Below are 72089 nucleotides of genomic sequence, written 5' to 3'. Positions count from 1 at the left end.
ATTTTACCGTGAGTCTGGTTATCATTTTATATATTTTCATTTTTTTCATAAAATCACAACTTGATAACTCAAGTTGATTTTTAACTAGAGATGATTTTTATCCTAAATTTTTGTATTTTCATTTAACAAAAGGTATAAAATAATCATCATTATTTATATTTTATGACTGTTATTCTTATTTCTTCCCAAATGAACAAAAGGCGCCTACTTCGATTATATATACACGTATAAACTTCTTTTTTGGCAATATCTACAAATCCTATTTATTAATTGGAGTTTAGTTGAAACGATGACAAGCCTAATGCTAGCTCACTTCTCATTAGTATAATAATTTAGAGGATATCAGTCATGTTCTGGCAGTATTAGGTAATTTGTAGAAAAGTGATGTCTGCAATTTCATCAGAGATATAATTCAGTCTTGGTCTGACCACTATCTCTCATTTCAAACTCTACCTAGAAGCTATAGTATAAGAAGAGAAGAACGGAGCCCCCACAAATTAAGGGTAACAACCAATGAAGTGTTGACAGACAAGGGATTTGAATAGCACTCAATTAAAACACACACAACAAGAGTACCAGAAGTCAGAATGAAACGAAAAAAAAAAAAAAAACAAAATCAGTAAGACAGTACTGAAGTTAAGCTAATCCAGTGGTTAATTATCATAGCCTATAAGATGTTGGATCACTCTTTAATTAATGTCCACGTCAAATTACCTAACTCCCCACTAGTCTTCTAATTAACAACAATTGGCTCATATATAGGCTATAATGCTATATATATATACCAAATCCTAGATTTATTGAACATTATTGTTATTTACGAGAACGGTACCCGCGCGTTGCAGTGGTAATGGAGGTGATCGATGACGGGGTGGTGATGTAATGGAAGCGGTGTTGGGGTGATCTACTTGACGGGCTCCGCCCACGGATTTAAAAATTTGTCGAAAGTATATTGAATGACCACTCTAATGAAAGAGCATGAAAATTTAAGAACCCGTATAATTTTTATAATGTATCGATGTACGTTTTTGAGATAAAAGATTTTGAATGAATTAGAAGGATAAAATGATTTATGGAAAAAAAAGAAAAAAAAAATGATTGGTTGACATTTGATGAAAGATAAAGGGTATTATAGTTATTTTAGGTAAATATAGAATAGATAGGAGGAGCATTTTAGGGAAGTACTTAAAATAAATATTGAAAATTTAAGTTCAATATTGAATATCTAGATAAAATCTGCTTTATAATATAATATAGATATATTCATGTATATATATAAAGTGATCACACGCAGGGGCGGTACCACATGGGGGGCAAAGGGGGCAAATGACCCCCTCAAAATTTAGATTTTGTCATGTATTTTTAAAATTTTCGTTGATTTAAAAAAATTTCTTATATATTTTTAACATTTTGGCTCTTTTTATAATTTTATTTCACTGATTTTTTAATTTTGCCCCTTTAAAATTTTTTTCTGGTACTGCCTCTGATCACATGTGAGATCAGACCCCAATTATAACTAATACTTTGGCAAAATGTTTGGCACAGTTGATATAGATTACTATATAAGATAGTTTAAATTGATGGTATCTCCTTTGTTCATAAAAGCAAGTTGAGATCAAGTTTAATTAAGCAATATCTAAGGTATTGTTGTTGTTTAAGGTGGTCTATATAAGTCATAAACCTTTTTTATAAATGAAACATGTTATTTGGATTATCTGATATAAAAACATATATAACAAAAGCTATCTCCAATAAAATAACGGGTAATATTCGTATCATAAAACTTTGATTAATCTATCATAAACTAACATGTTACACTGACTTATATAATTTATTTTAATAATAATTTTATGTGATAAATATATCAATTTTTATGGTACGAATATCATAACCGTGACAGTATGTTTGGGACCAGGCATTTCGAAATTCGGCCTATCAATGACAATGTGCCCATCCAATATGCTCCTAGTCATGTTGAAAGCAAAACAATATGTGGGGTCATGATTACTTATTACGGAGTATTTTGTTTGTTTTCCTATTTTGAGCGAGATTTTTTTTTATCTTTTTATTTATCACATTTTGAAAAATATTTAACAATCTAAATATGATGATGTGTCATTTGCATATTTGAATTTTATATTGTTGCGTTGGATGCGAATATTGAGCTTAGTATGTTGATTTAATATGTTAGAAACAATTGTTATTGTTCAGATGACGGGTATACTAACATTTTGTATATACCGTTAAAGATTATGTTATGTGCCACCAATTGTTCTTTCTTTTAGTTATGCTGACACGGTACCCGCGCAATGCGGCGGTGGTCGTAGACAATTATGTGGTAGTGGGGTTACTATTGGTGGTTGGAGCAGTGTCGAGGGGTATATATACATAATTAATGTAAAAGTAATTAACGTAAAGGGTTAATGAAATCATTTTAAAAAATAAAAAATTGATATTTAATTATCATTAATGTTAAAGGGTAGCGTAGATGAAAATGTTTTAAAGAGTGATAAGTGAAAATACTACACAACCTTCTAACATCTCCAAAAGGAAAATGACAAACTCTCCTAACATAATAACATAAAAATCAACTTAACTATTAAATGAAAAAATATGAAAAAATCATAGAGTAAGATCAAGGAAAAAAAAAACTAATGCAATCCATGTATTACCATCGTTTTTTTTTTTATGGAAAAGTATTACCATCTAAATACTTTTAAAAAGAATTTTAGGATGTTGTTAAAAAAAATATATATATATTTTTAAGATAGTTTTTAAAAATATTAATCATTTTCCTTTTTAAAAATAAGAGATTGTTTTTATTAGATATTATAGATTATAGCTATCTTATCTCTCTATAAACTAAGAGAGGATAATTTTTTAATTAGTTGGCCATTATGAAATAATGTCATGTAAGATATTTTCTTATGTGTCATATTTACATTAATTTCCTACTTTTAAGCATTCTTATAAAAATTATTTTTTATCCTAATTATCATTAACTAATAATAAAAAAATTAAAAAGTAAAAAAATAAAATTATAACAAGTCGGCTAAATCTTCTGATTTGGTATATTAGTATAAGATCTTCCATCTTCCATATATTATTATTATTATTAGATTTTAGACCTGTGTCCAACACTGGACACGGGATTTACGATATTATCAATATTAAATTATGACACATTTAATGAATAAAAGCTTATAATTTTAAAGATAAATTGTTAAACTTTGCAAGTTGTTATACAAATAATCATAAATTTATCACTATCATTATTAGCTGAAACATATTGATGAAATTGTTTGTCGTAGTCATTCCACAAGGCACATGCTACAATAATTTCCCTATTATAGAACTTTTTGAAACCAGTTATACTCATAATGTGATATTATTATTAAAGGTAATTAAGAATTAAAATACAAAATATTCATGTGATCCTGTACTTGACATTAAAGTATATATATATTTGATCATGATGCGGGTCATAATACGAATAGGTTTATTTTCAATCACCTGCTTTATGATAATTTAGATAATAATTAGGATTGGTTTTATATTGTTTGATAATAATTATGACTCTTGATTTGAGTGACAATTGTAACTTTAAAAAATTAAATATATAAACACTGCCGTTTTTTTAAAAAAAAAACCCTCTAATGTTGATGGTTAAATTAAATATATAAATACTTCCGTTTTAAAAAAACCTCTTATGTTGTTAGTTACAAATAAAAATATATATATATATGTATATATTATATAAACTTCTCAAGTTGATGGTTAAAAATAAATATAAATTAAGTATTCAGGGCTAAAAAATGTAAGTTATTGATGGAAAACAAAAAAGTGTAAATTAATGAGACTTTTTCTACAAATTAAAATAAATACTAATATAACAATATATTTGGATAATGATTATTAGGATTATTGATTTATATTTAATCTAAATGATGACATAAGCGAGAGTCAATTTGATAAAATTAAGCGAGTTGATTAGTTAATAAATCATTAGTTTAACTGTCTTATAGTATATATTATTATTATTATTATTATTATTATTATTATTATTATTATTATTATTATAATATTTACATAAAATCTTTCTATGGATATCTACTACTTTAATTTAATTATTATAAGAGTAATTAATTGTTCCATGTATATCCTTTTAATTTTAATGGATGTAACTTTTTTCATCACGATACAAAGTTACGGTTATAATTAGTATATATATATTCACAGATTATACATTATTTTTCTTTCTCTCTATATATAACTAAGAGAGGATATAACTTTATTAATGGGACAATTAGGACTTTTGCTTATTTGTCAATTTGTTAAATAAATAGGTTTTGTCTAAATATATCATTAATCTTACATGGCATATATAATTGACAAAAATAATTATTTTTTAACACGATTTAATTATTTATTTAGTTATTTATTTGAGATTAGTTTCTTGGAATGTAACTATCTTTGACCAAATGTCTATAGTAGGAAAAAACTAAGTTGTGTGTATTGTATGTAAGTAACTTCGAAAAAATGTTTATTGTATGTAAGAAAACATACGTGGCAACCATATACAGGTGCCACTTGTCAGATTATAGTTGGTTGAAACGAAATTCTTACATACAATAAACATTATTTCGAGTTGTTTACATACAATACACACAACTTTAGTTATTTCCTACTATAGACATTCGTTCAAAGTTTATTACATTCCAAGAAACTAATCCCTATCCCTTCCCTATTTATATATATACACCTAGGCAAGGCAATATAATTAGAAGATTATCAAAACTAATGTATTTAATTTAGATATATATTTAAAATTATCTTTATTTAAGTTACATATAATAATGCTCCCCGGTGGCTTACAGCCTTACACATTTATTATTTTCGATTGGTAAAATGGATAAATAATTGGATTTGGTTGCTAATGGGCTGCCTGTGGGTCAGCACCCATCTCCCCTATGTATTGGGCCCTTGGGGGCTTTGGTATATTGCTTTGATGTATACAACTTATTGTTTTACGGTTTTACCATAAAATCCCTAGATTAATCCTAGATCAATAATCAATATATGAAATTTTAAAAATATACATCAAATTGAATGATCATTTCTTAAGTTTAGAACGATAATTTGATATATTTATTCTTTTTCTATAAAAATTTATGCATTTTTCATACCAGTGATTTTTTTTTTCCCGCCGTTCCTTTAACTTCTTAAGATTTCTAAGTTCTAACCAAACGTGTCATAATGAACTTTCACTGTGATGATCGAATTTAATCCGTTTGATAATGAGTAAATCTAGTGGTCCATCTTGACTACCTAAATACTATTGATAATAAAATTACTCTATCGGAAAGATACTTTTTTAAAAACTATTCGGGGTTACCGGTCCAATGGGGAAAGACATTTCATACGTGTGGGAATGACTTTACAACGTTGGATAGCCTGAGCACAACAAAACTACTGGTTTACATCTAAACTCAGTCACCCAAAAACCAAAACCCGATTTGAATCGAATTCGAATTTGAGACATATGATTTCATATCTTTTTTTGTTGAATGGTGATATATTATAAGAACAAATAATATACGATGAGTACGTACATAAATGTGACATAGTGTCACAATTAATCATGTGTCTTCTGTCTCTTTGGTTGTAGTGTCATATACTAGTTTCTTTCATTCTCCCAAGAGACTTCTATTGCTAGAACTCAGTTTAAAATTGAGTGATAGTAATCGAAGTCGAACTGTTGTAGTACAACCGGATGATAAGAATGTGTCGGAGCCACAAATTATCGGCCAAATAAATCTAAACTATATTCCATTCCACCAAATTGTATATCTTTAAAAAATACGTTTTATTAGTTGTAATTATAACAAACCAAATGAAATGGGCCCCAAAAATGGCTTTCTCAAATAAATCAAAGGAAGTTAGACTCTTGACCCTATCCACAAACTTTTATAGGACAAGATGTGTAATAATATGTTAGGTTTACTTAATATTTTTATTAAATTGGGATATAATTTAGATGAAAAACAAACACAAGTTTTAAATTTACACAACGTAATTCTTATATATTGATAAAAGAAAGTATTATAGTAAGTAGAATGAATCTATCTTAAATTTATAACGAAGCTAAACAATTATATAGAAGATCAAGACATAGAAAATTCTTACACTTATTCACTAAGAGAAAACTTCTACGGAAAACACATTACAAGAGTTGTCTATAAAAAATCTCCGTAAATTGCTCAACTAATCGATTACTTCTTTTCTTTCTTCGTTGCCTTTTATAAACGAACTTACAACGGTATGAGTTGTCTTTAGTGTTTACATTCCTTTGCGTGTATTCATCCAATTTGAATAGTACAGTACAATGAATATTAATATGTGTAACTTATTCACACGACTACACAAATCATTTGTAAAGCGGCAAACAAATTTTCGAAACCAATCCATATCATTTGGTACGGTATAAAGTTAAAATGTGGTACTACAACCGATCTAAAAGATAACATTTGGAACATTATGCGTTTTTAATTTGTGAAAATGAGACATCATTTAGGCGGTTAGATAATCTATATCTATATCTATAATACCTTATAAAGAAAATTGGATTCCTCCCTTAACTTAATTAAGAACCTGATAAGACAAAAATGCCCTTAAATAATCTTCCATGCTAAGCACCCTCTCACGTGATATACCAACTATGCCCTTCAACCATTTCGTCTCTAGCAAAGTAAAACCCTATCAACGCCACCACCAGATTGTCTTCCCCACCACCGCCGCATTGCGCGGGTACCCACCACCGCCGCATTGCGCGGGTACTATGCTCGTTATCTAATAAAACATTTTGCCTATTTTAAAATCTCATTTAAACTACCTAAATTACCCTCCTCTTTATTTACTAATTTAAGAGAAATTGTCACAAATCGTCCCTGTGGTTAGCTCGATTAGCATTTTCGTCCCTGTGTTTTTTTTTTATCATTAGGTGTCCCTGAGGTATGCATTTTCATTGCTAACCATCCCTGGCACTAACAACCGTCACTTTTACTCCGTTAAACCCCTCATGTGCATATCATGTGAGGGTATAATCGTCCATTTCATAACCACATGGACTATATGTAATAAAAACTATTTTTAATTATTGATATATAAAAGCAACTCTAATATAATAAAAAGAATAAAACCCAATCTAAATTTTTTTTATGTATATATCAAAAATACATACAGGAAAGAAATACATTTCTTTTTTTTCAGATTAATTTCAACATCATAACCAACAACCATCATCATCATCATCAAACAAATTTCATCTCCTATACATAACTGCAATCAAATATATATACTAGCATGTCCAATACAAAAGTGATAACAAACATATACCCCTAAGTTACAGAGTTATAGTAATACACATTGCTTTTGAAAAGTGGAAACAATCAATATTCCGATGACCATCTTCCTTTCCTAAATGGCCTGTACAATCTTCCACAGAAAAGCTAAAGGGCCCGTACAATCTTTCAAAACAATATACTCGTATATGTGTATACACTTAAGAAGTGTAAATACCTTTTGGGGGTTTAATGCCATCGGAAAAAGAGAGGACAAAATGAGTCCCCTTTTCCGATTATCTCCACTGCCACGAAATAAAGAAAAGAAGATCGGAAGATAAGGCAAGCAAAAAAGGGGAAAATGGAAAAGTTTGAATCTAAGTTTTTTTTTTTGTTAAGAGAAGAACACTTTTTATTTAATTAAAGAAGGTACAATAGCAAGATACCTCTATGGCTCTATTTGCTTGCACTGCCGCCGATGGAGAAAAAAAAAGACCAAACCTCCTCTATTTGTGGGTTGTTTTAATATGTGGATCAAAGAATCTGATGATGGTATCAATTCGTTTTTGTGAAATTGATATATAGAAAGTTTTTTGATTTGAACTTTTTTAGATCTGAAAAAAAAAAAAAAACATGATTGGTAGGCTTATGGTGATGGTGGTGGCTGAAAGAATGAACAAGAAAGAGGAGGGAGGAAGAAGGTAAGTATAAGTATCATTATCACATATAGTCCATGTGTTTACGTTATTGACAATTATACCCTCACGTGGTAGGCACGTGAAGAGTTTAACAGAGAAAAACTAACGATTGTTAGTGTCAGGGACGGTTAGCAATGAAAATACATACATCAGGGACACCTAATGATAAAAAAAAGCACAGGGACAAAAATGCTAATCGACCAAATCACAGGGACGATTTGTGACAATTTCTCCTAATTTAAACATCTATACCTAATATACATATAATACCTTTAAATCTCAACCACTCATTTTTTTTCTCTCTTCCATAAATCATTTTATTCCTCTAATTTATTCAAAATCTTTTATCTCAAAAACCGTATATCGATTAAATTATAAAAATTTTATAGGTGTTCTTAAAATTTCATGTTTTTTACGTGAACGGATTGAGGAAAATTTTCTTTGTATTGAGTACATAAGTACACATAAATATGCTAATGGATCCAATGACCGAAGGTCTTCCTCCTAAAATCTTCGTAGGACACGTGTCGAATATGAGGCTTACTAAAAGACCCATTATAATAGCATGTTGTACTTACTGGTCATTATTATTATGTTAATGAAAAATTTTCCTCCTTATTCAGATTTTGTTTGTCTATTAGTTACACTTTGACCTCATAATAGTTTAAAGACATTATATAACAAAATTTGTCTTAGTCAATTGATCATTGCTTATTAGTTTTAAATTTGAGTCATAGTTTGACTAGTGGGGGTCCTGAGTTGATGTTCTTCTCTGCGACTGTACTTATTGGCTATGATTTCGGTTTAAAACAAAATGAGTATTATTCCGGAACTTATTTGAATACTCATAGATAAATGATCGCTTGGTCAAGTGGGAGAATGTTGGAACCACGTTAGTGTGACCGTCACTGATCATGTGTCATTCCTGATATGATAATTGACGATAACTGAAATCCCTATGTTTAGTAAATATATAATGGGCTTATTTACTTTTAGAGACGTAGTATAGGGTTTCCCATTAGGTGATTGTAACTAAGAGACTAATTGTGCACACATTAAACACCAAAGGGGTCTAAAGTGTAAATACTCTCCTTATATAGAGAGAGTCATTAACCCTAAGTTAAGGTTAATCCTACACACATAATACCCTAATTTTCGTGTGTGTATTCCTCTCTAATTCGTGCATCATGTTCCAGTCGAATTTATCATCCCATTATTACTCAATCACCTTGTTATGGGAACCCGAAATCAATAGCAATTATGTTTTATGTTCTTACAGGTCCACAGGACGATTGAGGATGTTTTATCACTCGAATCGAATCATGTTTATTCCAACATACGTGTGATTGGAAAAAATTAGGATGGAACCGTAAGGACATGCCGTGTGATGGGGATAGTGCACTTTCTCAAGTTCGTTACTTAAACATTGTGTTTTGAAAAAGAAGACCTCTTGAACTAGGATTGTGGGGAAAAAAAAAGTTCAATAATTTGGGTTTACCATATTAATTAGAAGCATTTGTAACGCTAACATTGTTTTGATGTTATGCATATAGAAAAAAAAATGTTTATGATAGCTTAATCGGCTTATTATTGACATTTCACGGGGAAAAAAAATGATGTTAACGGGGTAAGCTCTAATCGGATTCCCTATAATTTCATGTTTAATTGGATTCGTCATGATTCCCTAGAATTTTCAACACTAAAAGCTTATGATGACTAACAAAGAGCACACGTATCCTAACCTCATAATAAAAAAAATTAATGATGATTTAATTTATTAAATAACTAAAAGTTCTTTTGATAGAGGCGTATTAAATAACAAAAAGTTCATGAAAATAATATATCTATACTATATTATAAAGCAGATTCTCCTTGTCTAAAATTTTAAGTTTCAATATTTACTTCCCAAAATGTTCCTTCTATCAATTCTATATTTACCAAATACCATTTCTCTCTCTTCAAATCTCAACCAATCATATTTTTTTTCTATCCTTCATAAATCATTTATTCATCCAATTCATTCAAAATTTTTTATCTCACAGACCGTACATCGATAAGTTATAAAAATTATATGAGTGTTCTTAAAATTTCATGCCCTTTCATTAGAGATGTCATTCGATATACTTTCAACGAATTTTTAAATCCGAGGGCGGAACCTGTACGGTTAAGGCATTTGGCTATCACACTTTATGACCTATCACCCCTACCATCTCACCGCCGCAACGCGCGGGTACTTACTATCGTATGTTCTAAAAGTATATATCTTTTAAACTCCACATCAACATATAATAATGTTCCACATAAAATAAACATCTATCTATCAATAAACTAAAACAGGATTGAGGTATTCTTAAAACGACAAGTGGCATAATCTTTGATCGACACATGTCCTTTCAATTTCTTTATTAATTAGACTTAACTCTTGTTTTCGCTAATAAGACATGGACCAAATAACAATCCCTGTTGATATTGATAGGTTAGAATTAAACTTTAACTTTTGACTTATTAATAAATTGTCTATTTTTCTTTCTCAATTTTTTAACTGCTATTACTTATATTACTTATAATAAGTTATTAACATGAAGACTTCAAAATTTGAGTTTATGATCCAAAATCACAAGCCTATTTTCCATCATCTGATAAACGCCTAATTCGTCTAATCTTAAAGTATGAAAACGAACATGTTTTGTGAATGTTAATAGACGATTAGGGCGTTTTTATGTTTGTTTAAGTGTTTCAGGTCTTTGGTGACAAATTGAAGTTAAATGGATCATTAAGAAGTCAAGCAAAGTCGCAAATCAAGTCAAGAAGTGTCAAAGCAAAAATCTGGAAAAGTGCCATTTCTGGAGGGCAGTCTCAGACGGCCAGGAGGCAGTCTGGGACGGCCATATCTGTATACAAATCCGAATTTGGTGGTTATATTCTAATTTTCAGTTTATATCCCCTCATGGACGACTTTGGGAGGTTACACTTCATATTTTCACATACCTGGGCAGTTTTCTAACACACACAACACCCCAATTTCATCATCAAATCACAATTCTATGGAGATTCAAGCCCTAATTGAAGAATCAATGATATTATCAATGATGAAGATTTTAGGCTAATTCTCTTTTGATCATTCTCATGTGAACAATTATGTAAGACAATTGTATTCAACTTTTCTTATGTTCATGTTGGATTAGATGTTTAATTTCCCATTAGTCTTTTAACATCTAATGTTGTTTGGATTGTTTGAATGATTACTAGTTTATGACTTGAATGAATTCCATCTATCTTTTGATTTCAAATTCTTGTTAATCAATTATTATTGGAAGAATCTCTTATGAACTTGTAATCTTGTTAATGAATAGATAATTTAGTTGTGTCAATTCCCCGGTTTTCATTATCGTGAATCATCACAACCTAATTGATTAGTTCTTAGCATTCATTCAATCCAAACTTATAACGAATCATGTCTATGTGATTTCCAACGAACATAAGTTAGGTTATACTTTTGAAAACATAATTTGAAGCATGAGAATGATCCCTTTTATTTAATTGAAGTAATTGTTAAGTTTATGATCAAATTTAGTTTTTAATCAAATTAATCGATCAATCGGTTTTAAGTTTCATGTCTAGTTTAATTAATTTTGTAAAATTATTCAATACTTTCCCTTGATTCCCTGTGGATACGATACTCTACTTGCCCTAGCTAATTAGTGGTATTTAGTTTTATTTTTGATCGGTTCGACGACATTGATCATCATCCACTATGCTTATAAGTTCCGATTTAGATGTGATTCTTAAATTTAAGGTAAATTCAAAACTCTAACTAAACATATATTATAATTATCATTGTTTATTAAATTTTAGCTTTGATCATCGGTGTACTTTTTAACTACAATTTATTTCATACTCGCGAATTTCTTTATGATACAAACTATATAGCTACCATACATCGTACGGGTATTAGGACTAGTTAAACAATATATGTCAAATCAGATATACAATTTATAATAATTATTGTACTATTCACTATTTTGGTCCACTCTTAACTATTTCGTACTTAAAAAACGGAGCCTAATTTTAATTTTCCTCTTTATGATCCATTAATGAATCCTAGAATCATGTCTAGATTACCTTAAAACCTTAATGGAGTTCTTAATCATGCTTAAGTTCCACTAAATCGCTATTGGACAAAATAGATAGTCGCTCTTCATCTTTTGGTTAAAATTCAACAACCTAATTGAAGTTCCACTAATTAGCTTTGAACAAAATAAATAGTCGCTCTTCATCTTTTGTTTATGATTCGGAAGGTGTTTAGGTTATTGTAAAATCACATTTTTTAAAAATATGTAAGTGTTAACACAATTATTTAAAACTGTTTGTTTCTTATAAAATATGTATACAAATTTGGTTTTTAAATAATGTATGTTCTAATTACTTATCTACTAAAAATCAGTTACAACAAATAAGTACACATATAGACAATCCCAAGTATCATTTTATACAGATAAGATCTAGGCCCATTTGAGCTTAGCTTTATCTCAGTTGGGTCATTTGGATTCATTGTATAGAACAGTTCAAAAGAGATTGATTCTATAGGTTATATTTGGTCAAAATCTGGTGGTAACAGATCTTTTTTCTGATCGGAATAAGCTAATAGTATACATATAAATGGATGGCATAAAATTGTTTTACGCGGTTTTGGTACAGGCAATGTAGGATTCACTATCTCCTGAGCATCAATTGAAGGTATTTCCCTTGATCAATAGAATGAGCCGCTAGATTCCGCCTCGAGATATTAAGGCCGTGTTTAGTTATTGAAAATGTTTTCAAGTTTTCCATTTCAAATTCTTTTCAAAAAAAGGAATTTTCCATCTTTAGCAAACAAATGAAAATTTTAAAAACGCGTCCAAAACTAGAAAATGGAAAACAATTGAGGGTTTTAAAATTTAAAAAACTAGAAAATGAAAGATGGAAAACAATTAAAAAAAAGTGTTTTCTAACTTTTCCATAGAAAAGTGAAAAACAGTATTTTTTGTTTTCATGAAAAACATTTTTGGAAAATCTATGATTTGAATACGTTTTACGTTTTTCATGTTTTTTGGATACAAAAATGGAAAACAAAGGGTGTTTTCCCCTACTAAATACACCATAAAGCATCAAAAAAATTCGTAAGTGGGTTATGTGAAGTTAAGTTGAAGGAAAATAAATATTAATTTGATAAAATTGTTTAACATGGCACAATGTATGTGTTGTTAGGTGGAAATCGACCAGATAATTTTTTCAGAAATAGTTGAAGCTAGTGAAAATATTTGTACAGACTTCTAAAACATTTTCAGTTTCAGAATATTCACTGAAGTTTCACTCCAGTCAACATCACATCAACTGAAGCATTCATCAAAGACTGAAACAAAGGTGTAAAGTTTTCACAACACTGTACACTAATTATGAGAAAATCCTTTCACTTTATCAACCCTTACCCAGATAATATCAAGTTGTCTGCTACAAGTACAAGGTTGTAAAGGTGGTTGGGAATAAAAGTGAAATGTCCAATCACACTTGACTTTTATTTACTTAATTACTTTATTTGCGCATGTTAAGTAATTACATCTATTTCTTAAATGTTCTCTACCACATTGTCTACATCATCATGGATTTTTCCTATAAATAGAAGGCATTTTCACCACTTGCAAATGGATCAAAACTTTCGCAATGCAAGTTTGTGAAATTTACTCAAGATATACTTTCGAATTTGAACATTTCACAAATCTAATTGTTTGTATCTATCTGAGTATTTTTAGGTATTTAGATTACTTATATTTCAAGGTTGTTAAGATGTTACACTTGAATGTTTATCATGTTTTTGCAACAATCTTTGTATTTTATTAAATATAATTACTAAAATAAATTTTAAAATTATACATTGTATTTCAGTTATATTTATTATCTTATATATTGTGTTATATAGTTTGGGTCATATATTTCTTTATTACATTATGTAAGTGCACGTTTTGGTCTACATTTTATGGTTGTTGCTATATGAATTCTGTTAGGACTGAAATACGACCTCATGGATTTGCGAGGTCGTAATCAATATGCAAAATACAACCTGGACATGTAAATGCGAGGTCATAAGTGCATGAAGCCCATATCGTGAATAAGCCCAGCTCGTATTTGCTATTATGGTTTGTGTCATGTCGTTATAATTACTTGTATAGGTATTAGGTTTGAGATTGACGAGGTTAGGCGAATTGGCCTAGCAATAGCTATTGTATCGTCCAAGAATAACAAGGTAGAAATCTATGCCTTGTTACTCCCCCACTATTATGTAATTCTTAATTAAGTCGTCACTATGTTTGTAATCCGTAAACATAGTGATGTAGTCATACAGTTTCTATCTTTGTAATCATATGACTTATAATAATAGAGAATTACACTTGTTATCATCTCGATTCTGTTGTATTTGTGTGTATATTGTTGCCTCATTATCAATGGATATTTGTGGATTCCGCACACCTATATCCATAGAGATCTCGTGATTACGATCCTACCATGAACTTTCATCTGGTATCAGAGAGTAGGGGACACGTTTATGCTTCCGTCGCGAGATCTGATCGTGTGAAACTATATCAGATTGTGTTTTCCTCCTTCCATGCTTTACAGGGTTAAAGCTTTGTAACGATGAAAAAAAGATCTTATTAGTTTTGCATGCCGAGGCAGACCCAAATTCGTGGCCTTTCAAGTTGGGGACGAATTAGGGTTTCTGGAGAAGAAGAGTCGTTGTCGTTCGAAGAATATGCTGATCAGGAAGATTTGCGACCTAGTAGGATTACGACCTCACAATTGGCCTTCAAAATTGCGACCTCGTAATTAGCCATCTAGTTTACGACCTCGCAATTGGTTTCTTGAATTGCGACCTCGTAAAGAACAAGTAAGATGCGACCTCGCATATACAAGCAGCAGCAGTTCTAGTCCACACACAGAAGAGGAGTTCTTATGCGTTTCAAGTTGTTTAATCAAAAGCGTTGATCGTGATCTGAAGAAACAATAAGGATGTTGTTTAATCATAAGACTTTGATCGTGATATGAAGAAACATAAGGTAAGTTCCCGAGAAAAGACTCTTATGTTGTTGTAAAAAAAAAGTCTTTTGGCGGGAAAAATAATTTTTGCCCAGGTTCTTAAAATGGGATGAATCATGAAGATTTAAAGTTTGGTAGCGTTCGAAAAGTTTTAGGTCAATTTTCATCTATGCGGATTTGGCGAAAAATTTTAGGAATTATCAAATTTTTCCTATGATCATGATATCCAAAGTTTACATGGAATTCAAAGTTTCATGAGAACATATTTTGGCGGCAAAAATTTGGATGAAAATCTGAAGTACCTTTTATACCCTATCTTGGCATAAGAAGATCTCATTGTTTAATCAGAAAGGAGATGTCAAACGAAAGACAATACAAGTATTTAAGAGAAGGACACAAATTGGGCTTCTATACAGATTTGTTGCGAAAAAACCGGTTCATTCACTTTCATATTGATAATGGTTTTTGGGCAAGAAATCTGAAGTGCTTGAGCTTACATCTATATCATTAGGTCATTGAGGTATTCATTGTACAGAGTGACAAATGATGTTTCTTTAACTTTCAAGACGCTCAAGTAGTATAAAGGAGTGAAAATTGTTGTCTAAGTATTTTTATGATGAAGCTAGTTACTTGGTCGGAAGTGCATGAAGCGCATATCGTGAAGAAGCCCAGCCCGTATTTGCTATTACGGTCTGTGTCATGTCGTTATAAATACTTGTATAGGTCTTAGGTTTGAGTTCGACGAGGTTAGGCATAATTTGCCTTGCAGTAGCTATTGTATCGTCCAAGGATAACAAGGTAGAGATCTATGCCTTGTTACTCCGCCACTATCATGTAATTCTTAATTAAGTCGTCACTATACTTGTAATCTGTAAACATAGTGATGTAGTCATATGGATTCTATCTTTGTAATCATATGACTTATAATAATAGAGAATTACACTCGTTATCATCTCGATTCTGTTGTATTTGTGTGTATACTGTTGCCTCATTATCAATGGATATTTGTGGATTCTGCACACCTATATCCATAGAGATCTCGTCATTACGATCCTACCATGAACTTTCACATTATCTACTTACTTGAATTAAATATAAATCGTCTTATTGAACTGGACCAGTCATTAAATCAGTGAACTTTGTCAGTCATTGTTACTGACATAGAGGTGTCTTTAAGTATCTATGCAGTTTGAAACTTATATGCAGTGGAGTAGCTATATGGTGTCCAAGGATGGCCATGACAACCCCACAATTTCTATAAAACTCTATATTTTTTATACTATTTCCAAGTATTTATTCAGATTAAGGTAGTTGGAAACCCCAGACTAATGTAATTAAACTTTTTAGTTTAATTTTACACTTATTAGTATCATGTAAATTGTTCGACAATCTCGATCAAAATAAAAATTCTAGCTCCACCACCGTTTATATGTGTCATTAAAAGCTTTTTAATAACTTGAAATTAACAAGGTACTAATATTATAAGTACTTGCCGCTTAAAATTTTTCGTATCTTGGCTAAAAAAGTGATACTACAATATAAACTTACAAACTTACAGTGACAATTGCGAAAAGTGGTGTCTTTAATAATAATATTTGTAGACTTGTAGTGACATTTATTGTGTATGTTATTATGTTCTAGATTTGTTATCAGTGGAAGTCGTTTTACTTTTGGTGGCATTTTTTTATACCTAGTGTTATAAGATTATATATATATATATATATATATGGGATAAGAATATAAGATTGTTAGGTACCTAAGCTTAAATGTCGGACACTCACATATTAATTTTTTAAACCATAAAAATCATGGGGCCCAGAAATTTATTTATTAAACAATAAATAATAAAATATTAGTATGTGGGGAGTTTCACACCTAAGCTTAAGTGTCACACAACCTTATATTCTCTTTTCTCATATATATATACATATGATAAAGTTATTTTGAGAACTTTGTTTTGCGAGAACCTTTGAGAACTTTTCAAATCAAGCCCAACCGATGATTGTTCTTTACATGAAAATTATTTTTTGATTATTTTCTGAATAACTTATGTGTAATTTTGAAGTTTATAATTGTGTGGAGCATGAATTATCATCCGTTATACAATTATGTGGAGATTTGGATTCATGATCACATGTGCACAAATATTGCTATGATCACATGTGATTCTCAAAATAACTTTTCAATATATATATATATATAGATTAAGAAAATTAATTTAACATTGTTAGCTTCAATTAACTAAAAATGGCAATAAAAGACAAATAAATTAACCACCACTTTCTATATATGGAAGGCTGCTAATGTTGGTCCATACCAACTATCCAACACAATCTCACTCCTCTCTATTTTATTTCAGTTTGCATGTTCTCAGATCACTCCAAAACAACTACTTTATTTAATTAATCTTATAACTAAACATCTTATTTGATTATTTTAGTTAGGTGCGAGTGTGCGACTTAGGCTTGAAGAAAGGAACCCTGCCGTCGGTATCCCTTAGTTTGGATACCCACTTATACCATTCTGTAAGGATTTAAGTGTCAGTGAAACATCTCCACTTAATTCCCACAAGATATAGTCATCCCCAAAGATCAAACCTTCGTCATTTAAGACTTCCTCAATGGGCCCTAAACATCATGAGTGATGGGTATCACTCGGCTATTATCACATTGGTTTTTTAGGTGCAACTTGTCTACATATAACTTGTAATATTTATTATTATATCGATCGATACAATCAGTCAAATGACAAACATCATATCCCGGTAAAGAAGAGACGGAATAATAAAAATCATTTGGTAAATGATAATTTCTACTACTTGCAACATCCTTAGAAGATAAATAGATTAATGCATTTAAGTATAATAAACTTTATTCATTATGTTTATCGAACTTTAAAAATTATAATTGTACGTAATAAATTTTTAACTTTTTACAATGGATGTATCCAACTCAATGTAATAAGGTAATTCTTTGATAGGTCGACCATTTACTAACTTAGCAAGTTATAAACTATAACATTTTGTTATTCTTGTATAGTTGTATGTATAACTTTGTTTGCGCATTTTGTTAAAATTTGTAACCAATTTAATCCTTTTTGTTGTGTGTATTCAACATTGTTCATTTTCACTATTTTATGTATTTACATTGGGATTAGTATCCGTGAATATAACTATTTATGAACACAACTTTAGTTTTTTCACACTATAGACTTTCGTTCATAGTTAGTAATTACATTCACGAAAACTTCTCCCGTTTATCTTTTTAAAAGGTCTTTGGGATTGCTTTTAGAAATTAAAATTTTCGTTTTTAAAACAACGTTGGAAAAAGCATGTCTTTACCTGCTTTTTAAAACTGTTTTTTCTCTCTAATTAAACGCGGACAATCACTTTTATAGGCAAATACTGAGTGTTTGGAATTGTGTTTTAAATGAATTATCTGATTAATAAATGATTGGTTACTTATTGTAAAGGTGACAAGATATATTATTTATGAAAAAACTAGCATGGTGTTCGTGCAATGTGACGACGATAGCGACAATGCAGTGATGATGAGTGACGGCGACGACTGATGGTAGTGACGACGAGTAGTGTTGGCTACTGATGTAAATGGAATTAATATAATTGGTGGTATAATTATTTTAAAAGTTGAGGGACTGACGATATATTTTATTTCATATTTAGGGTGGAGATGTATTCTATTTAGGCTATGTTGTTTCAGAAAGGTATTTCTGACATTCCTCCCTATAACTTTTAATAGAAGGTCTGTTCTTTTTAACTGGGAATATAAACTAAGTGTTAAATACACAAATATAATATAATAAAACTGGTTTGTTACATATTAACACTCTTAGATAACAATGTATGTATGTCAACATTTATCAATAAGTTAAAACAGGATTGACATGTTCTTGAAATGATATGTGGCATAATTTTTGATCAACATGTGTTCTTTTAATTTATTTATTTTGTTAAATTGGCTTTTTTTAGTTGTATATAAATTCAATTTCCTTATTAGACTTAGAATTAAACTCTAACGCTTGACTTATTAATACAAAAGGTATTAAACCTTATTTGATTGATCGTTTTATCATTAATAAATTATATTTTTCTCTTTCTCAATTTTTCAACTCCTATTACTTATATTAATTATAACTAGCACGGTACCCACGTGATGCGGCGGTAGTCGTGGCGGCGACGGTTGGTGATAGAGCGACGTTGAGTTGTTTATATAATTGATGTAAATGGTTAATGGACATATTTTAAAACATAAAGGATTGATAGTGTAATTTAATCATTAAGGTCAAGTAGGTAGTGAATGTGAAAGTATTTTAATGGGTGCCAAGTGAAAATAAAAAGGGCTATTCTTTTTATAATATAGTATGATAAGTTATTACTTGAGTTTACAATCCAAAATCATCATCCACTATGCTTACAAATTCCGATTTTGATGTGGATCTAAAAATTTAAGGTAAATGCAAAACTCTAGCTAAACATATATTATATTTATCATTACTGTTTATTATAATTTAGTTTCGATCATCGATTTACTTTAACCATAATTTATTTCATACTCGCGAATCATGTATGAGACATATTTGAAGTTCTTTATAATACAATTTATATAGCTACCGTATATCGTACGGGTATTAGAACTAGTATATGTAATATGTGTGTAATAATGTAAGTATATCAGCTTATGTATCTGTGTGTTTTATGAGGATTCAAGAGCTCGTGGTGAATTAAATTCATATAAATTAATTTTTGTTTATAAATTAAGGATGGCGAACATCAAAAAGAAAATAAAAATAAATTGGTGTCCTTTTGATATAATGGGCCCAAGACGGGCCGAGTTTACCCCTCCTCATGGGTTTGTATATTTTTCACACTTTCATTATACAAGAAAAAGTATTTGTTCGTATTCTGTTTCGTAAAGTGTAAAATAGTTTAACTAACCTCAAGGAATAACATGAAAAAATGAAAATCATCGATTACAAATCCAAATTGTTATGCCAAAAAATAAAACAAAAATCTAGACACATGAGATAACAGTAAAAAATGAAGAAAGTAAGCAGCAAACTTACAATCTTAAAGTCAAGGTTAACTATATATTTTAGTTATGAAGCTTTGAAGAATTGTGCCCATTGACAATCTTGATTGGACATCTGTGTGAACTTTAACAACTCAAACCTTAAAGCTTAGACTCTTTTTTTTGTCGATGTGAAAGTTAGAATTGCTCTAATCTCTTGTGTGGAAGTATGTAATTTAAATTCATCATTAATGTTTATATTGTAATGCAATAGATAAATAGATTATATCTTTTGTCTAAAAGTACATATATAAAAATAATTAAGAATAATTAGTATATAATAGATTGTTAATATAAATTTGTTGATCATAATGTACTTCCCATTACAGCTCAGTGCTTGAGCACCAACTTTATATGTTTGAGGTTTCGAGTTCGAGACATGGAAAAAACATATTAAGGAATTTTCACAAAGTCTTCCAGTGAAGCAAATTTGAGTCCTGCAGAGAGGGCATGATTTTATTCTAATTAAATGTCATGCCTTTGAGCGGTTTAATTGGGACTATATATATATATATATATATATGTATATATTAGGAATAGGAAATTGATTATGATTACAAATAGTCCCTATGGTTGTTAAATGGACGATTATACCCTCACGCGGTATGCACGTGAGGGGTTTAAACGGTCAAAACTAACGAACATTAGTGTCAGGGACTGTTGACAACGAGAATAAAAAACCCAGGTAGCATTTGCAACGAAACAAAAGCACATGGACCATTTTTGACATTTTCTCATTAGATTACCCATTGAGGAAAATAATTTTCAAATAATAACTAAACTTTTAAAATAAAATTTGTACAACGTTGTGTGCAATAGTTTTTGATGGCTTCCACTAAGGGCGAGTACAGTTCAGTTTGGGTCGGTTTTTGACTAAAACCAAACCATTATAATTTGGTTTTTGAAAACTAAAATCATTGGGTTTCGTTTTTTTCGGTTTCAATTTTTTTCAACTTGGGTCTATTTCGGTTCGGTTTTTCGGTTTTAGTCGATTTTTAACCATTTGTGGTTTGGGTCAAATTGAGCTTGAAAAGTTTATAAGTTTATACACCATAATTACACCATAATTAATTTCAACAAGTTTTCAAAACAATATTAGTAACAATAACACTACAACAATGACATCAAATCCATAAAAGTAAGTTGTACAAATTTCAAACAAATTTTATATATAACTATTTATATCTTTTACGTGCTGTTTAATTATACAATGATTAAAGCAAATCAATCTTGTAGTGTATTTTTTTCACTTAAAACATATAAACGATATTATTTATACACCTATATATATGCAAATATATTAACATATTTACCAAAAATTAATAACAAAATGATATAAATATAAAATAAAGTAAACAATATATATTTTTGGTTCAGTTCGGTGTTTCATTAGAAACCAAAACCGAATCATAAATTTCAGTTTTAGAAAACGAAAACCAATGATTTTTGGTATTTTAGGTTTTCATGTTTTTTTCGGTTTTCGGTTCGGTTTTTGTTCACCCTTAGCTTCCACATTTCCAACAATATTCGATGTTTTATGGCTCCCCAAGAGGTTGTGATGGAAAACAAGATTGCGAGAAAAAAGATAAACTAAAATAAATTTAGTTCAATGTATCGTTTGCAAATTTTTGTTTATATTTTTTTTTTTAGTTTCTCAATTATTTTATATAAACATAGTTTATTATTGTTGTTATTTTGTTATCTCCACATTTAAGGGCATACTTATAATTAAAAGAAAATAAAATGCAGTGTTGTAAAACTCCGACCCGGAATTAGAATCGGGTCCTTCACCAGTCGAATTCGACTGAATCGGACTAAAACCCGGTCAACAAGACTTGGTCAAACTCCACCAATTCGGTCAAAACTCGGTCGGTTCAGGTCAAACTCGGGTCAACTTTGGTCAATTTATTTTTTTTCTTTATAAAAAACTTTTTATAAAAAATCTTAAATTGGTTTAATTATATTTCTAAATAATCAAGTTTGAACTTTAAAGTATGATATTAATATTTTTAAACAATTAATGAAAGGTTACCCGAAAGCTAGTAATTAAATAGAAATACACTCGGGTTTTGGGAGGTGAGAATTTTTAATCAAGTTAGCATTTGAGATCACCTAAACTAGATCCATACTTGACGAGTTGCATCCCTAATGTCATGTCTTAAGAATCAATTTAAGTGACAAATTTGTTTTTTATATACATTTTTAGTGACAATTGACTTGTTAGAAAATTTTATGATAATATGAATGACAAATTTACTTTTTGGAGGGGCAAATTTTAACTTAATACTGAAAGTAAAATTGTAAATATTATAAATCTCCAAATTTAAATTTCAAAATAACTAACCAGTAATGACAATTAAAAAAGAATTTTGACAAGAATTTGATGCCCATCGCTTTCCTTCTTTCTCTGCACCATCCTGGAAGAGATATATAAAATCTTTTTTTCCATTTGCAATTTCTTTGTTCACACCACTTAAACCCAACTCCTATCTCCCAAAACTCAATTTATCAAAAATTTCAACTCAAATTTACACAAAACTTACTACTAACTTATCTTTCAATTATTGATAGATCTGCCATTTTCCCATTTGGGTTTTGTTACTGATACCCAGGTAAATAGACCCAATTCATATCTTTTGTTATTTTTAACTGTGGTTATTGTATCTTGGATAAATTGTAATCATATAGTGTTTTTTTCTTGTCAAGATATGATTTTGATTATCTGGTTATCTTTATTTAGTTGTTAAATCTAGTGGGTGTCATTTTTCTTGAGATTTTTTGTATGAGTTATGGTCCATTTAGTAATATTACAGATTTTGAAGAATATGTTGTTAACTTAAATAGGAGTAGAACTATGATAGGTTGTAAATTTGTAGTAAGTTGGTTCATTTGTGCAGTTAAAAAGTACTAAAAGGCTTTACATTTGAAAAGTAAAAAAAAGTGAAATTCTTTTAATTCTTGATTTGGAACTTTAGGAGTAGTGCAACTTTAGGTTTAAATGAAAGTGTACAACTTTAAAGAGCTTTATCAAAGATAGGTTACTGAATATTGCTCTGATTAGATAGTAGTTGTATGTTGTCTGTTTAATGTTTGTGGAAACCATAATAAACTTATGAGTTGACTTTCATAAGAATAAGTTGCAGCCAGGAATCTTTAAATGTTTCTCGTGGACTTATAACTTGGTTAGATTTTAAAGTCAACATGCATATTATTGCCCTTTGGAAGTTTGGTTTCTCAATTAGAATATTTTGCTTAGTTGGTCTTTCTTTTCGAAAATATTGCCATTGTGGTAAATGGTGATCATTGAGATTTATTTTTTTCTATGATCGAAATTGAAATATATCAGGCATCTTATTTCTTAAGTTAGTATGTATATGTTATGCTTCTTAGAAATTACCTATAAAGTAGTCTTTTATATGTTTGAGTACGGATATTTATGGACAATGGTTGCCTACTTTCTTTTATCAGATGTGGTTTAGAAGGGTCGAGAATTTTATTTCTGCAATTTCTAGTTAATGTGTCATGATAAATGTATGTGAGTTTTGAGGTACTAGCCAAGACATTTTAATTTATTAGTTCATTGTATTAGCTAATAAGCCTAATAGGGAAACACGATACATCAATGCTCCTTGGGTCTATAGCAGCTAGAAATGCAGCAAGTATTTGTACGCAACTTCTTTCTAGCAATGTTTATATCAACTATTTATATTACTAGGCTTGTGTGTGATCGTAGCTGAATCTGAGCTCAATTGACTCATGGGAGAAGTATATAAATATTGTCTAGGATTTTGTTTTGTCAAGCCTAAAAAGTTCAAGATTGGGTTTGCTCATGCAAGTCTCTCGTCTCGATTATTTAGACTTAAGTCTTCTCTGGGTTGTTATAGGTATGTATGTGTTTGATCACTTGCTTAAAATAAGTGATATCCCTTTAATACAATATAATAATCAAACTATGTTTCCCCCTTTACCGGGGGCTAAAATGAGTCGTTTGATAAATTTGACTACGAAGGAATACCTTACCATGCTCTCCAAGGCTTTCCCATTTATTTTTATAGCTGGAGCCTAGAAGTAGCAAATTGATTTAGGTTCAATACTTATTAAAGTAAATCATATCTCACGACATTCATTCTGTTCACATTTCAGTTTTCCCATGGCATATAGAAATTACAATTTGCATTTCTATTTGCTCATGTGTTTCAAGAAAGTCTCTTACACAGTTTTCTTTGAACTCATTATATAAAAATAAAAATGACGTTTACACGCTGAAAATACAACTATAGGTCATTGGTTGATTTTAGATGACGATTTCAGCTTACTTATGAATGGGTCAGTTCGGGTTAAGTTATCTTTATGTATGTGTGTTATCCTTCGCTTAAGATAAGTGATATCCCTCGAATAAATATAAGAATCAAATTATGTATCCCAGGGGCTGAAAGTAATTGTTTGATAAATTTGATTAGAAAGGACTAACCTTTCCATACCCACAAACGTTTTCCCATTTATTTGTTGTAGCTAGAGCCTAGAAGTAGCAAACTGATTTAGGTTCAGTACTTATTAAAGTAAATCCTATCTCAAGACTATCATTTTCTTGCTCATATTTTAGTTTTCCCATGGCATAAAGGGATCACAATTTGCATATCATCCTATTTTCTCATATGTATCAATTAAAGTCTCTGACGCAGTTTGTTTGTTTTTTTGTTTTTGTTTTTTTTATAGTTTTAACCCATTATATCAAAACGACTTGATGTTGAAAATACAACTATTGGTTTTTGGTTGATTGTAGATAACAATTCAACTTAATTATGAGTGGGTCAGTTTGGGTTATGTTAACTTTATCGGGTAAAATTAACTGTTAGTTAAAAGTGAAAGTTGTTTGAAACTCGCCAAAATGTATTTTTATCGTGTAAAACCTCCTAAGTTCACTGAATGAATCTGATTATTATTAAACTAATATAATTTTGGTAATCATAATAGACAAGTAATTTTTTATAGAATACGTAGATATATAAAACAGAATGCGTGTTATGTAACCCAACCCATTTTGATCCATACCCAACCTGCCTGCTGCCCTCAACTTTGCCATCTATAGTCGCTTGTTTCCTCTCTGCATTGTTCTATCATGGCTGTGAATATATGTCTGATCTACATAACCATTGTCAGGTGTGGCCACTTACAAATGAAATGATGGTTTGAAATCGATCTGCTCCCAATGGATCAGGAGAATATATCTTGAAAAAATGCCACATTTAGCCAGTAACGATGGGAAATATATTTTTTAAAACTAAATGTGGTCTTCTACGGGACTTGAAAATCTTGATACAATGTCTTCTGATAGAAACTTGATGAATAATAACAGCACCATCGGTATTCAGACGAGGCCCTCTGATTCTTCAAGCAGGTAATATAGTTGGAATATATTCTTGTCTTATCCATGTCAATCGCCATTAACCTTTTATAAAGGATTCCGAATGCGTAAGTACTTTTTTTTTAGGCATAATCCTCAAACAGGTCTATTTTCCAGGGAAAATGACAATACCGATTATTCGTTGGAGGAACAGGTATGCTACATGAACTGACATTTTTACATGTCTAACTAATTTTACTCACGGGAATTGCATTTTCTACCCCTTTACTATCAGAACAGGTCGATTTTGGTTGCGTTTATTTTAAAAAGTGGCCAACTAAGAGTTAGCTACGAGGGCGACGGGTGAAATGGGGCGAAAGTCACTTACAAAGTTACAATGCATTTATGGTGTATGACTTCTTATATCACTATCTATGCAGAGTGTTAAATTTTTTGATTTTGTAATTATAATTAACATGTCAATAATTTATAGCAAATACGCACACACACACACACACACACATATATATATTATATGAAGGACAAAACAGTTTTTATGGGATTAGACGATTAGTCGACGTAATTTGACCCGCATTAAAAATTGACCTGTTTTAACTCAGACAATTTGACCCATTGCCCAGTACACTCATTACCCGTTAGGCCATCACTATATCTTTGGCATCTTTTTTATTGTTATTTCATAGGAACAAGTTGCACGTGTTAAAGCTCAGAAGGAAGAAATCCAGCATCTCCGGGAACAAATTACCTTTGCTAGTGTGAAGGTACATCTTGTCTTGCTTGTTTTGCCTTATTTGTTATTCGGCTCTTTTTTAAAGTTGAGTTATCTATAAATTTGATTTGGTGATATCAGGAACGACAATTATTGAATGAAAAGTATACTTTGGAGAAGAAATTTTCAGAGTTACGATTGGTTTGTCCTATTTCCTTTAAATATAACGAGCTTATTTTTGTCTGGTGTTTTCCTGTGTTCACACTTTATATTTTCTGAGGAATTCTATTCCTTTGTCCCAAAAATGGCAACATTTTGAGATCTTTTAAAAAAGAGTAAATGGGTGGGAACCCTCTAGTCCCATGTACAATCTTGGTACCCAGAGCGCACACTGCATAGAACTCATGCCTGGTGACTCACCATTCTCACACATGGATCACAAGATATAGGGCTCATCTGGTCACATGGTGGCGGACTGATGGTACCAGTTGATCTATGATCAATTGGTATTTTGAGAGCTTTTATAAGTATCAAATATCTAAAAGATCCTGTTGAAACAGAAAATGTTGAAAAACCTTGTAGACCAAAATCAATCACCTTCTTATAATGACTGCTAGCGAACAAATAGGGAAAATTGGCAAAGGAATAGTTCCAAGAGCGAACATTGCATTTTATGGACTACCGATAACATAACAAATTACATTTTTTCCGACTGACGAATAGGTTGTTTGAGTTCTATTATATCTAAAGTGGGTGTAATGGTTCAAACGGGCTGAAAGTCACCAAAAGTCTATTTTAATTTATATGACATCTTAAACCTTTTTATCCAAAACTTTAGTTTCAATGTAATAAACTTGTTTTACAATCTTTGAGGCATTACTTGTATAAAAAATAAATTGTGGATAAAAAGTGTTTGTCAGTTTGACCTTGCCAAAGTTAACCCGCCTTAACTTAATCCCATTTTGTTCTACTCAATCTTCCTCTCTGCTCATCTCGCCGTATGTACCAAGCAGATTTCTATGTATAATGTAGTATCTTTTGACCGTGTGACAGGCTCTTGACGAAAAACAAAATGAAGCAATTGAGTCCGCTGCCAATGAACTAGCTCATAGAAAAGGTGTTCTTGATGAAAATTTAAGATTAGCCCACGAGTTAAAGGTAAGTCATGTATGTTGTCTAGAGTTTCCTTCTGTAACCTTACGGTACGACACTAAATATATATCTTGAACACAGAGATATGTCCAAGGCTAGTGTGTCAGTCATATAACTAAGAGGGTTTATTTGAAGTCTTGCTCTACATCAGATCTTATTACTCTGCTTCATATTAATTTCCACTTTCTCCATAAGTTCTATATTCTAACGTTGTTGATTCCTTATAATGTACCAGGTTGCTGAAGATGAGAGGTATATCTTCATGTCATCTTTGGTGGGACTATTAGCCGAATATGGGATTTTGCCTCGTGTGACGAATGCTACAGCCCTTTCTGACAGCATAAAGGTAAAAAAATGTAGGGATAATGTTTGTGTCAACTCAAATATTCAATTTGTTTCATTTGGGCCACCTATATATTGAAAATATCTCATAGGCCACCCAAACATATATCATATTTTGTTTATTCCAATCTGGCCGAAAACATGCTAGGTGATGCAAACTGCGCTCGAAAAGTTTGAAAAGACAAAACTATGTTTTTCTATCTCATGAAATATAAAAATTTAAAAATATCGATCTGTCAGGAATTTAGATAGCATTTTCAACATTTGGCATGTTTTTTGTGCATATGGTACAGAAGCAACTGGATACAGACTTGGGTGCGCTATGGAGTAGTTTTAGTATATGGGTGGCCTTAATATAAAAAATCTGAATAGTGGGGAACCTTCACATATATCTCTAAGGATTCTTTTTGTACCTTTAAAACTAAACGTGCATATAGTCTCATAGTGGTGTCAAAGATGGTCAAAATTTTTATTCTTTTAAATAAACTTGTAGTAAAATTATCACTTTATCTTTTAACTTTTGTTTTATTACGAAGTTATTTTTTGTTTATGTCACTGATATTTTTGTTTATCTGTTAATTTATCCAATAATATCTATGTTTCAAACTTTGAAGTATGATGTATATGTTTCTAAGCAATTAAGTTTGAACTTTGAAGTATTATGCTAATTTTTCTAAAAAATCATTTTTAAGTTTGAAGTTTCTAGTGTATTTCTGATATTCCGTTACATATTATCTTAATAATAATAATTTTATATATAAAATCTCAATCCCGGTGTCTGCCGAGCCGAATTCGAGTCGCCAAAACTCGTAACTCCCCCCCTCCCCCGCTTCTGAGTCTAGTCCAAGTTGCGTGTTCCCCAACCTTGTGTGTTGTACATAACATTATTAACTTTTATATATAACATATAGTATTTATTCATATTATAATCCTTAAATATCATGTATCTCTAATTTAATTAAATACATAACATGTATATTAAGAATATGCGAAAGAAGTGGTAAAAGTAAATTCAAAATAGTGAAATACTGTATAATGGGAAAGCTTAGCACCTAGGTGGCGCCTCAAGTAACAGTAGCATTTGAATACACTTTGGGCGACTTTTAACATGCATGAGTGGTTCATTTAGTTTGACCCATTTATTTTAGCTAGGTTTTTATTATCCAATTGACCTGTTACCGTTATTGTCATTCATGATGAGGTATGCGTAGTTTGAGTTTTGTAAGTAGAAAGATAGTAATGCTCATCTGCTACTTAATAATATGTATTTTGTAATAATTCTTTGGTCAAACCTCCACTTTCTTGCAGCACTTACATGACCAAATGCAGCAGAAGATTAGAGTATCACAAGTATGTTACACCTTATAATCTATAGATATAACTTTTCTTCACTTCTGATTTTGTAATCTTTAATTGTCGGTGTTTTTTTCTTTTGTGTTGGTAATTATTTGTAACTTAATGCAGGGTCAACAGCAATTCCCACCTTCTCCCTATAACAATCCTGCTGGTGGAAGGCATTTGGAACAAAATTATGATGTTTCTAGATACACACCTGAACGTGACAATGGAGGAAGGAATAGCCTGATAATCAATAGTCAAATGAATCAGTCCCTCGATAATGATAATCACCAGAAGTTTGCTTCAAGACCTGTTAGGTTGGCTTAATGAATCTTAAACATATCCACACCTATATTAAACACGTTGTATCTTTTAGTAGCATTTTAACAAATTTCTATCCCATGTAAGTGGTCTTTCATAATAAAAGTTAGCAACTTAGCATCGGAATGTACCTTTGTTAGTACTCACTGCCAAATGGTTTACTGATAATTGTTCTAATTTTTTTGTCAGTCAGAACACAGATCATATCTATGAGAATAATCAAGTGAATAATAGATTTGAAGACCGGGCCAACAATAGTTATTTTCAACCACCCCGGATGAATGATGGGGTTGATTCTTATGCTTTAGAAGGTAACAGAGATAATAAATCACAAGAGTTTGAAACGTTAAATTTTACTTGATATAATAGAACCGCAAGTAACATTTATAATTATTGCTAAGTAGTTGTGGCCTTTTCGACCTGGTAATAAAAATATTGGTCAATTTTGGGTACCTGATATTACCAGAAAGTATATGGGTCAACTAGGTCAACAGTCTCTAACAGGTGAAAAGTCGCCTTAAGGGTATGCAAGTGCTTAAAACCTTCTAAACACTTCATTACAAACATTAGATTGTTTTAGCACTATAGTATTTATAACAATATCTGATACATTTATCATTTATATTCTAAAAGATTGATCATAAGAAGTGGCAGGCTAGCTTAACCCGACCCAAACCTGTTAGCCAACCTGTCTTTCCTGCCCATGTTGGCACTTCTTACAATAGGCATGATTTGTACTTCTTATAGATGCTAATATATTATATTCCCAATAGAAGATGGCCCAGGTATAGAGAGTTTCCAAATTATTGGGGATGCAAAACCAGGTGGTAGACTTTTAGGCTGTGGATTTCCGGTTCGTGGGACCTCACTATGCATGTTTCAGGTACAGAAGCTACTAGATGCATGATTGTTTTTTAATTAAATTATTAAAGGGATAACAGCATGTAATATTCATTTACTTTAACAAATGTACTAATCTATGCAACATACTTTTATTATACACTCTAAGGCAATGTACCGTCACTCTTATATTTTTTTTACTAATGTTCCACTTTGTTAATCCCTGTGTCAATGAATTTCAGAAGGGTAGAACACAGTTTACTATTACATTGCTTAAATGAAGCACAAAAGTGTAGTGCACTTGGATACATATATCACTGTCACATGCCATTATCCCTTTATTGATATACATCATATTTGTTTGCCTGTTTCAGTGGGTTCGTCACCTTCAGGACGGCACTAGAGAGTACATCGAGGGTAAGTTTTTAAAGACCTTTCCATGTCAGCGACTTGCATCATTTGCTTGTGTATATCAGTAAACTTGTTTGACTACTCCCTGGTTATCTTTAATCCTCGATTGTTTTAAATTATGATTCTACAATCTAGGTTGGTGGTCGGTTTTGGTAATTAAATCGATAATGCCCCTACTTGGTAACTAGACTTAATTGAAATGGGCTAATTTGGTCAGGCGAAAAGAGGACGTGGCAACCACCTCATCGGAAAATATGCTAGTTTTTAATTATTCTTTTCTTGAGATGGATTTATAAGAATTATACTTTTTTGACATGGAATGGACTAAGTTGGTATTTATACTTTTCTGCAATCAATTAATTTGGTGTTAGACATATATTAGTTAGTTTCCATATATCTACTTTCCATAGTATTAGTTTTCCATATATTGATTTAGGCTACTCTATAAATATAAGCCTCTTGTAATCCCTATTAATTATATGGTATCAGAGCCATAAAACCGACCAACCACCAAAAATTCCGGCCACAATTCCGGCTACAATAAACCCTAACATCTATACAATTTGTCCTCTTTCAATTACCCTATTTAAACTTTGAATTACACAACACCTCTGATCCCATTAGCTTCGGGTGTAGAGTGGTACGCATCATGGCTATCGTTGTCTTGACCCGTCTTCTGACCGCATTTATATTGCCCGTCACGTGCGGTTTAATGAACACCGTTTTCCTTTTATTTCACAGCCAAACAAAGTTTCCACACCTATCCAAACCAAATCGTATTTTTCATCATACCCCACTCCAATTTTATATCTTGAACCTATAACTACTCAAACACCAACTCCAACCACGACTGTTGAACAAACTCCCACCATGACAATGATTCCTACTTCATTCGACAATCTAGCTACAAGCACAAATGCGAAACCTACTCCTACCCCCACAACTGTTCCTATTTCGCCCGACACTCTACCTTCAAACCACCATGTACCGGGTCCCTTTCTTCTCACTTACCAACGCAATTATAAGCCCGCTACATCTGCCTTTGATAGTTACCAGCAATCGTCAGCGGCTCACACTGTTCCATCTCCGCAGCCCACGACTGCCACTTTACCTCTATCACAACCTTCAACCACATCTGTTCCACCTACCTCACATCGTACTCGCCCTCCAAACTTAAGGCAAAATCCAAAACCAAACACAAAATACAATGCCGAATCCTTTACAACCCATGCTTCCAATCTTTATACTGACAGTGAACCTCCTACCTTTACCGCAGCTAATGTTTCTCCTCAATGGCGCCAAGCCATGGCTGATGAATACTCAGCTCTTATAAAGAACAAGACATGGTCTTTAGTTCCCCGTCCCCAAACACTAATGTGGTTGATTGTAAGTGGGTTTATAAGTCGAAGAGAGATCAAACTGGGGTTGTTAAACGTTACAAAGCCCACCTGGTTGCCAAAGGGTTTCGACAACAATCCGGCATTGATTATCAGGAGACCTTCAGTCCTGTTGTTAAGGCCACTACCATCCGTCTTGTCCTTTCTCTAGCTGTTGCACAAAAGTGGTCATTACGACAACTTGATGTCCAAAATGCCTTTTTACATGGTGATCTCCAAGAAACTGTCTATTTAGAACAAACTCTAAGGCTTTGTTAATCCACACAAACCGGATCATGTATGTCATTTACACAAATCTTTATATGGCCTCAAACAAGTCCCACGAGCGTGGTTTAAACGATTATCAAGTACTCTTCAACACCTTGGATTCACATGCTCAAAAACAGATCCATCTTTATTCATCTATTCCATGGGTGGCTCACTAATGTACATGCTCGTTTACGTTGATGACATTGTGTTAACTGGGAACAACCCCAATGCCATTGATCATGTGGTTCACTCCTTATGCCACTATTTTGCAATTCAAGACATGGGTAAACTCTCTTATTTTTTAGGTGTTGAGATTACTCCACGTGGAGATGATATCATTGTATCACAACAGAAGTACGTTTTTGAGCTTCTTGATCGTGCAAACCTTTCTAAAGCCGATCCAATGCCAATGCGGATTGCTCCTAATGCTAATCTATCTCTGGGTGACAGTACTCCTTTCGATGATCCTGTCAGGTACCGTCAAATTGTTGGTGCACTTCAATATGTGACTTTATCTCGTCCCGATATTGCTTATGCCGTCAACAAAGTCTGCCAGTTTATGCATTCTCCGACAGTCAACCATTACTCTACCGTTAAACGCATACTTCGATACTTAAAAGGGACTGTTAAGTATGGTCTACTAATCCAACAAAATTCGACAACCAGCTTAATGCTTATGCTGATGCTCATCACAATAACCTAAGTGCCTTTTCTGATGCTGACTGGGCTGGTTGCCCTGACGACCATGTCGATCCACTGAGGGGTATGCTATATACATTGGATCAAATCTCATCTCTTGGTCTACACGGAAGCAGAAAACTGTCTCTAGGTCGTCAACAGAGTCCGAATACAAAGCCTTGGCAGATACCGTTGTCGAACTTACATGGGTACAAGCTCTTTTACATGAACTTCGAGTTCCAATGAAGAACATTCCCACGTTGTGGTGTGATAATCTAGGTGTGACATACCTTTAAGCAAATCCAGTTTTTCATGCACGTACAAAGCATGTTGAAGTCGATTTTCACTTTGTTCGAGAAAAAGTTGCAGAAAGAAAATTATCTATACAGTTTATTTCCACAAATGACCAGATTGCAGATGTCTTCACAAAGCCACTTTCCGCTGCTTGATTCCTTGACATAAGATCCAAGCTAAAGGTCGCTCCCCGGCCTTAGCTTGTGGGGGGGTGTTAGACATATATTAGTTAGTTTCCATATATCTACTTTCCATAGTATTAGTTTTCCATATATTGATTTAGGCTACTCTATAAATATAAGCCTTTTGTAATCCCTATTAATTATAATCAAATACAATAACCTTCAAGGTTTTATATTTGGTAATTATAGTATTATGTATTTTTAAAATGGACTGATCTGGTATAGGAACATATTAACTAATTATTTGCGGGTCATTCTACCTAACCTAGCCTGCTTTAACCTATACTACAAAGTAACATGCTTCATTCCAAATCTATTTTAATTGTTACCCATCCATGCCATGTGGTTTAATCTGTTATGATAGTGCTTCCCATTTGATATGGGATGTCGGATGTCCAAATTGTAAAACTGTAATTCTATGAAGTGTCATCACTATCAATTGTTGTTCAACCACAAGTTTCTGTATGACACAGGGGCCACAAATCCGGAATATATAGTTACAGCTGATGATGTCGATAAACTTATTGCTGTTGAGTGCATACCAATGGATGACCAAGGTCATCAGGTACTCCTCGAACGTTGTCAATACATTTCTTACAGTGAAGTTTACCTTTTTGTATGACATAGAAGAAAATGATACAAAATCGTACTAAATGATATCGTAACCACATTCTATCTAATGTTATGAAACATATATAACAATATAAAGTATCACGTAACACTATGAAAACATATGAAAATGTACCTACACATTTACATATTGTTATATTACGAATGGAATGGTAAGAACTGTATGATCTCAATCGCGCATGGCAAATTAACGTTTTATTAAGTTAATTTTTGTTTCTCTATATGCCTAGATTAATACTATTGAAATAATGAAATGTAAAAACATTAAATGTATCACGTAAATATCTTCTAGGGTATCATATCTCACCCCATTGTATGCTTTGTCTTTTTCATATTAATGATTGAACATGCCTGCCATCGTTACTTATTGTGAAACTTTATTGCTGTCAGGGGGAAATAGTGCGACTCTTTGCCAATGAGCAGAACAAAATAACATGTGGTTAGTTTTTTTGGTGTGCCAGTGAAAAATAATTTGCTGAAAGTAAAGTTCCATGTTTCTCATTCTTATCTCTTGAAATGTCATTTGTTGCAGATCCAGAAATGCAACAAGAAATTGACAAATATATGTCAGATGGTCAAGCATCATTTGGTGTTTTGCTTCTGGTACAGTTTCTTTCATCTTGAAGTTCATTTGTAGGTGTATTACTGAATAAATTTATATACAAATTACATGAAGTTGATCCGAAAATGCTTTTTATAGTTTTATACGGCCAATTAATTTGTGAACAAGATTCTTTCGGTTTATGTTATAACACCCAATGCTTTTATTTTTGCAGATGGATTCCTCTGAGAACTGGGAACAAACAACGTTCTCTTTGAGACGATCGAGCTACCAAATAAAGATCAACCGGACCCATTCTATTATCATCGACGAGAGATATACCAATGATATATCAGTAAGTAAAACAGATATTTCATGCATTTATGTAGTTGTGACTGAATTATCATGCTTTTATGGAGTGGTGGTACCTATACATAGCTTGATCAGGTTTAGGTTTTTATCCTCTGATACAAGTGAGTAAAATCTGAATTTTGTTGAGACGGGTTAAAAATATCTTTTTCAATGAATTAAATGTCCCTGCTAATTTGTTGATGAAATGTTGATTACGTGTGTAATACAGCTATACAATTATATTTATCAGAAAAATATGTACACAATTTGTGTACGCAAATTGTAGATTGTCTGGACAGTGTTTTGGGTCAATCCAATCCGACAAACAAAAAATTAGCTGTTTCAACTTTTTAACCAAATTGCCCAACCCAACTATTTTGCCACCCATATTCTATACAAAACAAACTAGTCATCTGAACTATTAAGCTAGTTATTCGTTCAACTCCCCTCTATACTTGCTTTAAGGATGTGTTAAATTATGTGATTAATTGACTTTCTAGGCATATTTGGCTTTACTGCAAACATACATCATTCTCGGAATGAACAGCTACATTTTGTAACTTGTGAGAACAAGCAATGTTGGACAAATATTTCAAGTATGATGGACTTAACTTTATCGTTTCTATTTTCCTAGTCTGTCTAAATTTGCTTATTTCTTTTGCATTTCCATAACTATGATGATAAGTTCGCAATGAAAAACACAATATAAGAGGTTAGAAAGTCATCCCTTTGTACCTTATGTCTTAAATACACTTGAACATTGACAAAATGGGAATCATGTTCTTTTATTTTTTTGATACCAATGACAGTGCTTGAACAGGTATATTAGAACATGAAAAGTTACCTGAAATAAAAGTTGTAATTTTCATGGGAACTATGGAGTTATAAATATTATAATCGGTTCTAGTATGTTTTATGTTTTTGATGTTGATAATTATCATCGTTTGTGTATATATGTTGCAGATTAAAATCCCTGCTGGGGTTAGTACGCAATTTGTGTTGACACGTCCGAATGGTTCTTCACATCCTTTCAATGCATTTAATGATGTTCGGTACTACACTGACTTTACATTTCTATTTACTAGCTGTATGACTTTCTTGTGTCAAAAAAGTAGGTCTACTATGACTCTCCGGGGCATACAAACTACTTCCCAAATTTGAAATAGAAGCTACAGTTTTGATGCAAATTTGCAAAAAACACGCCTAACTTCAAATTCGACAGCAATGATTTTGACCTAAATCATCAAATGATACCTTTTGTTTTTTGTCACTTTAACCTTGAGATTTACCTTCTAATATTTTACAAGGACTCATGGTTACGTATTTTATTTTCTTTCTTCTGTAGAATGCGCGACACTGTGGTGCTCACTATGAGAATGTTCCAAAGCAAGGTATATTTCAATTTAAACACTTTGACCATTCTTAAACAGATTTATTCCGATATTTATGAAGGGGGAACTTACTTAACTCGCTACTCCCATTTTTTTTTTGTGCTGAAATAGGCGTTGGATGAAAGAAGGAAGACAAAAGCATGAAACTATTTATTCGTCGATATAGATAAAGTGATATTATACGCTCATTCTTTGTAGAAATGAAGTAACGAACAATAAGACTTCTTTAGAAGGTTTTGTTATTTAGATCGGAATCAATGGGTCAGAGTGACAAGGGTGTGTTATTTTACTTCATTTTCTACTTGATTTAAACTTTCTGTAAAATGTCAAGGCTCTACTAAAATTCTTGCAGTATAGAAAGATCTTCATTACCCGGCATGAAAAAACAAAAATTGCGTAAACTAATGGATCACGGGTTGTCTTTGTTGTCTTTACTTGTAGAGAAAGATTACCTGAAAGTTTGTAGACATCGCATTCTGGAAATATTATACAAGTTAACGTGATTGACAATCAATTGTTGACATGAATAAAAAAGGATGAAGTTATCTATTATATCTATACTACTGACCCTCCTTTTTAAATTTAAGAACTTGATAGTTTGATATGTCAAATTTACCTTTCATCTTAACACATCCTTATTTTGATTTTATACACTGCGTAAGATGCTTTTAAAAAAATCTCAGCCTCTATATCTCCATCACCTCCGCATGTTTTATATTGTCATCACTTTTTGTCGTCACAACGCGCGGATACCAGGCTAGTTAATATAAAGATAGCGCATGATGTTTAAAGAATCACTTGAATTTATTTTTATAGTATAAATCCAAAACAATCACTAAACTCATGATTTTTAGAGAATCGCTTAATCTATATTTATACTTTCACTCCCACTTATGATTCATATCTATATTTATACTTCCACTCCCATTTATATTTCAAATCTAAAACCATCGCTAAACCATGATACAACCTTTCTCAAGTACGATTGAAATATATTCAAATGATTTATCTGATATGATGGCGGGAAGTTGTGTTGCTTAGTAACTTTTTAAGTAGATTTAGTTGGCTTTCATTTTTATTGGATATTAATTAGCTTTTGATATCTTCTATACATGATAGGTTACTGCTTTAAGATTGTTTTGTCATTTTTGAGTCATGCTACTAATTTGCTAGAGTTTATGTTTTTGTGTTCAGATAACTCAAAGCCGCTACTTAAATGGGATATCATGCATTCATCATGATACCCCTATGCCTTAAAAAAAACCGGACCCTTAGTCAAAAAGATAGGTAGAATAATTAATATCAACCATAGGGAATCCTAGTAATAAAAAAAGACACAAAGATAGGTGGAATAATTAATATCAACCATAGGGAATCCTAGTAATAAAAAAAGACACAAAATAAAAAACGCTATTTGGACAAACACAAGAGCACCTAATGAAATTAACTTTTTATTATGAGTGGTGATATTCTCACAATTGATAAATGTATCGTATTATACAGCTGATTGTACAAACCATTAATGTATAATTATGGTAGATCCATCAAAAGTGATGATAGAAATATCACCGCTTCTTTATTATGGTTAAACCAACTTGGTTGGATCAAATGTTAGAGGCCATGCCTTGGAAGATAGAAGTCAAAAGTTCGATCTTCATGCTCAACAAGCCTCGGGACCAAAATTCATAAAGGACAACATTTAGAGTTATTTTTTAGGGATAATATCCATCAAGGCCACCCAATTATTTCATTATTTTCTTTTAGGCCACCAATTTATTATATGAGACTTATAGGCCATCTAAATTTATACATAATAAATATACACTTTAGGGATAATGTCCACTAAGGCCAACCAATTATTTCATCGTTTTCCATTTACACCAATTTATGCTAACACTACAAAATAAAAAATTAAAAATGACAACTATGCCCCTTCATTATACATAATAAATATACACTAGAATACCAATTATGCCACTTCATTATGCACCTGAATACTATCTCTTTAATAGGTCTTTGTACTAATCCTCATCAACACCCGATTCTTTATTTTTCTTTACCCATTATACATATGAACTTATAAAGTAAAATGCCACACATAACAAATAATATATAGAAATCCCATGAAAATGAATTATATGCATACCGTAAAAATATGGTTATAAAACACGATCGAGCCAACAGCTATGTGCCGTAAGTATGTTTAGTTAATATTGCATCAACAAGCTAGTCCATGCACAAAAGGACATATATAATTAAAAATGCACACTATCATGTATAGTATAAAAGCAGGAAACAAGTAAACAATAAAATAACAATATAAGAGAAAATATATTTATCCTTACCGTTGTGTACCTCTAACAACAAATGTGGAGATGTCGATGAAGATCAACACACAATAGAATAATTTTAAACCCTTATCATCTAGTAAACACATAAACATAAGAAAACCCTAGCATTTTTAGTAACTATTTTATCACATTTAAAACGTAAATTTATTTGAGGGTATATTAGGTTTGTTATATTTATAAGGGTATTATTGTCATAACAAGTAGTTTTAACTAGAATTTATATAAATAAAATAAATAAAAATTTAGACGGTTCTTTATGATAACTGATGACTTAGGCCGAACGGAGCAAGACGTTTCTTCTCCTTCAATTTCACTTTTTCTCCCTCGGAACACCCCGAAAACGCTCCGAATAGTGCCCCGAGGAGCTTTTTTGAAAAAAAATTGAATGGGCGTGATAAAATGGACGGATGAAGGAGGCGTGCTATGTGTGGGACCACTTCTAGACGTATTTGGTAACGCCTTATACCACACAGCCTTAAAAGAAAACAATTAGATTTTTAGGTGACCGTTGTTATCCATATTTTTTTATTATGGTTTATGTTGACTTTTGGCTTTTTCTGGTTAAGTCGTTAAAAATGTGTTTAAAATCAAGGGTTAGTAAAAATTGATTTGGGTTGTTCAGTCCCAAATTCCATTTCTTGGCGGGTTTCTCGTACGAGAGAGAAAAAGAGAAATGAACCAGAATGATTTATCTTCGACTTCAATTAGCAGCAGGTGTTGTTGTATTCCACATGAATTCCAAAAATCCGCATCCAAAAACCCTAACAAAATCGCCGTCATTCACGCTTCCCCACGCCGTCACCGCGATGACTCTCACTCCAAAACGACAACGTTTGATAACCAATCGCATCCACCTCCGGTATATAAAGATGATGACGTAACCTTCACATATTCGGATATTCTAGAAGCCGTTGATTCCCTTAGCCTTCGTCTCCATTCCATCCTTCACGGTGGCCGCGAGCCTTCTCTCGTTGTTTCGCCTTCTTCTTCATCAGGTATATCGAGTTTCGAAACGTTTTCGACTTTAGTACAAAGTTTATATATTGTTATCATATCATATATGTATACTAGTGTTCAAGCCCGTCCATTGGACGGGTAGTCTCAAGTTATATAAATTTTATACTAACTATAAAACAAAAAGTGTATGGCCAACATCACAACTTAATGAATACGAAAGCTAAAGAATAAATATATGAAAATTAACTCCATATAAATATTGATTCCAGTTTATCTTTTATTTCAACTTTAGTTAAATAAAATGAGAAACAAAAAGTGTATGACCAATATCACAACTTAATCAATACGAAAGCTAAAGAAGAAACATATGAAAATTAACTTCATATAAATATTGATTTCATTTTACCCTTTTTTTTCCAACTTTAGTTAAAAGAGAAACAAAAAGTGTATGACTAATATCACAACTTAATCAATACGAAAGCTAAAGAAGAAACATATGAAAATTAACTCCATATATACATTGATTTCAGTTTACCCTTTTTTTTCAACTTTAGTTAAATAAAAAGAGAAACAAAAAACCTTTTTGGTAGTCGATCGTAGATTCTTATTTTTGCCGTAGGTTTTTTAATAATAAAGATTTTTTTTATAAGATTTTTTTTATTAAAGATCTGCCATGTTTTATTAAATATATATTAAAAAATAGAGGATTAATAAGGATGGAGTATTAGGGGTGCCAGGTGTACCCCCAACCCCCTCTTTTAGTTATATTATAGATGTATATGTATGTATTGGATGATGCTTTAGCTGACGTGGCATTATTTGTATAACTTGCCACGTCATATTTTAAGCAAAAGTATCAACGGATAACAATTTAAGAATTTGGTAGAATAGTTGGATTCCGACAATAGCTTTTGAGTTAAAGTTGAATATATTTCGGAAGACTCGTCCCAAATACTTGACTAAGAGAAATTTGTCAAACTTGTAGGGAGTAATCGGCCTAGGCGGAGAGTAGTCAGATTGCGATTTTTATGCAATTATTATGCATAAGTTAATATATGTATGAGATGTTCACAGGACCCTAGAAATATGCTAAGAAGAACGCTTAACACAAATTTTCATATACTGCATACCGATTGTATGGTTATATGTTGCCTCCATTGGTTTAGTTTCAGGTCAAAAGTTGTTCTTTTAAAGTTTCATTGGTTTTAAACTAAGTTAAGTTTCTTCTTTGTGGTTAAATTTCGACAAGAATTCATGTGAATTGCGGTAGCATCAATAATGGATAAATATACATTTCATTATTACTGAAAGTTTTGTCGGATATTACAATTCTTACATTCTTGGTTTTTACTGTAAGTTTTGTAGCATGAGAAGTAATAGCGTTCTAGAAAGTAACACTCGTTTATATACTGATAATTTAATAGTGAAATAAGTATGACAGTTGGAACGTATTCATAAATTCTGAGTGTCATGGAATACTGCTGGCTTGATTTTTAACCGGAAGCTATTTGACTTTTCAGGCACTCTTCCTATTGATCATTCCATGGGTACCTCGCAAATTGTGGGGATATACATGGTACCTTCTGTAGAATATATTGTATCTGTTCTTTCTGTTATGAGATGTGGGGAGGCTTTCATGCCATTAGATCCTTCGTGGCCAAAAGAAAGAATATTATCCGTCATATCCTCTTCAACTGCCAGCCTTATCCTTTGTGGTTCTACTTCGTTTGATGGACAACACATTCACCAGATCCACGAGAATCATTGGCTCGCTGATAGTGGTTGTCCCGTTTTAGTAGTTTCCATGAAGTCCAAACCCAACAAGCACTTTGCTTCTCCTTCTTTGCTTTGGCCATGTGAGAGTAAGAGGTTGAGACCATTCTGTTACTTGATGTATACATCTGGATCAACTGGAAAACCTAAAGGTGTCTGTGGTACTGAACAAGGTGAGCAATAATTACATTAACTATATATTGCTCATGCCATTATAAATGTTCTATCAGTTGCAACTTCAGTGTAGTATCGTGACATGACTTCTCTTCTTCAGTAAAATAACTTGAAGACTGATGATGATATGTTTAGTTTTTGTCAGTTATTCCGTGTGTAGATTATTTACAAAGCAACACTCGGCCGCTTGTAGGATATTGTTGGAGTAAATAATTGAGTGAGAGACTATTATATGATGTGATTATTGAAGGGATTGAAGGGATCAGGATAGTTATAATTTGAAAATGCAATTTAATAATGATAAAATGTACAGTATGTTTTATTACATTCTCACCTACTGTTTGGGAGGCTTTGGCATCGTTATCGTGTTGCAACTTGTTGCTACTGGAAACTGATTATTTAGGGCTCTTATCTATTGTCAAAGTTCATAATAAGCTTACCATCTAAACTAGGGTGCTTGATATATTCTTATTATTTAATTTGTCTGTTCTTATTTCTCCATGCGCATTTTGCATCTTTCAGGTCTTCTGAACCGCTTCTTATGGATGCAGGACATGTATCCGTTAAGTGGTGAGGAAATTCTGATGTTCAAAACATCTGTAGGCTTTATTGATCATCTCCAAGAAATTCTCGGAGCTCTACTTACCAGTTGTACTTTGGTTATTCCTTCTTTCAGTGTTTTGAAAAAGGATATACTTACCATCACCGAGTATTTAAAGGTACATCAACAAAAAATGTTGTATACAAGTTTGTTTCATTTTTATGTGAAGAAACTGAAATAAATAATAAATTGGGGAACATCTATGCTAATGACTCATTAGTTATACTTATACATATGAATAAATCTAGACGTGTGAGTGTATTCGTAAGTCAACCTTTATGTTCTTCAGGTAACTTGATACGAGTATATTTTTATCTTTCATCTTCTTTATAATAACTGAAGCCTATAGTTGCAATATTTTGTAGATGTAATTATGTTTACCTGATAGGATGTATTTGTAACCAGTGAGCTGTATATCAATAAACAATTTTTTGATATGTAACAAGCAATTGTAAATGCATTTATTTTTGTGAATCATCTTTTTCGAACGGACTAAATCTTAAACTCTTTGAGATACCACAAGTCTTGGGGTTCCATGTGTTACCATGATGTTAGCATATCTATTGCGTTACCTAGTTCTGCATTGTTATTATTGCAGGACTATTCTATTAATAGGCTTGTTGCTGTACCATCACTAATGAGGATGCTTCTTCCAACTCTTCAAAGTTCAGATATAACAATGATTCAGAATTCTTTAAAATTGTTAGTCCTGAGTGGGGAAACACTTCATTTATCTATGTGGACTTCTCTTACAAAGTTATTGCCTGATACGACCATCTTGAATTTATATGGTAGTACAGAGGTGAGTAGAAGATCCTGGAATGCTTGTTAAAATAACATTATGTATATGTCTGCATATGCGGCTTTCAGATTAGTCTCTTTAATGCATTTAGCTTTCAATCTAAGGTTTCAGGTGATTCTACATATTTTGACTGCAAAAGGCTACCGTCAATTTTGGAGACTGCATCACTCAGTACTGTTCCAATAGGGAGACCTATGCGCAACTGTGAGATAGTGCTTGTTGGACAAGACGCACCTGGGTACGGAGAAATATATGTCTCTGGACTTTGCATGGCAACAGGGTACTTAAATCATGATATTATCCCTCTCAAAGCTGTAAAGGATCTTCCAGACTCTTCATTTTGCTGTTCGGATGATGAAAAGGGAAGTCGTCTTTACTTCAAAACAGGTGACTTTGCGACAAAACTTCCAGGCAGTGACTTAGTTTTTGTAGGGAGACATGATCGTACTGTTAAAGTGAATGGTAATCGCATTGCACTGGAGGAAATTGAAAACACAATAAGAACACATGAAGATGTGGATGATGCCGCTGTGATAGGTAACAGTGTTGAAGGAGAAACTGCATATCTTGAAGCACATGTAGTCACAAAGTTAGGGCATGATTCTATTCAAAGTTTGAGGCATTCTCTTCGAGGTTGGATGGTTGACAAACTCCCATTACCTATGATTCCTAGTCGGTTCTTCTTTGTTGATGCAATACCGACGTCGTCATCTGGGAAGGTAGATTACAAATTATTGGCTGGTTTGAAGTGTCCCATGTCAGATACTATTGGCAGTGACACCAACAAGGTTTCTGATGCGAGTCTCTTGCAAACAATTAAAGAGGTTAGACCTCCTTCTTCTCTTCAGCTTTCCTTAAATGCTTGTGGCTGCTCCTCTACCTGCAAATAGATAAGAAAAAGAAAATTAAATTTAATATAATTATTTGTCATGTGGCATATGTTATGATAGCCCAGGCTGTTTTAACGACATTGTTTTCCACTTTTGTCTAAAATCTGTATTTTATATATATATATATATATATTAAATATGATATTAAAAGAGATTCCCTTAAACTATAACTATAACTCTATAAGCTGGAGATCGAATGCCAGGAGTTGGACCTGATACTAAGGCAGATGTGTCAAACTTGAACCAGTTTCGAGAGTCCCCTTGATCTGAATGTAGATAACCAAAGACATTGAAATTTGGATGAGCAAAATCAGAAGGAAAAGAAAAGAATATTCGCAAACACTATAGTAACTTCATAATTTTGGAGGGAAAGAACACAACTTGTCACATTTGATTTTTTTATCGTGAATAATTCATAATGATATACTCTTATTTTTTCTTATGGTTTTCCTTAGTCTGTCACAGTGAATTGTTGAAAAAGATGACCCATAATTATTGTTTGTCTTTATTTGACTTTAGTGTGGCTAATGAAGAGTAGTGAGCAAGCTTGCTATTAGAAGAGTACCAAGCAAGCTTAATATATATATATGTGTGTGTGTGTGTGTGTGTCCAAAAAGGATGGAAGAAAGTAAGAAGAGTGTGAGAGATTAAAAACTTTGTGTGTGGAGAATAGAGTGTTGAGAGTGAGTCTCCATTCTTGTAACACAAAGTTTGTAGTTTCTTTGTGGTAGTGGATTAGACTCTATAAGTCGAACCAAGTAACTCTTCATGTTGTGTTTATATTTTCTGTTTACATTTTTGATTGGCTATTAGTAGTGTGTTGATTTCTCACGTCTTTGTGGTGATTGGTGGTGTTCGATCTTATCATGAATGTAGTTGCTTAAACCAGCCTTTTGATTGCATTGAAATATGTCACAAATGTAGTTGCTTAAAGTCTTAAACTAGCCAATTTAGAGATGGCAATGGGGCGGGATTGTCCCGTACTCGATTTTCACTTGTAATCGCCATCCCTGTCGGGTAATTAAATTACATCCCCATACCAATCCCCATCGGGTATCGGGGATCCCCGTCGGGTATTGGGGATACCTTTTTTGAATGAACATGAATTTATCTTAGTAGAAGATATGTAGGAGAATGTGTATTTTGACATTTTCTTTCTTTGTATAAACTAATATATATGTTAAGTAAATGATTAACAAAGTATAACACATAAAAAGTATTAAACAAAAGCTTTAAACTTAAAATTGATTCTAAAATATAGATAAGAACTTAAAGTGATTTTCTAATAAATATATATAGTATTTTCGGGTTCGGGTATGGGGATAGGGGATTTACGGTTTCCCATCCCCGTCCCCATCCCCATCGGGGATTAGATTTACATCCCCATACCCGTCCCCATCCCCGGTCAAATCGGGTGCGGGTATTGGGTTCCCCATCAGGTACGGGTATTTTTGCCATTTGTCACAGTGAGTGTAGTTGCTTAAACTATCCTTTTGATTGCATTGGGATATATCATACAAGTTAGTTCAAATGTTGACCTTGTATGATGTAGTTACTCACTCTAGGCTTTGTCCTGCTGATGTTTATACTGTGAAGTTGGTCTTTAACATTGTTTCTTTCGAACTTGTGAAGCATTTTAATATATATCAAATTTATAATCCTTTTATAAACTTTAACTCTTTAAGCTATTAGCTGTAGAAGATCCTGTATATATTTTTTTTAATTAATCATTAAGTTTTGTATAAGAATGAATCCTTTCCGGAATGATTGATGTGCATGAGTGTTTATACAGGCCTTTTGTGACTCCTTGATGGTTGAAAAGGTTGGTGACAATGATGATTTTTTTGCAATGGGTGGTGATTCAGTTTCAGCTGCTCGCACTTCTCATAAGTTAGGAATCAATATGAAATTGCTGTATACTTTTCCTACTCCATTAGAGCTGATGATAGCTCTCCTGGATCCTAAATTAAATCTTCACAATAGAGTAGATATAGGAACGTTGGGAGATATTCCATCTCTTTCTATTATATCTAACGATAGCGGTTTGGAGGCAAATACACAGCTGAGGAGGTTATCTAGTGAAATTGTTGAACCTGGTTCTGACTATCATCCTCGCAAAGTTTTCAAATTGGATAGTGATCTGAATGTTGATGACAAATCTTTTGCAATTAGTCGTTGTAACCAAGTAATAGCTGGAAAGAATTCCGAGATTAAGAAATCAATTCAAGCAACATGGTTGGGTGCCAAAAAAGGTTTAATAAGAGAACTGTGGAAAGTTCATATGGGGTCTTGTGTTGATGCCTCACCACTCATTGTAGTGAGAGAAAATGATATTTTCGTGTACATTGGATCTCATTCTCATCGATTCGTTTGCCTCGAAGCCTCAAGGCGAGTGTCTAATTTCTCAAATTTTACATTTGTTAAACCATTTAAAAGTTGTTTATCATATTTGCTTGTTGCTTCATTCAGTCACATGAATTGCACAGTGGTTTTGTCCAGTGGGAGGTACAACTAGAAGGAAGAGTTGAGTGCTCAGCGGCAATATTAGGAGACTTTTCTAAGGTTCAGTTGTACATTATAATAATATATCATTTTAATATGTATATGTATTATGACAAGCTTTGTTTCAGGTTGTAGTTGGGTGTTACAGAGGAAATATATATTTTCTCAATTCATTGAACGGAAGCATCGGCTGGACTTTCCAGACAGGTGGTGAAGTAAAGTCACAGCCATTGGTAGACAAGCAGAGGCACCTAGTCTGGTATTGTCCTCTGTTGCACACATATTTAATAATGCATATGATTACACATTAATCTGATGGTGTAACTCATTTATAGAGCATATATAAACTCATGATACATATTCCTGCTGAAATGTTATAAACTATTTATGTTCTACAATATGCAGGTGTGGATCTTATGACCATAACCTCTATGCCCTTGATTATCAAAGTTACTGCTGTGTTTATAAGCTAAATTGTGGTGGGAGTATATATGGTTCACCTGCAATCAATGAAGTAAGTTCAGATAAGTACATAGTATAGTTGGTCTTTCAATTGCAACTGTTCATATTTTCGTTGCTGATATTCTTGATTGCTTACTTGTATCGATAAATCATTTTGTCTTCATTGCATTTTGTAGGCTGATGAAAGGCTTTATTTTGCATGCACTAATGGCTGTATGACTTCACTATCTCTGAAGGTATGGGCAATAATTATATTTGATTTTGCTATCAGTTTTATGCTACTTTCAACAGTTCATCTATGTTTATCTTGATTCATGCAGGCTGATCCATTCAATGTGTTATGGTTACAAGACTTGGGGGCACCCATATTTGGTTCCCTCTCCATTGATCATAATAATGGAAACGGTACCTTGTTTTTTTTTCCCATCTGATTTTTGATCTGCATCATCAATAGAAAATGTGAACCACACTTAAACTGTCATATTCGAATAAAAATCAAAACACTAAAACTGTCAACTAGGGTTTCTATATGCATTGTTTTAGAAATGACATAACCTATATTTTTGGAATGTTATAAAATCATGTTAAATCACTTCTCTAGAATCTTTTTCGTAGCTTGTCGCATTTTCTCATGGTATTTGTATGGCCTGAGTCTTTGTGTATGTTGTTAGAATCATTTTGGTATACTCTTGCAGTAATTTGCTGCTTGGTAAATGGACATATTGTTGCTGTTGATGCAAATGGATCCATCCTTTGGCGGGTAAGGTTTACTAATCGTATTTTGAAGACGCGTAAAACTTTTTCACATGTGTTTCCCTTGCAAATAAAATTTTTTACTGTAACTTTTGAAACTCAGGGAATAACCGGAGGACCAATATTTGCTGGTCCAAGTGTATCTCATGTCCTAAATAACCAGGTGAACTTTTCTCTTTATTGCAGTCCCATACTTATACGTCGTCATATACCCTTAAACTGTTCCAAATTCATATGGTAACTCATACATTAGATTATAGTTGATTTGCATTATTGATTTTGTATTCTTGATAGCTGGTTTCATTTGTTATAGGTGCAAGTTAAGTGTCTAAACAGTTGTTTTTTGTTTAATCTGATAGGTGGTTATATGTTCTAGAGATGGAGGAGTTTATTCGTTTGGTTTGGTAATGGCTTATTTTGATCACGTCAATGTTCAAACTTTTAGCTTGCATTCATAGCAATTTATCTTTTTTGAATAATGACAATCACTGCAGGAGAACGGACATCTACTATGGAAACACAATTTAGATGATCCAATTAGTTCATCTGCTTATATAGATGAAAACTTGCAGTTGATATCTGATAATTCAACTGTTTCAGATAGGTATTTTAAGTTCGTTGATGCTGTTCAAAAATATTTAGTTCTTAAAATGGTCACATCAATTTCTTCGTTACTTTCAATGCTGACTTTATTTTTTTTTCCAAATTATGTCCAGATTAATATGTGTTTGCTCCAGTTCTGGAAACATAATCTTACTCAAAGTCAGCTTAGATAATCTTAATTATGTGGTGCAAGAATCTGGTAGATTAGACATGGAAGGAGCTATATTCTCATCCCCCGTGATGATTGGCGGCACTATTTTTGTTGGTTGCAGGGATGATAATGTACACTGTGTTAGGATTGAGGGCGAAATATATATCAACTAGTGAAAAGTAATGTGGTTTACTTGCCTTAAGATTCGTCAACATGAAACTGAAATCTCGTGGCATCAATCATGGTTGTAGCTTTCTGTAAACGGCGGAGGTTCTTCATGTTTGTGTTACTAGGGGATGGCAAGCCATATTTTGACCCAGATGTTGCAGCCTAACAAGTGGTTCAGCCATTTCTTTGGCCACCCTAAGATATTTTATCTAGGTAGGATTCAAACTAGATGCCTTTTGTGAGTAAAACAGACTCTTTGTACCAAGACCACTTGGTGGTGGTTTTAGTAACTCTCAAAACATTCCCTTTGTCATATTATAAAATGAGGAAACTGTATAAAAATTATATTATTTATAACAAATACTCTTCAATAAAACCATTAAAAGGGTTATAAATATAAATATGTTTAATATACATTGAGCGAATTACTTTAAACCCCTAATTTTTCTGAAAGAAAAGCTTATTAGACTAAAATCGTGCGTTAATTAATTTGTAACCTATTTTTCTACCGTTTAAAAGTACTAGTGCTGCTAATAATAATAATAATAATACATAGCCTTAATTAGTCAAGGATATATTAATAATTAAGTAAAGATATATTAATAATTAAGTAAAGGTTAATTATTAACTTTTTTAATTGATCTTAAGACATTATTTTTAAATAAAATGTCTGTCAATGATTAAACATCCAAACCACGCCAAAACCCGGCTAAAATAGGGCTAGACCACGACCATGATACTGGTTTATTCATAATGACTGCCCCGTTTAAAAACAACCTTACTTAAAAATTATTTGGCTATTTAGATATAATTTAAGAGTCTATTTTATTAGACCCATGAAATTAGGATATGGATTGGTGACATCCAACATATTAATATTTAGCCTATCATTAGGCTTATCTAAATAACAAACAAAATTAAGAAAACTAACCTTATAGTTAACTTAAGAAGTATGAACAATAATTAGGAACAATCAAGAGCTCACGTACTTCAAACCTTTTATTATTTTATTGAATACTTTTTTACAAGGTACAAAGAAATTTTGAAAGTACAAAAACTAGTAAAAGAAAACTTGATTTTGCCATGGCCATTGCATGGCTTTTATTGTTGTAGAAGATGCTCTTGAAACTTGGATTGTTTGCTTGGAACTTGATGATCACATGCTTTCTTCTCCTGGAACATCCAAGTGTGCTTGACGTGTTATCATGTCTGTTATTCATGCCTCAAGTCTTATTATTAAACTAATTACTCATGTGTTGTCATGATTTCTTGCAACATATTCTTCGACATTTTTGGAGGGTAGGACCCTATCTAACCATTGCTTTTGTCTTCTATTATTAGAAAGCTTATCTTTTGTCCGATGCTGTCGGAGATTCTTGATTATCCGTAAGACGTTTGATTAACGTTTCTTCCATTTCATCAAAAATATCTTCCAAAGGTATTTCTTCAGTCTGTGGTTGAGATTCTCCAGCTAGATAATTGTCTTTAGAATTCATGGAAGTGTCTGATTTGTTCCACTTGCTATTTTGAAGGATGTCCTTTCTCATTTCTTGAATGTAGGCTTTTATAATATCCTGCTTGGACACCACATTTTGTCCTTGTCTTCTTAATTTTTCTTCAATCTGTTGAAGAAGACCTGGATTCTCCTGGCTGTAAAGATATTCCTTTGCTCTTTATATGATTCAAGAGCTTTCTTGAGTTTGTTCAATGTCTCTTGGGATTGTATTAATCACGTAGTATGATCTTTTTCTATCATTTTTCTCCAAAATTTTGTCAAGAATACCCATTGTATACAAGGGGGATTATCTTCAGGAAAATTAACTTCTAGCATCCATTTCCAAATCCATGGGATTGAAAATTCAGTAAAGAAATATAATGTTGGTGATCGTGTCTTGTTGAAAGTCTCCCCATGGAAAGGTGTGTTACGATTTCGAAAGCGTGGAAAGTTAAGCCCTCGTTTTATTGGCCCGTTCAAAATTTTGGCTAAGGTTGGCAAGGTTGCATACCGTTTGGAGTTACCGGATGATCTTTCAGGAATACACCCTACGTTTCATGTGTCTCATCTTAGAAAGTGCCTCTCCGACGAATTTACTTATGTGCCTTTGAATGAAATCGAGGTCGATAACAAGTTGAACTACATTGAGGAGCCTATTGCCATTGTAGAAGAAGATCTTAGAAGAGTACAAAATTAGACGGTAAGAACTTATAAGATTTTGTGAAAGCACGGTAAGATGTCCGATTGCACATGGGAGTCTGAGGATGATGTTCTTGTTTACTATCCGTCTTTGCATATGGCTTGAATCACGAGGCCGTGATCCGTTCCAAGTGGGGGAGAGTTGTAACACCCCAAGATTTTAAGGTAAAAGAAATTAACCCCTTTTCATAGTTTTGACATTAAATTAATTTCCTAGTATTTTATTTTTGGATATGGGATTAATTTAGTTAGAACTTTAGCGGATAGCGGGTAAAATACCCACCAATTTGAGAAGTGGGTCGTGGCACCCATAGGAAGTGCCAGACACTTATTTGATTTTGAGTCATATTTCCACTTCTATTTTCTTCTTCCTGCCATGCATTCCTTCTCAATTTCTTTCAAAATCAAAGAATAATTCATCCAAGTAAAAGATAAAAATCATCCTTAATAATCATCACCATCAATTAATCTTTATTCAAGAATTCAAAAGTTAGGGTTTGTGGGTTTTGTGGCGGTGGCCGAAAATTGAGAGAAAAAGAGAAAGGAATTGTGAATTGAAAACCCTAATCTATTGTCTTCCACTATTGACGTATTGATTTCCCCTAATTTAGCTTTCATATTTCTTTTGAAATTAGGGTTCATGGAGTGAACCAATTTTAGGAATTTTTGGTAGAATGTGAATTATGGTTAACTTTTCCCAATTCCTTAGTTAACTTAGTTGCCATTGAGCAATGTGATGTGTTTGATTATAAAATTGATAAGTCCATGTCAAAATTTTAGTTAATGAGAAAAGATGAATTTTACTAGTTATTGGAAATGTGGATGAAAATGGTAGGTTGAACTACCCAATGTTATTGTTAAAGATGATAGTAGCTCAATGACAAACGGGTTGGGTTTTGGGTTTAGAAAAGGCTAGTGATTGAGAATGGCTAGATTGGACTAGTCAAGTTGTGAATGTAAGCTTATGCATTTCATGATATGATTATAGGTTGAAGCTTGCTTCTGCTTATTCGTTTTAGCATTGTTGTCCTTTTTGCGGAGGAGGTGAGTATATTTGCATACCTTTATGTTTATGTTGGATCAATTGACCACATCATGTCGAAGCCTTTTGTCCATGGTGGTTTTGACCATTTCATGTTGAAGTTTGTAAATCCATGTGTGGTAATTGATGTGGCATAAGCCCATGCGGGGCATTGAGATTATGAGGCCTAAGAACCTCCGGGGCCTAAGAATCCCGATAGTTGATATGATATGAGGCCTAAGAACCTCTGGGGCCTAAGAATCCCGATAGATATGATTGTTTAGCTTATATGGATCCATATATGTATTGATAGTGTGCAAGGTGAATATGTAAATGTGACATGACGATGTCATAGGTTACATGTGAAAGTCCTTGTACTTTGCCCTCCTTCGTATTCGTAAATGTATGCAAGTATATTCACTCATTAAGCCTTTGCTTATATTTTAGTTGTTTACTCTTTTATAGGTAGTTCCGGAAGAAGGAACTAGTGTGGTTGATTTGAAAGATTTGATAGAGCTTGAAGTTGTATTTTGAAAGACTTGAAGGTATTAGGTCATTCATGGATGAATGACTAGCTTTGGCTTATAATGACTTAGAAGTCCCTCTCCTTTTGGTTATTGATACATTTCGTTTTGATGGTCTCGTTTTGTTAAATTGTGTAAATGGGCAGGTGTAAGTTTCTGCAAATTGTGAAGTTGTATTTGGACGAAAATAGCGTCAAATGGGTAAATGACCCGTTTATGGCGTTCATGGGTTTTGAAACTAAACTAAGTTGTAAATATGTCTATAATGTGTTTGTAATGTTGTTAGAAATCTCTGAAAAGTGTTTTGTAAAGTTTGTTTCGAAATTTGAAGGTCACAAGTTCGATTTAGCGTCAAAATGTTTTTAGGGTTGCTGATATACTGCCCACTGCGGCGCAGTGGGGATGATTTTACCCACTGCGGCGCAGTGGTTTTCCTCGTCCTGAAGTTGTGTTCTTCCCACTGCGGCACAGTGGGAGGGTGTCAAGCCCACTGCGACGCAATGGGGCTTTGTTCCTTTCTTTGCCGAGGCTTTCCACTGCGGTGCAGTGGGGAGTGCTCGACCCACTGCAGCGCAGTGGTGTTTAAAAAAAAAAAAAGAAATTTGTATTTTCGGTTTATCGAGTTGGGTCCTTCCAAAAAGCTATCTATATAATCCCAATTATTATATTTTACCTGGATGCGTGATTCTGCATAAGTAAATTTTTTTTCTTTTAGAGTACTAAGTCCCCATCCTTCAGGTAAAATTATATGTTTTATTATTGCTTTGCTAAAATTAAAAATTTTTGAGTTTGCATTTGCATAAAAATGTTGAAATTCACATGTACCTGTATTATTTAAAAGGGCTTCATAGTATGACCTTGGTTTGTATGATGTGGCTGCATATGATGCAGTGTCTAAATACCTTGTCATAATGTTCCAGGGATCATTACCTGTTTCATAATACCTTAAAACATTTTCATGTTCTAAGGTAAATATGACTTCCTTGTAGGGAATCCGAACATATTCAGCAACATCATCTGATTCTTCTTCTGTTGCTGCCTTGAGATATGAAGGGATATTATCCCCTTTCTTATTTTTTAGGAATTCTATAAATTCCTCTCTGAATTCTCCATACATATCTTCTTTTGGAGATGATGATGAGGAAGTGAGATTTGCAGCTATTAGTTGTCTCCTTCCTTGTTGTGTAATTAGGGGCGTTTTCCCATCTCTGGGTTGGCTACCTCTACTTGGGTAGCTTCCTCTTTCTCTCTGATGTGGGATCATTTGGACATTTTCTGTAAAAACTCACGAGTTAGATAATCAGTGAGACTATTATGCTCCCCTCTCTTATATAGTATCTCAAAAATCAAAAGGTGCTAAGTGGGCTTGCCATCTAGCAAACATTTGTTTTGACACATCATGATAGTTTACTAGTAGCTCTTGATATTATGCAATATGACCAAATTGCATATTTCGTAAAGATAAATGATATGTATACAAACTAAATACAAACAAATGTTTACAAAATGAATTGGCAAATTAGGTGGACCAATTATATGTTAAGTTATATTCTCTTGTTCCATTCTTTCCCTTGATTTGATTGGTTAGACATGAATTTGTAAAAATTTGTTTGTAATTACTTTGTGTTTGAGATATGTTTTGCCAAACCACTTTTTAAACACATCTTTGATTGTACACCAAACCGAGATTAGGTTTTGAAGAGGGGATGATGTGTGTTTTTGGTTGTTTGTTGGAGATTCCCCGAAGGTAGAGTGAATCTCTTTATGCCAATCGAATATGATTGATATATGGCCAATTGAGATCTTGCCAATGATTATTGATCTAGTTGATTGTGTTTAGAATGTTCATGGAAGGATATTATCATATCCGATATCCAAGGATGATTTTGCTTAATCATTGTAGGCCGTGGGAGGCTTCGGGACGGAGAGTCATCGTCCCGCCGCATGTTGCTGATATGTGAGGATATTATTGTGGGTTGCTGGAGCATCTCTTATAGAGAGAAGAGGACGTCCAGATATGTGTGTGTGTTTTCTGGAGAGGAGAAGAATGAGAATTTAGGTTTAGGTTCATCCATATATATAGGGATAGAAATCTTGGAGAATAAGTTTAGGGTTTTAGAGAATATTCTTAATAATATGCCAGATCTGGTATTTAGGACGAGATAAGAGCAAATCTCTTTAATTTAGGAGGAAGAGATTGAGATAATCTCTTCCATATTTAGATAAGGCTTACAGCAGATACCTTCGTTACGCAGGGTCGGCTCTGTTACGAAGGTCGTGTTCCGTCACGAAGGGTGACATACACCAACAATCTTCATGGCAGCTAAACGCTAATTAGTGCTTGGAGATCTATAACAAATAACAATATTACTGATGTTTTATTGTGATATAAAATATATCAATATCACACATGTACATGAGTGCGTATTACAAGAATTTCTATTAGGCTATTAGCATCTCTTTTTTGCCCATTTGGAGCGTGAAGATGGGTCTTAATGTTCCATGTTCCTCTCCCAAGTGGCCAAGTTTTCATCATCTTATTGCAAAGGGACTTCAAAGCTTCTAGATACCTCATACCTCAATAAGTTAAAGCTTATACTCTTTCCGTGTAAAATATTGTTTTTCTAGAGCAATGTCTTCAACCATTGTTTATCACGACTTCTTGATATTTCTTCAAAATCATCTTGCCAGTTTTGTTCTCTACTTTGAAGACCTTGGCTTCAGAAACCCCAAATATCACGGATCAACTCAAGGGATTACGGATCAATAGTTTTGACAATGAAGTGCTAGCTCAGTTTTTCTTATTATCCCCATCAAAGGAACTTTGGTATTAAATTGTATGTGACTAAGTGGACCTTCTGGGGTTTTGACTAGCATAGAAGATTGTACAGATTAATGGGGAACCTTGAAAATTTTGTTTTTTTCCCCTTTTGTGTGTGTGTGTGTGCGCGCGTGCCCAGCTAAGTATTTATATATTTTAGAACGAATTACGGATGAGACTACACTAATGAGCCGAAAAAAAAGAAATTTTTGGGTTTTAACGTTCTCTTTTGGCACTGTATATGTATACATCAAAAGATGATTGAAATTAGCAGGCTTAATAGTTGAGGTGTTTAATTACATTTGGTTTCATTCTCATGTGGTGAGCTTCCTTAGCTTAGTTAAAAGCTGGCATATGACTATATGAGTAGTAGGACTGTAGGAGTTTCTCGCTTGGGAAAACATCTCATTTTTTTTTTAAATATGTATATGTAATTATACATAGTAATAGAAAGGGAAGTACGGCACTGCGTGCATAATATTTTAATTGAAGTCAAAACTAATACTTACAGCATAGATATCACAAAAGTTTGAATTGGTTCTGTTGGTTGGGTGCGTTGCCTCTTACATCGCCGACGCAGGTTCGATTCCCGTGTCCTTATCTTGTTTTCCAAAATAATTTCCTGCCGATGATTCTACCTTACAGCCAGATTACATATTGTTTATGGCCGGGTCTATCTACCACATGATTTTAAATCAATTTTCTTATGTACATTATTAGGTAAAAAGCAAAGCCACATTGTATTTTTTGTTTTTTAAAATTTATTTTCTATTATTATTTCTTCTGAATTTAAAAACTCAATACATAAATGTTATTGTGTGTTTGTCTTTAAAAACGGCCGTTTGAGTTCGAATCATATAATCATTCTTTTGGTACTAAAAATTATACATTAGATATATTAACCAACCTTTATATTTTCGTAAACAGAAAAATCTACTTTAAGTTCTAAGATATTTAAAAAGTGCATTGTTTTGTATTCTTTTAAGTTGAATTGCCGCTATTGTACAGATTATATATCATTGTGGTTTTAAATGTTTTTTTTTTTGTTTTACATATTGGTGTTATTTTCATACGCTATCTTTCATATTTTCATTCAATTGCCATTATTAATATTGATAATATTTCAAATTGTATGTTTCTAGCACATTATATCATCATTCTTATAGGAGTATCGTTATCAACGTTAATAATGATATATTTGTACACGTTTCGGATTTATATATTAATACAATTTTCATTTCACTTTATATTAAACATTAACGACGTAGTGATTATTTTTTAAATCGTTATCAAAGTACTCCGCGGCAACACGCGAGGACACATCTCGTTTGAGAAAGAATCACTATGTTGAGTCAAAATGCATATATTAACAAGATCTTGAAGAGGTTGAAGATGGTCAATTTTCAAGAAAGGGCTCGTACCAATATCAATAGGTACTATTTTTTATGAGTCAAAAAACCTGTTATGAAGAAAGCCAGAAGAGATGAAAGATGTATGATACGCTTCGATGATTGGTTATGTCATGTATGCTATGTTAATAGACTAGATGTTGCTTAGACTATCCGAAATGCATAGACGGAACTATTAAGGGGCAGGGGGGGGGGGGTTCTGACCCCTCCAAAACTTTGAGCCATTAATGTAAATATTGTGGGTATAAAACAAAATGTTTAGAAATGACCCTTGCATTTCTCCAAAACTCAAAGAAAGAAATTGAGGAGCAGAGTAACTAGCTGTGGAAATAACAATCTACTCTAATTGTTATCACTAAAATTTAATACCTCACCTGCATCCATTTGTCTTCAAATCATATAAGCATTATAAGAGTTCATACTTATCCTCCTTTTTTACTTCTACTACTGGTATTTATTTTTATTGTTATTATTATTGTTATTCTTTTATTTATATATCTCAATTGAAAAGCAAATTTGTTTATCGTTTTATTTGGATTTGAGATTTGATTCTTTTGGTTTACGGTTTCTAATAATTTTTTCATATATGTGATTTATTTTTGTCCAAATGAATTACTATATCTATGTAGTTCGTTGTATCCTTCCTTCATCCATTTGATTTATTGATGTAGATTTTAATTACGTATTTTACACAATAGAAGAGCAGCTTTGATGTGACATCAATATACGTGTATTTTTTAGTTTATAAAGCTAGTATAAATTTCCCCCCCAAATAAATTTTTAAGTTTCGCCATCGCCGGAATGAGACGTGCTTGAGCATTTTTAACGCGTTGAACGCCCTCTACAGCATGAGGGGCATTCTCGTCCAAAAAAATGTATCACCGGTCCTAAATATAACTCTTTAAAAAAGATTCCAAATAATGGGACCACTCACCAACCAAACTGTAATGTTTCCAAAAATATTTACCAAATAGGATTAGTTTGTGGAAATATTTATCAAACTATGATTGTTTTGAAAAAAGTATTAACTAAATTGGAGTTTTTGACATTTTCACATAACATTCATCACTGACTTTTCTATGTATCTTTAACTTTTAAACTCATGAGCTCTTACGTTGGAAAACTACCATATAAGAAAACATAAGCATATATCTCGAACAAGAAAGCATCGACATATATCTAGAATAATAAAAATACCACATACATATAAAAGTCCTTAGTTTGATTCAAATCGAAATACACAATTTTTATCACAACTTAACAATTCCAGGTATGTAAACCATGAACAAAATTCAAAACAATGTTATGTTCCCAAAAAAAAAAAAAAAAAGTTAAAAATGAAAAAAGATCAAACGATCACGAAGAACATTTTATAAAACACTTGTGCATTTTATCAAACGTATAGATCATTCGCTTACTCTCGTCATATAAGCAACTTGGGTGTTTGGTAGGAGTGAATCAAAGAGATTGGAAATGTAATAGAGAATGAATATAGTGGGAAAGAGAATGAGTATTTGGAATGAGAATCGATTCCGTCGTTTGATACAAACAGAGAAAGAATATATAAAAAATACTAAATTTTAAATAATAATCAAATTTAATACATATAACATCACTAAAACAAAAAAAAATTAAAAAATTTCCATTCCCATCAATTCTCTACATTTCATTGAGAATTGAGGGAATGAAATCGATTCCCTATTCTCGATTCTCTTTCCCATTCTCCATTACAACCAAACATGAGAAGTGTTTCTCATTCCATTTCCATCCTTTTCATTCTATTGTACCAAACACCCCACTAGTATAAAGAAACGGTGATAACATTAGAGAGAATCACGAGGGTAAAAGCCGCAACAACCCTATTTGATGGACCGATGAGGATTCTTTCTACGTTAAAGATGAAATTAATAGATAGAGTTCTTAATTTTATAAGTGAAAAAACAAAATCTTTATCGTGAACCCATTTTTTTAATTTACTATTTTTTATTTTCTCACAATATAAACTTAGACCTATCAAAACATAATTTGAGAAGGGTCCTTATTAGTTTCAGATAGTAGCAAATTTGAGATCCAAATTCGATTCACATTATAAATTTAACTGAAAGCAAATTCGGAATTGAACTCTAGCGTAGGTCCACCTTACTTGCAACAACTTCGGCTATAAAGTGACTTGATGTAAAGTAGATAAAGAAAAAAGAAAAAAAAAAGAATTGACAGAGAGACTCGTGTAGTCAACTGTTAAATATGGAATTCTTAATGATCTACTTGTTGACAAGAGGTGTTTTTTTAGGTGAATTACGCTAGAGACTTGTAATTCGTATATATAATTGGGAAATGCTAAATACAACCCTAAGGGCTGTATTTAACGTGCATAAAAAAACTTGTACCTTTCATATTAAAAGCCCGCCCCCTAATTTTCATGGTAAATATACAAACAATTTATGCACCTTAAACACTGCCCTAAAGATTGTATTTAGCAAACCCCTATATAATTAAGTTAATGTATATAGATTATACCTTTACGAAAAATGGTAACTCCTTTAATTATATACGTAAAAGCTTAAAAAGTAAAGTTAGAATTTAATAGATCTAATTTGAACGCAACCCTTTGACATTTTCATAACATGACGTACGTTGTTACAAAGGATCTAAAACACTAAAGATTCTCACACCATAAAATTACACAAAAACGCTAACGTACCTAAAATGAAATACAAAGTTCAAACATTGCTTATATAACTCAGACGGTCAACCTCTATTTGTTCATCACCAACTTTGCCTTTATAGGCAAACTTGCAATGGCTTTCGAGATCTTAGATGTTGATGTGGATTTGATTGTTATCATTTGAATTGGTAAAATACATATTTGTATAAAATCTGAGAGGTTTGTTATTGTTAGGTCCAGTTTTGCTGAAAATTGGATCTCTTCAGTTGCATCTGGAGAGCATGAAGAATTGTCCGAAATATTTGAAGCCCAGTTGCAATGTACAGTTTATGCAACTGATGACTTCCTCCAGTTGAGATCTGAAAAACAACAATCTGAAGACATTCCATTTGAAGTCAAAGACAACAAGTGGAAGAAAGAGAAAGGCAATGGCAGCGAAGCCAGTTGACTTTCTACCAGATTAATCACCTGGAGATCCTCCAGTGTAAATGCATTTACAAAGCTTTACACTGATTACGAGGAAGACCTTTTACACTACATCCTTTTACCCGGATAATAATCTTGTCTGTGGATAAAAGTGCAAAGATGTAGAGTGGTTGAATAAAGTAATCTTTTGTCTTACTTTATTTAGCACACATACAAAGAATTATTTACTAATACTTTTGTGTGCTGTCAACCATATTTGCACGTCGAAGTTGAGATCCCAATGCTCAACCTTCGACTATAAATAGAGGTCCTTGCCCAAGCATTCAACAACTTTGCAAACACATACATTCTGCAATATTGTTGGTGAACTTGTGCAATATTCTCTCAATCGCTAAAAGGAACATTTTACAACTCAAAGTGTTTCGATTGTTAAGAGAAATTCCAAGTTTAGATCAATTGTATTTCATAGGTTGTTAGGATATTTACATTCATGTATTATCTTGGTTCCGCAACAACCTTGTATCTTATTTAACAATCAATAAATAAATTACACTTGAAAAATTACATATTGTCTCACCAATTTACTTTACTTATACTTTACATTATTGCATTGTATTTACTTATTCGACTTGTCACCTTAATAAGTCTAACTCCATTTAACCTGGTACACTGTTCACTCTAAACTGGTCACGTCCAGATTAAGTAAAAGTGTTGCAAAGTACACTCACCATTGACATAGAGGTGTCTTCAGCACTCATCTATTCGTAGTTGGGACTAACAAGTGGTATCAGAGCAGGCAGGTTGAATTGTATCAATTCTATAACCTAGGTCTGCTAAGATGTCTGCTGAAGGTGAGAATGGTTCTGGTCCCCAAAATGAAACTAATCAGAATATTAATTTTACAACTCCTTTAAATACCAACCCTCCTCCTCCTACACCTGGAGCCAGCCACGTCCATGTACATTACTCTAACAATCCTGTTCCCAAATTCGATGGGAGCAGTGAGACTTTTGGTACATGGAAGGCCAGGATGCTTTTGCATTTTGGTGGGATAGAGAGGTATATGTTGAAAATCCTTAAGGATGGACCATATATACCCATGTCCAGTGGTGTTAGTCCTCTTCTAGACCCAACTGGGAGAAGAGGTACTAGGGAAAAGTCAGAAGAACATTGGTCTGACGAGGATCGCAGACTGGTTGACCTTGATACCAGACTGAAAAACATGATCTTTGCTGCTGTCCCTGAGGAAGTAATTCCAACACTTGTGTTGTTTCCCAGTGCTAAATCCATGTGGGATGAATTAGTTCTCTAGTTTGAAGAAGGAAATGAATCATTCTTTGCCCTTCCCAATGAAAGTTTAACTGGTACTTACACCAGATTTACTAGCCTAATTAATCAACTTAGAGGGTTGGGAGTGGAGAAGGATAAGGATATTCTTCTTGAGAAATTTTGTGATATCTTGCCATCCAAATGGGCACACATGGTTCTTGTCTTAAGATAAGGTAAGACTTTGCACAACCATACTCTTGCTTCCCTCTATGGAGCCTTCAGATTCACTGAAGATAACAATGCTGCAAGGTTATTGGCTGAGCAAGATGGTTTAAACCATGCTCAGAGTTCCAAGGTCACCAGCTTAAATGGGCAACCTTGTGCTGCGTTAATGTCTGCTGAGAATGTCCAGTCACATTCTATGAAGGAGATGTTAAACAACTTACTAAACTCTGGCCTTACCACTAATCTCAGTGATGGTTATGAGGAAACTGACGATGATGATTAGGTAGCCATGATTGCTAAAACCTTTAACAGGTTTAAGCATAAATCTAATCGATTTAATGGGTCCAATAATGCTTTCAGTTCCAACTCTCTGGATAAGGCCAATCTTACCTGCTATAAGTGTGGTAAGAAAGGCCATTTCATGAAGGAATGCAAACTAGTCAGATGAACAACCAAACTGGTCCCTCTGTCTCAAACTTTGTCAAATTTGATGACTATAAGGCCAAATATAAGAAGCTTAGGGCCCAGATTGTCCTCATGTCTCTTGAACAAGAAAAAGAGAAAGAAAAGAACAAGTGGATGATGGCTCAAACTGAAGGGAAATGGGAACTCTCTGATGACTCATCTGATGATGATGAAGAGATTAGGGATGTGTGTTTCATGGCATTAGAAAATCAACAACCAGTGGTGAAAGATGATGTTGTTTCGGGAAGATGGGTGGACATCATTTTAAAGAAGGTAAGAGATCATGATGTTGAGTTGGATACATAACTGAAACTGGACATTGCTGAATCATTAAATGATGATTTATTATTTGTTGAAACAATGAGAACTGATTGTGAAAGATATCTTGAGACTGTTTTAACTGAGCTAAATAACATGAAAAATCAATTTAATGATTTACAAAGTGTCTAGTTGGCTCTCAAGGAATTAGATTTAAAAATTGAGGCATTGGAAAGAGATAACCAAAAATTAAAATATGATCTTGAAAAAGAACACATGGTTATCAAATCTTGGGTACAAGCATCTGGTAAAAATTATGATGCATTTTCTAAAACCATTGATGCTCAAGAAACTGCCTGGAAATCTGGTGATCTCCAGATGGCAGCTGTTTTACCTTTGATTCACCAGATGCCTGAATCAGTTAGAGTTGAGACTCCATATGACTCTTCTAACATTGCCAAATCTGAATCCGTTGAGACCACCCCTGTTGAGGTCAAAACTGGAGCCAAAAGAGCTAAAGCTCTAGTTAAAAAGGAAGCTGGTGATGTTCCTTTGCCTTAAAAGTCTAAAGAGCCCAAGACTCCCAAGACAAAAAATTTCCGTTGAACCTAAGTCCAAGGTTCAGCAGCCTAATGAAAATAACTTTTTGCTAAAACTGGAGAGTTAACTCCAAAATTTATCAAGGCAAGTACAAAGTTGTACTGCCAGAATAAAAAATTTGGAAGGAGCTTCGTCTTCTTCAGTTGCAAAACAAGTTGTTAAAACCCCTCCTTCAAAACAAAAACAAAAACAATCAGCTCAGAAAGAAGTAAAATCTGAAAAGAAAAAGGAGGTTGTTGTTCCCATCAAACCAATTGTTTTTACTCCTGAAACTGGAAATAATCCTCCAATTTCAGCCTCCAGTTCCAACCCGAGTCAATCTGTTGAGACTTCTCAAGAGAAGTCTGGTGGACCCATCAAGAAAAGATGGGTTCACAAAAATAACTAACTATCTACTTGGGCGTGCAGGGCAATCGAAAAAAGAATATCTGGTATCTGGACAACGCTGCTGGCCGGACTATGACCGGATGTAAGCCCCTGCTAGAAGAGTTCACTGTCCAAGATGGACTGGCAGTGACATTTGGTAATGATGAAAGTGGGAAAACTGAAGGATATGGTGTTATTGACAATGGACAAGTCCAGTTCACAAAGGTTGCATTTGTCAATGGCTTGAAATACAACCTGAAAAGTGTCAGTCAACTTTGTGATGATGGATATAAGGTATTGTTCGATATTGCTCAAGGTACCATATTTAACAAGGATTGGAAGGTGGTGATGATTGCACCAAGAAAAGGAAATGTGTACATTATGGACATGGAACCAGCTCCAAAAGAGCATTGTTTTTATGCCAAAGCTGATGAGGACACCAACTGGTTATGGCACAAAAGGTTATCCCATCTTAATTTCAAAAATATCAATAAGTTGTCAAGAAATCAACTGGTGGATGGGATACCTTTAATTTCCTATAAAAAGGAAAAGCCATGTCCAGGGTGTGAGATAGGCAAGAAGAAAAGAGCCAGTTTCAAGACCAGGCAAAACTTCAGTATCACTGAACCTTTTCACATGTTACATATGGATCTCTTTGGTCCAATGAACGTTCAAAATAAAGCTGGTAAGAGATATACTTTAGTTGTAGTTGATGAATACACCAGATACTGTTGGGTGGTATTCATCAGATCAAAAAGTGATGCACCTGGTGAAATCATCTCACTCATCTAAAGAATTGAGCTCAGGTATACCAAGAAAGTGTGTCAGTTGCGAAGCGATAATGGTACAGAATTTATAAATAATGAATTGGAATCATTCTGCATTATCACTGGCATTTCTCAAAACTTCTCTTCAGCTCGTTCTCCAGAGCAAAATGGTGTGGTTGAAAGAAAGAATCGCACATTGATTGAAGCTGGAAAAAGTATGTTATCTGAATCAGGTCTTCCAACCAGTTTTTGGGTTGAAGCTATGGCAACTGCCTGCCATACCCGGAATAGATTAGTTTATGTCAAGAGACATAGGAAGACTGCCTATGAAGTCCTCAGGAATCATAAACCAAATATTGGTTATTTCCATGTATTTGGTTGTCCAGTTTATATTCTCAACGATTCCAGTCAGTTGGGAAAGTTTGATGCTAAAGCTGACGAGGGTGTTTTTGTGGGCTATTCAGATATAAGAAAGGCCTATAGAGTTTATAATTATAGACTCCAGAAGGTACATGAGACAATTCATGTCACATTCGATGAATCAAATGAAGCAATCGGTAAACGACCAAGCCTTGATTTATCTCCAGTTGTCCCAGTTGATTTTGGTGTATCTGATCAAGTTCATCAATCGGTTTCTACACCAAAAGATGTTTCCAGTCACCAAGACTTGGAACCAGTTACACAGAAGAAAAGCTCCAGTGACACTTCATTCTATCCCTCCATCAGTTTTAATTTACCACCTAAACTGGTGATTGGATCAGATGTACGTGCCACAACAACATCAGAACCAATTCAAACCTCATCGGTTCTTCAAGATATACCTTTGTTTGAAGATAATCATGTTAACACTCCAGTTGACACTGATGATGAAGTTGAAGTAGTTTGGGCTGATCCCCCTCCAGTTGCTACAACTATTGAAGATCGTCAGGTGACTTGCACTGATGTCGTGCTATATCAACCTAGTCAATACACTAAATGGACTTTAGCTCATCCAATTGAGCAAATTATTGGAAATCCAGATAGTGGGGTTCAGACTAGAAGAACCACAAGTGAACAATGCTTGAACGTCACCTTCTTATCACTGATTGAATCGAAGAAGATTGACGAGGCTTTGGCAGATCCAAGCTGGGTTGAGGCTATGTAAGAAGAGCTCAACCAGTTCGAAAGGAACAATGTTTGTGAACTTGTTCCTTGTCCTCCAGGGTTAAAGAAAGAACCCATTGGTACGAGGTGGGTCTACCGAAACAAGATGGATGAAGATGGCAATGTTGTTAGAAACAAAGCTAGATTGGTTGCCAAGGGTTATTATCAAGCAGAAGGTGTTGATTTTGATGAAACTTTTGCTCCAGTTGCAAGACTTGAAGCCATTAGAATATTCTTGGCTTATGCAGCTCATTTGCAATTTAAAGTCTTCCAGATGGATGTCAAAAGTGCGTTCCTGAATGGAACATTGGAAGAAGAAGTGTATGTTAAGCAAACACCAAGTTTTCCTAATGAGAAGCATCCTCACTGGGTATACAGACTGAACAAAGCTTTGTATGATCTTCGTCAAGCCCCAAGAGCCTGGTATGACACTTTAACTAAAAATCTTCTTAAAAATGGTTTTGAACGAGGTGCAATAGATAATACCTTGTTTATTTTGAAAGAAAAATGTAATATCTTGCTGGTACAAATTTATATTGATGATATTATATTTGGGTCAACTGATGATGCAATGTGTGAAAAGTTTTCTAAAATCATGTCAAGTGTATGAAATGAGTTTAATGGGTGAATTAACATTTTTCTTAGGTTTACAAATTAAACAAACCATGGATGACATTTTTATTAACCAAGAAAAATATGTCAGAGATTTGTTAAGAAAATACAAATTTGATTCAGTCTCATCAAAAACCACACCCATTGCAGCTCCTTTAAATTTGGATTCTGACCCAAATGGAAAACTAGTGGACCAAAAGGAATATCGTGGAATGGTTGGTTCACTAATATATTTAACTGCAAGTCAACCAGATATAATGTTTGCAACATGTTTATGTGCCAGATTTTAGGCTAACCCAAAAGAATCACATTTGCATGCTGTTAAGCGCATTTTCAGGTACCTAAAAGGGTGCCCTAGCCTTGGTCTTTGGTATCCCAAAGGCTCAGGGTTAGATCTAATGGGTTATTCAGATTTAGATCATGCAGGGTGTAAGATAGATAGAAAGTCAACAACTGGTGGTTGTCACTTCCTAGGGGAAAAACTAGTGAGTTGGACCAGTAAGAAACAGACTTTGGTCTTAATGTCAACTGCTGAGGCAGAGTACATTTCTGCGGCCAGTTGTTGTGCCCAGATTCTTTGGATCAAAAACCAGTTACTTGATTATGGTATGAAATATACAAGAACCCCAATCTTTTGTGACAACACCACTGCAATTACTATATCTCACAACCCGGTGATGCACTCAAAGACAAAGCACATTGACATCAGGTATCACTTCATTCGTGATCATGTTATGAAAGGAGACATTGAAATTCATTTCATCCCCACTGGTAAACAGTTAGCTGATGTTTTTACGAAGCCTCTTGATGAGAAAACTTTTAAACATCTCATCAGTGAACTGGGTATGTTAAATCCTTATTAAACTAGAGAGGCCCTCCAGTTGAGGATGGTCCAGGTGATCCTTGATTGGTTGGAGATTGAATGCCTTGATGTACTCAAAGACCAGTCCTTGATCAAATGGATCACATTTTTAAGTGGGAAAGACTCAAAGTATTTTTCCAATTAAAATTCTTTTTATTTTGAAAAATGCAACTGGTGAATCTCTCAGTTGAAACTGGCATCTGGAAAAACTTCCCAGTATGCTAGTTTGGTCTTGTCTTAAACTGGTGGTCAACCAGATTTCATAACGTTATGTTTTCCTTGGTCAATACTTGTGACACGTGATGGTACTCGAGTGTTTGTAACGCACTCACAACCGTCACCTGACATGTCTTACGTGTCAAGACTTTTTGTTGAAAAATAATGCACTTTTTATGGGGATTGTTGAATTTAATGGGCGCGTGGGAATACCAGCCGTCATAGCATTAAATGCTTGATGGAAGGTATTAAATGCTTTTGAATTTCAAATTTTCTAAAAATCAAGTTTATAAACGATTTCGAAAATTTGGGGATTAAAATATCTTTTCGTATATATGTTGGTAATATTTTATTGCCTATATATACCCCCACCAAAATCATTTATCATTTACTTCATACAAAAATTCCTTCATTTACTCTTCAGTCATCAAAATCGCTTCCTTTCTCTCTCTTTTCAATAAATCAAGAACCCTAATTCCAAAATTATCATTTTCAGTTTCCAATCATAATCAAATGGCTCATAAATCTTCATCTTCTTCTCGTTCTCGTGATGTTAACTTGCTCACTGTTGAGTATGTTCCATCTAGGAACATTTATCCAGCCGTGGGTTGTCCAAATCCCAAGTTGATTAAATTAAATCCTAACAACCCATTGGCTTCCTTGAAAGGGCAACAATCAGCCGATTCACTCATTGGGAGAATCCAACCTTTTCTTCGTGATTATCCCCTTGCCGATTGTTTTTCTTTGAACCCACATAAGTTATATCATGATTACTTATGTGAGTTCTGGTATACGGTCACTATTTCTGATGACTGCTCATCCATCTCCTTCACCTTAAAGGATGGGTCAGTCCCGTGTACCATCTCTACTGATACATTGAGGGATGCCCTTAACCTCAACTATTGGAGACAAGGTGAATCTCCAGTTGTAATCTCCCAGAACATCAATTTTCACCAGGTGCTTTTCTTGATATGGGCAATGAGGAATTACTGGAGAAGAGAGTGTTACGAACCAAGGGACCCATGACTATGAAAGGTCTCTCTCCATCCTAGAAGTACCTTATGATCCACTTGGTTGAAAGTTTTGGTGGGAGTTCTGGTGGTTTGGACCAGATCAACTCCTTTCAAGCAGAGATGGCGTACTGCTTGTGGAATGGATTGAGGGTAGATTTCGCGAACATATTGTTCAGATGCCTTGTCTTCAAGTTGAAAGGTAACAGGGGTCCCTGCATACCCTTCTCGCGATTTCTATCTCTATGTTTTAAGTTGATTCTGGACAGAGAGGAATACAAAAATACACAATCTTTATACTCTGTGCCAGAATTGTTGAGGAATCTGGACAACCTTGTGTCCACAACTGATGACGTCCAGATTCCTCCAAGAATGTTGCTGGCATTCTCTAAAACTGATGCCCCACCACCAGGTGAGTCAGAAAGACAACTGGGCGGGCCTCAAAATAATGAGGGACCCACCAGTTCGTCTGCAGGTATTATGACTGTTGCAGAACCTGGAGATTTCCCAACAGGTATCCAGGTTGTTCCAAAGGCAAGAAGGTCTACCAAGAGTCGAAAGAACATATCAGAACTTGCTACATCTGGCCAGTCACAGCCAGTGATCGTGGTTACAGAATCTGCAGCCCATGATATTGCGACTAAGGAAAGAGCAGTTGTAGTTGAGGCTCCAGTGACCTTTTTCTAGGGAGAAGATGCTTTGGAAACGGCAACGGATCATAGAATTGATGAAACCATTGAGGAAACTTAAATTGGTCATCAGGAGTCTGAACAACTTGTTCAGCCACCCCCAACATTTATGGATCTAGGCATAAATGAGGGTGAGTTTCAGCTTGAGTCTTCGGACTCATCTGAGACAGAATCTGACCAGGAAATGGCTGATGCATCTGTACATGATCAGCTCCCTTCCTTTTTTGGTCAACCCCTAGATCAAAAAGTTTCAATTTCACCTCTTGACTTCTCCCAACTACAAGAAATTCCAGAATTCGCCTCTCGCCAGTTACTTTCCTTTATGAATGTGCCTAGAAATAGACACATTCTAACCCTACCATCGCCGTCGTTCACACCTGAGCATTCTCAGCATGAACGACAAGTTAAATCTCTTCCCCTTCCTTCTACAACCCCTCCTATTCCTTCAGCTGGTGCAACAACAACTGGAGAACCATCACTTCCTGTACCGGTGTCTCTTGCATTTCGAGCAGGTCCAGTGGCACCTTCTCCTCCGTCACTGGACAGCCAGTTCAGGTCTTTCTAGGCCGATATCTCAAACCTGCTAACAAGGGTGGAGGATATTCAAAAGACATTGGACAACCAGTTCGTGTCTTTCCAAGTCCCTCTCCAAATACCACAAGGATCACATGACAAATGTTAAGGTGGTTGATTTGAGGATCAATAAGTTATCTGGCAATGAGGACTTGGTATTTCAAAAGCTCAACGAGTTGGTCATCAAGCTGCAACACACTAGCTACTTCTTTAAAGGAAGCTTTTGACCTCACTCAATCTAAGGTACATACATCCATCACCAACTTGCTAAGCAACACTGTCAGATCATCAGAGGTTGAGTTGAATGAATTGGAAAGATAGGTTAAACTCCTTGTTGAAAAACCTGGTCTAGATGTAGTTGAGCTTGGCAACCAGTTGTCCTCTTCAGTTGGTCAGAAAATCAAGATACCTTGGCTTCACGAGAACAAAATTTGATAGAAAAGGTGATATCTGAGATCAACAAGACCGCAACGCCCCAAGTTGATCTCACCCCAATTACATCTGAGATCAATCAGTTGAGGTGCAGTCTTGATACACTGGCCAGCAAGGTATCTGATCACACCACTGCTATTGACAAACTGACAACTGAAGCCGGCAAGGAAAAGGAAGTTGTGAAGGAAGTGCCTGCAACTGGGCTCTCCCCAGATGACTTGAACATACTTAAAGCAATTCAGGCTAGCCAAAACGAAACAAATGGCAATGTTTTGGTTCAATCACAAGAAATCAATCATCTTTGGAGGACAGTTCGCATGGTTTGTGGAGTCTTCAAGGAGTGCAAGAACATGGAGTCGTGGCAGCCTCTAGGTCGCTTACCATCTAGATGCTGCCAAGGGGAAAGAGCTGTTCTTGCACCCAAGCTGGTTGAAACTCCAAGATCTGGGAAAGAATTAGTGGTCAGATCTGAGACTAGTACTGATGCTAGTCAGGTTGTTGTTGTCACCAGTACTGAAGCTGGTGGACATATTGAACAGTTTGATGATGTGGTTGATAGGGGAATGTTGACAAGGGGAAGGCCATTGCAACTGATGATTCTGAGAAGCTGGCCATTGATGCACCTATGTTGGAAACTGGCAATGTTGACCAATTGCTTCCAGTTACTAAAAGCGATAGTCAGAAATTAGCAAGGATTGGGTATCTGGTCAAGGAGAGGAAGAAACAAATGAAGGTCAATCAGTTTCAATCAAGGAAAAATCTTCCACCCACTCTTGTTGATGTAACTGACGCACAACTCCTTGGCTTGCAACTGTTGGAATACAAGAAAATAAAAGAAGATCCAAGGATTGTCAATGCCCTGAAGGAAATGCTGGAAGTAGAACTGGACAAACACTATCAAGACGATGAAGCTGGTCTTGATGCCAAGTCTTTGAATGTATCAGTGGAGAAGGAAAAAGAGATAAGGTCAGATTGGATTCTCAAACGTATTGAACAAGTGAAGAAAGTGGTCAACCAAGTATTAACTCCACCCAAGTCCAAGGGAAGAAAACAAAAAGCTTTGTCAAGGGATGCAAATCTGAGGACTTGGGTAGAACCATCTGAACCCAAAACTGATGACATTCGAGCTGCTACTCACAAACTGAGCACTAGCAAGATCAAACTGACCAATGAATCAGAGGCTCGCACATACTTATATGATGTACAACGTCGAAGGCACAATAAAGGTAAGATCACTGATGTGAAGGTTTTCCGATCAAACCTGGTGCCAAACATTTTGTGGTTGAGATCCAATACTTTGGTGGACCCAAAATAACAACTGAGAACCCTGATGTCTATCAGTATGGTCATTCAGAGCATGTGGAGATGCTAAGCTTGTTGGAGAAGAAGCAACACGAGAACAAAGTTGAAAAAGGCTGGGAATATGTATTGCAGAATCTTATTAAGTTCAAGGAAAATGTTGAAGAAAGACTGAACCTTGATCTGGAGGATAAGCAGCCAATCTCATCTGTTGCCAAGAAAAGGAAAACTGGCGAAGGGCCATTTGTATAAGTTTTCCTTCTTTCTATCTGCTTGTAATTTTGTTTACTTTCTTGTAACTTCATTTGTAAAATTATGTATATTCAAGTTGTTAGATTGTAATCCACAAGTTAGATAACTGATAAGATCTACAAACAATTAAAAATTGAACCCAAGGCATTTGATGATCTATAAAAATGCCTTGGAAAAGTAATAGGTTTTATGAAACACAAGTATTTCAAACTTACACTTGTATAGAAACAAGTTTGAAAATACTTGGCAATATTTCAGCAAAACTGGATCTCTCCAGTTGCATCTGGAGAGCATCATGAAGAAATTGTCTGAAATATTGGAAGTCTAGTTGCAATGTACAGTTTATGCAACTGACGACTTCCTCCAGTTGAGATCTGAAGAACAACAATCTGAAGACATTCCAGTTGAAGTCAAAGACAACAAGTGGAAGAAAGAGAAAGGCAATGACAGCGAAGCCCAGTTGACTTTCTATCAGATTAATCACCTGGAGATCCTCCAGTGTAAATGCATTTACAAAGCTTTACACTGATTACGAGGAAGACCTTTTACACTACATCCTTTTACCCGGATAATAATCTTGTCTGTGGATAAAAGTGCAAAGATGTAGAGTGGTTGAATAAAGTAATCTTTTGTCTTACTTTATTTAGCACACATACAAAGAATTATTTACTAATACTTTTGTGTGCTGTCAACCATATTTGCACGTCGAAGTTGAGATCCCAATGCTCAACCTTCGACTATAAATAGAGGTCCTTGCCCAAGCATTCAACAACTTTGCAAACACATACATTCTGCAATATTGTTGGTGAACTTGTGCAATATTCTCTCAATCGCTAAAAGGAACATTTTACAACTCAAAGTGTTTCGATTGTTAAGAGAATTTCCAAGTTTAGATCAATTGTATTTCATAGGTTGTTAGGATATTTACATTCATGTATTATCTTGGTTCCGCAACAACCTTGTATTTTATTTAACAATCAATAAATAAAATACACTTGAAAAAATTATATATTGTCTCACCAATTTACTTTACTTATACTTTACATTATTGCATTGTATTTACTTATTCGACTTGTCACCTTAATAAGTCTAACTCCAGTTAACCTGGTACACTGTTTACTTTAAACTGGTCACGTTCAGATTAAGTAAAAGTGTTGCAAAGTACACTCACCATTGACATAGAGGTGTCTTCAGCACTCATCTATTCGTATTTGGGACTAACAGTTATTTTATTTATTGTTCAATGCATACTCGTAAGAGGAGATGGCCTCTTAATATAAATACATAGCAAACTTAAGGGCCAAGATAAAGATAACTATCAAGAGTATAAATCAGGACACAAATATGGTAAATATAATCGGCTAATTCTAATACTCCCCCTCAAGCTGGTTCGTTTACTTTCACAATGCCCAACTTGCAA

At 33.6% G+C, this 72089-nt stretch overlaps 2 protein-coding genes across 4 annotated transcripts; both read left to right on the top strand.

Moving 5' to 3' along the window:
- The first annotated feature begins 22670 nt into the window (after positions 1-22670).
- LOC122581965 lies at positions 22671-36818 on the top strand. 3 transcript variants are annotated; one of them, XM_043754299.1, is made up of 19 exons: positions 22671-22805; positions 25354-25591; positions 25715-25751; positions 26242-26319; positions 26409-26468; positions 27321-27425; positions 27655-27765; positions 29070-29111; positions 29226-29416; positions 29610-29731; positions 30194-30303; positions 30635-30677; positions 33945-34036; positions 34492-34540; positions 34634-34704; positions 34878-34997; positions 35957-36045; positions 36339-36384; positions 36496-36818. In XM_043754299.1, exons 2-19 carry the CDS (start codon positions 25479-25481, stop codon positions 36526-36528), a joined length of 1512 nt encoding a protein of 503 aa, XP_043610234.1. In that variant the 5' UTR covers positions 22671-22805; positions 25354-25478; the 3' UTR covers positions 36529-36818. The 3 variants fall into 3 exon arrangements, with proteins under 3 accessions (XP_043610234.1, XP_043610233.1, XP_043610232.1); XM_043754298.1 differs by having other exon boundaries at positions 25685-25751; positions 30197-30303; XM_043754297.1 differs by having other exon boundaries at positions 25685-25751.
- Positions 36819-39369: 2551 nt separating this feature from the next.
- Positions 39370-48968, top strand: LOC122580882 (putative acyl-activating enzyme 19). Its single transcript, XM_043753033.1, has 16 exons — positions 39370-39730; positions 41213-41638; positions 42162-42358; positions 42839-43042; positions 43147-43866; positions 45725-46320; positions 46419-46494; positions 46563-46693; positions 46840-46948; positions 47073-47132; positions 47217-47301; positions 47592-47656; positions 47753-47812; positions 48009-48053; positions 48144-48253; positions 48366-48968. Exons 1-16 carry the CDS (start codon positions 39409-39411, stop codon positions 48574-48576), a joined length of 3417 nt encoding a protein of 1138 aa, XP_043608968.1. The 5' UTR covers positions 39370-39408; the 3' UTR covers positions 48577-48968.
- The last annotated feature ends 23121 nt before the right edge of the window (positions 48969-72089 follow it).

Source organism: Erigeron canadensis, chromosome 9 (assembly GCF_010389155.1).
Source record: "Erigeron canadensis isolate Cc75 chromosome 9, C_canadensis_v1, whole genome shotgun sequence".
NCBI classification, from domain to species: domain Eukaryota; kingdom Viridiplantae; phylum Streptophyta; class Magnoliopsida; order Asterales; family Asteraceae; genus Erigeron; species Erigeron canadensis.
This window is presented reverse-complemented; position numbering and strand designations above follow the sequence as displayed.

Bases quoted from the DNA above. Each gene is read 5' to 3' on its own strand.
- LOC122581965 (XM_043754297.1), top strand. From the start codon at position 25,479: ATGTGGTCTTCTACGGGACTTGAAAATCTTGATACAATGTCTTCTGAT. The intron at 26,469-27,320 runs GTTTGTCCTATT...ACCGTGTGACAG, and splicing joins AATTTTCAGAGTTACGATTG to GCTCTTGACGAAAAACAAAA. The intron at 34,037-34,491 runs GTACTCCTCGAA...TATTGCTGTCAG, and splicing joins TGGATGACCAAGGTCATCAG to GGGGAAATAGTGCGACTCTT.
- LOC122580882 (XM_043753033.1), top strand. From the start codon at position 39,409: ATGAACCAGAATGATTTATCTTCGACTTCAATTAGCAGCAGGTGTTGT. The intron at 42,359-42,838 runs GTACATCAACAA...TTATTATTGCAG, and splicing joins CCATCACCGAGTATTTAAAG to GACTATTCTATTAATAGGCT. The intron at 47,302-47,591 runs GTACCTTGTTTT...ATACTCTTGCAG, and splicing joins TGATCATAATAATGGAAACG to TAATTTGCTGCTTGGTAAAT.